A 72,089-nucleotide genomic window follows, 5' to 3' on the forward strand; every position below is an offset into this window, starting at 1 on the left:
ATAGCTTTTTTTAATAGCATTAAATATGTAAGGGACTTAAATTCCTAAAACACAAAAACCACAAACACGGTGTGACACACCATCCAATTGAACCGGAACCTGTAACGTTTGACCGGACGTTAGCTAAACCACTGTTTTGCTAACTTCCGTTAGCTGCTGTAACTGCTGTGTTGCTACGCCCTTTGTATGGCGTCAGTAAATGTTAATGGACTCTGTTAGATATATATTAGAACGATATGTAGCTAAAGTAAAGAGTCATCGGGTTTAATGTGCACCGTGTGGCTAGTTTCACGCATAAACAGCCAGTTTGAACCCGGTTTGCTACATGGAATTGTTAGCATGTAACAAACCGGAAGTCACAACCGACGGAAGCCGACATGGAAACTGAACACTTCCGATGATGAGAGCCGCCAGAAGAAAAATGTTACGAGAAAAGACTTTTTCCTTGCGAATAAAGATGTGTTTTATTCGGAAACCAGTGGTAATAGTGAGGTTAAAGACTCGTTGTTGATACGTTGGGAACGGAAGCCGCAACAGAAGCTGTCGCGTCTTCTTCTTCTTCTACTTTCTAACGCCAAAAAACATGGAGACGTGAACAGGAAGTAACCGCGCCAGGAATTATCCGGTCCCTCTGTCCCTTGTGGCATCGTTTACGTTTCCTCAAACGGCCGATTGGGAACGTTAAAATCAGCTGATCACCACTCCCATCAGAGACGAAATGGATCCAGCTCACAGGTATTATTAGAGACTTAAATAATAATGCAGGACTGCAGATGGAAATGAGCCTTGGAGCTAAATCTGGCATATGTACAATGTATGTTTATTAATATGCAGAGTCCTGTCACAAATAAACAAATAACTAAATTAAATGTGATAAAGGCATTTGCACCAACTGAATTAATGAGTGGAGATGAGTTCCTTGAACTGAAACGTTAGAACTAAATTTCTGTTTTGGTTTAATAGTTTTTGGGTCTGAACTTAAAAGCATGGCAGCATCATGGATGGGTTTATTACCCAAACCAACCTGTTTTCATGCAGCTAACATATGTCCAAGCAGCTAGATTTTTGCATCTAAATGTGATTGAAACAAACTAATTTTGTAGTAATTTAGGAGTTTTCTTCATAGTCTTTAAAACTGAGGTCAGAGCTCAAAGATCAGGTAAACATACTGTACTGTGTAAAAGTCTTATTTCAATCCTCATTTCTTTATATTTGTGTTATATGGGCCGGTCGTAACACTTCCAAGACTTACAGACTTTCCTGTAAACTTTTAAAGTGGTCTTGATCAAATAGTTCTCCAGCTTTCTGTAGTTTTTCTTTGGTCGTTTAATGCTTTTTCACTCATTTCAGAGGAATTTTCTTTGTTAAGCCACTTAACTCTGACCTATGAATCATTCAAGCAGAAAAAAGGCTCCTAACTTAAGGGATGAACCACTCAGTGGGGTCACATGGCACTGAAAGAATCAGATTATTGGCTAAATTACAATCAGACTGAGTTATTAAGTTCATGTATACACCTTAGTTTGACTAAAAATTGGATCGGATCGGGTTACTCACAGTCAGATTAAGACCCTGAGATAACTCGTGCTTGTAGACGCTGAAGCTCGTGGTGAATCAGACTTTGCGTTCTGCGCATGCTCCAGATGTTTTCCCGGGGTCGTGACCCGGAAGTCAAAGCAGACGATATTCCTGTTGTTGTCGCCGTCAGAAAGAAACAAACAACGCGATGGAGAATGCTCCGTTGGGCATCGAGTTTGTGCAACAAGCAGCTCATCACAGACCAAATGTAGAGGGACGTAGCTTCATCTGGCTCTGCGTTCTCCATCTTTCTCCAACGCCTGAGTTTGTTGTTGTTGTTGGTGGTGAAGAGGTCAACAGGAAGTGGCTCTATTAGCAACAGCTGGAATGGGTACAGCGCCACCTATCATACCGGGGTATGACACGCTTTGTGCCTCTGATCCCATTCATTCACCGCCATATATCCAAGGAGAATTACCCTTGCTCAGATAAGGAGTATAACCCAACTATAGCTGTAATCTAATTAATCGACATCATGTCGACCCACATGTGTTGTGTCCACACAGAACAGACAACTTAGCAAAGAACCATTTTAAATTGTATCTTCAGGCACTTTGTTCCCATTTCTTTAGCTGCATGTGTGAAAAACAGCAAAGATAACACAGTGTGACAGACAGAAAACAGGATTTCTGCAGCAACAAGGTGATTCCCAAAGAGCTGTTAGCTGAACACTTGGCATATCTCAGCATGGTGTGCAGTGTGTCCTTAAAACATTTGAGGAAACTGGACAAGTGGAGGACAGAAGAAGAAGTGTCAGGCCTAAAGAACTATCTACAGCAGATGAACAGGATCTGAAAGTGATGTCCTTAAGAAAGAGGAAAACATCCAGCAAAGCCCTGACACAGGAGCTGAGAGATGCATCTGGACCTTCAGCTGATCCATCTGCTGTTGGCCCAAGCCTCATCAGAAATGGGCTCCATGGAAGGGTGGCTGTCAGGAAGCCGTTCTTAAGGAAGGGAAACAGGGAGAAAAGGCTGAGCTGTGCCAAAGGACACAAGAAGTGGGCTGAAAATCAGTGGCAGCAGGTCTGATGGAGGGATGAATCCTCCCCAGAGCCCGGAGCTCAACATTACTGAAGCAGTGTGGGGTCATGTTGGCAGAGAACGGAACAAAAGGCAGCCCACATCCAAAGAAGAGCTTTGGGATGTCCTTCAAGAAGCCTGGAGAACTGTTCCTGAAGACTCCTTAAAGAAATGCAAGCTGCAACCATTTCTTTTTCCAGGAAACGTATAAAGAAATGAGGTATCTGTGTGTCCTCTGAATCGTTTTATGTTGTGTGCACTAGATAATAAAATCTCCACAGTTTTTTGCAGCTTTTCAGTGAGAAATTAATCAGTTAAATTATTGTTTACCTCCTGTGGAGAAATCCTGTTGATATTAACCATCTGATTCAAAATCAAATCAAATCAAAACAAATTTATTTATATAGCACATTTCATGTACAAAACAATTCAAAGTGCTTTACATAAAATAAAATCATTGCAGCAGGGAAGTGTAAGAGCATTAAAAATACATAAAATAATATAAAGAGAAACAAAATAATTTAAATGAATTTAAAAACAAGCAGAGAGGAAACATTCCTCCAGTGGCTCCGATCTTTTATAAAGAAGTAGACCTGCTTTGTCCCAATTCTTTGTAATAATAATATCATATTATTATATAATATTTGTTCTCCTTTTAATCTGTGTTTTGTTGTTTTTTTTGCTCCAGCAGGACTGGCGTCTTCTACCAAGCAATGCCTGCGATCGGAGCCGATGGGAAGAACATAATAAAACTCATTCCTGTCCAGATGGTCAACGGACGGTTTTTCCAAACTCCGATTAGTGAGCACAAAACCGATCCGACGCCACAGAAAGACTTCAGCAAAACCGCAGCCGCGGTACTTTCTCTCATGGCAAAAAAGTCCACCTTGAATCTTTCGGCCTCTCAGCAGATGATCAGCAAGAAGGTTTCCCTGAACGTCCCTCCTTATCAAGCGGATTCGGTCCTGAGTAACTCTGTAAACAAGCAGCAGACTGTCAGATCAGTGGCCAGAGTTCCTCAGACTGCGGCACCTTCAGCACGTCTGGGCACCTCAGTGAGACTTCCGTATCCGGTTCCAGTGACGGTGAAATCTCCAGCCCTGCCCAGAGGACAGTGCCTGCAGATCCCCCCCACTGCACAGGTCCAGAGAGTCCCAGCGTCCCAGCTCCCTCCGGGCATTAAGGAGCAGATCTTTACGTCACCAGCCAGCTCCTCTGCCGGCTCGGGCTCACCCAGCGTGGTCTACGTGTCGCCCGTCGCCACCGTGGATCGAGGCGTTCCTGAGCCGAGCGGCGCCGCCCCTCACGCTCTGAAGCTGCTCTCCGAGACATCAAACGCCGCCTCACGTGGACTCCCTCCGAGAGGAGCTGCACCCCATTTAAAACTGATTCCAAAGGTTTCCCAGAGGCCCAACAGCCCCACCAGGTGGGTGATCGAAGAGGAGGACGGCGCCGCTCCGTCGGCCGTTTCAGAAGTGGTTCGATCCGTTTCCGAGAGAGAAAACGCTCTGCGGAGCGGTGACGCACCGGGACAGGAAAACGCATTGGTGGTTTGCAACGGGAAGGTGTTTTTTGTGGCCAACCAGTGCGGATCGTCGTTTAAATCCACAGCGGCAAAGAGAAGTTTGGAAATCAGCGAAGTCGTCGGGTCGGCTGCGCCTCAAGCAGAGCAGAACCTCAGAACCCCAGCAGAGTCGAGCGAGGTGATCGATCTGTGCGATGACGACGACGCTCAGGACGACTTCCCTCATCTGGATGAAGACAACGTCATATTCGTGTCGTATATTCCACCCAAGCCCGAGTCCGAGTCCGGATCAGCGCCACAGTCGATGTTCAGAACTCAACTGGAGCTGGTGGAGCAGACGCACCGGACGGCCTCGATCAGCTCCACCAGCAGGACGGATGATTCAGCTCAGAGCCCGTCCGGAAAACAGGACACACGTGATGGTGGATCAGGAGTGACGAGTCAGCGGAGCACCTCCACCCAACAGGTGGAGCACATGGAGGCGGAGCCGGAAACAGGACGTCCAGCAGGAGGCGAACATGCTCAGAAAGAGGAGGTGAGGACCTGAAACACACCTGAAACACACCTGAAACACACCTGAAACATACCTGAAATACATCTGTAACACACCTGAAATACACACCTGAAATACACCTGAAACATACCTCAAATACATCTGAAACACACACCTGAAACACACACCTGAAATACACACCTGAAATACATCTAAAATACACCTGAAATACATCTGAAATGCACCTGAAACGCACCTGAAATACACCTGAAACATACCTGTAACATACCTGAAATACATCTGAAACACACCTGGAACATACCTGAAATACACACCTGAAATACATCTGAAATATATCTGAAACGCACCTGAAATACATCTGAAATACATCTGAAACACACCTGAAATACATCTGAAATACATCTGAAACACACCTGAAATACACACCTGAAACACACCTGAAATACACCTGAAATACACCTGAAATACACACCTGAAACACACCTGAAATACACCTGAAACACACCTGAAATACACACCTGAAATACACCTGAAACACACCTGAAATACACCTGTAACGCACCTGAAATACATCTGAAATACACACCTGAAACGCACCTAAAATACGCACCTGAAATACACACCTGAAATACACCTGTAACGCACCTGAAATACATCTAATACACACCTTAAATACACCTGAAACACATCTGAAATACACCTGAAATACACACCTGAAACGCACCTGAAATACACACCTGAAATACACCTGTAACGCACCTGAAATACATCTAATACACACCTTAAATACACCTGAAACACATCTGAAACGCACCTGAAATACATCTGAAATACACACCTGAAACGCACCTGAAATACACACCTGAAATACACCTGTAACGCACCTGAAATACATCTAATACACACCTTAAATACACCTGAAACACATCTGAAACGCACCTGAAATACATCTGAAATACACACCTGTAACGCACCTGAAACGCATCTGAAACGCACCTGTAACACACACCTGAAATACATGAAATACATACATGAAATACATACCTGAAATACACACCTGAAATACACTTGTAACGCACCTGAAATATACACCTGTAACGCACCTGAAATACACACCTGAAATACACTTGTAACACACCTGAAACGCACTTGAAACGCACCTGAGATACACCTGAAACGCACCTGAAACACACCTGAAACACACCTGTAATGCACCTGAAATACATCTAATACACACCTGAAACACACCTGTAATGCACCTGAAACACACCTGTAATGCACCTGAAACACACCTGTAATGCACCTGAAACACACCTGTAATGCACCTGAAATACATCTAATACACACCTGAAACGCACCTGAAACGCACCTGAAACGGACCTGTAATGCACCTGAAACACATCTAATACACACCTGAAACACACCTGAAATACACACCTGAAATACACCTGAAATACGCACCTGAAATACACACCTGAAATACACCTGTAACGCACCTGAAATACATTTAATACACACCTTAAATACACCTGAAACGCACCTGAAACGGACCTGTAATGCACCTGAAATACATCTAATACACACCTGAAATACACCTGTAACGCACCTGAAATACATTTAATACACACCTTCGATACACCTGAAACGCACCTGAAACGGACCTGTAATGCACCTGAAATACATCTAATACACACCTTAAATACACCTGAAACATACCTGTAATGCACCTGAAACACATCTGAAACGCACCTGAAATACATCTGAAATATACACCTGAAATACACACCTGAAATACATCTAATACACACCTGAAATACACCTGAAACATACCTGTAATGCACCTGAAACACATCTGAAACGCACCTGAAATACACACCTGAAATACACCTGTAACGCACCTGAAATACATCTAATACACACCTTAAATACACCTGAAACACATCTGAAACGCACCTGAAATACATCTGAAATACACACCTGTAACGCACCTGAAACGCATCTGAAACGCACCTGTAACACACACCTGAAATACGCACCTGAAACGCACCTGAAATACATGAAATACATACATGAAATACATACCTGAAATACACACCTGAAATACACTTGTAACGCACCTGAAATATACACCTGTAACGCACCTGAAATACACACCTGAAATACACTTGTAACACACCTGAAACGCACTTGAAACGCACCTGAGATACACCTGAAACGCACCTGAAACACACCTGAAACACACCTGTAATGCACCTGAAATACATCTAATACACACCTGAAACATACCTGTAATGCACCTGAAACACACCTGTAATGCACCTGAAACACACCTGTAATGCACCTGAAACACACCTGTAATGCACCTGAAATACATCTAATACACACCTGAAACGCACCTGAAACGGACCTGTAATGCACCTGAAACACATCTAATACACACCTGAAATATACACCTGAAATACACACCTGAAATACACCTGAAATACGCACCTGAAATACACACCTGAAATACACCTGTAACGCACCTGAAATACATTTAATACACACCTTAAATACACCTGAAACGCACCTGAAACGGACCTGTAATGCACCTGAAATACATCTAATACACACCTGAAACACACCTGAAATACACACCTGAAATACACCTGTAACGCACCTGAAATACATTTAATACACACCTTCGATACACCTGAAACGCACCTGAAACGGACCTGTAATGCACCTGAAATACATCTAATACACATCTTAAATACACCTGAAACATACCTGTAATGCACCTGAAACACATCTGAAACGCACCTGAAATACATCTGAAATATACACCTGAAATACACACCTGAAATACATCTAATACACACCTGAAATACACCTGAAACATACCTGTAATGCACCTGAAACACATCTGAAACGCACCTGAAATACACACCTGAAACGCGCCCGTAACGCACCTGAAACGCACCCGAAACGCACCTGTAACACAGTGTTTCCAAACTGGGGGTACGCGTACCCCCTGCAGTACAACTAGGGGAGTTTTTTATTTTTTTTAATTTTATTTTTTTTTATCTTTTTAATAAAGGAAGATTATTTTGATTTAGCATTTATACTATTTTGGTTAATTATTTATATTTCAAGAAAATGTTTTTTATTCTTATGTTGAATCCAACTGAGGTTAGAAAAAAGAGAGAGAAAGCCTGAGAATTTTATGTTGAAGTTAAGGATATTAAATAAAATGATTTTTCATGTAATAACCATTGTGTTGCTCTACTTTTGGAGAATCATCGCACGCGTTGTATGTGTGAGGGGGTACTCAGGCCAAAAAAGGTTGGGAAACACTGCTGTAACACACCTGTAACGCGCCTTGAAACACACCTGTAACACATCTGTAACACATCTGAAACACACCTGTAACACATCTGAAACACACCTGTAACACATCTGAAATACATCTGAAATACACCTGAAATACATCTGTAACACATCTGTAACACATCTGAAATACACCTGAAATACATCTGTAACACATCTGAAATACACCTGAAATACATCTGAAACACATCTGTAACACATCTGTAACACATCTGAAATACATCTGTAACACATCTGTTACACACCTGTAACACATCTGTAACACATCTGAAACACATCTGAAATACACCTGAAATACATCTGTAACACATCTGTAACACATCTGAAATACATCTGTAACACATCTGAAACACACCTGTAACACATCTGAAATACACCTGAAATACACACCTGAAACGCACCTGAAATACACACCTGAAATACACTTGTAACGCACCTGAAATACATCTAATACACACCTTAAATACACCTGAAACACATCTGAAACACACCTGAAATACACACCTGAAACGCACCTGAAATACACACCTGAAATACACTTGTAACGCACCTGAAATACATCTAATACACACCTTAAATACACCTGAAACACATCTGAAACGCACCTGAAATACATCTGAAATACACACCTGTAACGCACCTGAAACGCATCTGAAACGCACCTGTAACACACACCTGAAATACACACCTGAAACGCACCTGAAATACATGAAATACATACATGAAATACATACCTGAAATACACTTGTAACACACCTGAAACGCACTTGAAACGCACCTGAGATACACCTGAAACGCACCTGAAACACACCTGAAATACGCACCTGAAACGCACCTGAAATACATGAAATACATACATGAAATACATACCTGAAATACACACCTGAAATACACTTGTAACGCACCTGAAATATACACCTGTAACGCACCTGAAATACACACCTGAAATACACTTGTAACACACCTGAAACGCACTTGAAACGCACCTGAGATACACCTGAAACGCACCTGAAACACACCTGAAACACACCTGTAATGCACCTGAAATACATCTAATACACACCTGAAACATACCTGTAATGCACCTGAAACACACCTGTAATGCACCTGAAACACACCTGTAATGCACCTGAAATACATCTAATACACACCTGAAACGCACCTGAAACGGACCTGTAATGCACCTGAAACACATCTAATACACACCTGAAATATACACCTGAAATACACCTGAAATACGCACCTGAAATACACACCTGAAATACACCTGTAACGCACCTGAAATACATTTAATACACACCTTAAATACACCTGAAACGCACCTGAAACGGACCTGTAATGCACCTGAAATACATCTAATACACACCTGAAACACACCTGAAATACACACCTGAAATACACCTGTAACGCACCTGAAATACATTTAATACACACCTTCGATACACCTGAAATGCACCTGAAATACATCTAATACACACCTGAAACACACCTGAAATACACACCTGAAATACACCTGTAACGCACCTGAAATACATTTAATACACACCTTCGATACACCTGTAACGCACCTGAAATACATTTAATACACACCTTAAATACACCTGAAACGCACCTGAAACGGACCTGTAATGCACCTGAAATACATCTAATACACACCTTAAATACACCTAAAACATACCTGTAATGCACCTGAAACACATCTGAAACGCACCTGAAATACATCTGAAATATACACCTGAAATACACACCTGAAATACATCTAATACACACCTGAAATACACCTGAAACATACCTGTAATGCACCTGAAACACATCTGAAACGCACCTGAAATACACACCTGAAACGCGCCCGTAACGCGCCCGTAACGCGCCCGTAACGCACCTGAAACGCACCCGAGACGCACCTGTAACACAGTGTTTCCAAACTGGGGGTACGCGTACCCCCTGCAGTACCATTAGGGGAGTTTTTTTTTATTTTATTTTATTTTTTTTATCTTTTTAATAAAGGAAGATTATTTTGATTTAGCATTTATACTATTTTGGTTAATTATTTATATTTCAAGAAAATGTTTTTTATTCTTATGTTGAATCCAACTGAGGTTAGAAAAAAGAGAGAGAAAGCCTGAGAATTTTATGTTGAAGTTAAGGATATTAAATAAAATGATTTTCATGTAATAACCATTGTGTTGCTCTACTTTTGGAGAATCATCGCATGCGTTGTATGTGTGAGGGGGTACTCAGGCCAAAAAAGGTTGGGAAACACTGCTGTAACACACCTGTAACGCGCCTTGAAACACACCTGTAACACATCTGTAACACATCTGAAACACACCTGTAACACATCTGAAACACACCTGTAACACATCTGAAATACATCTGAAATACACCTGAAATACATCTGTAACACATCTGTAACACATCTGAAATACATCTGTAACACATGTTACACACCTGTAACACACCTGTAACACATCTGAAACACATCTGTAACACATCTGAAATACATCTGAAATACATCTGTAACACATCTGTAACACACCTGTAACACATCTGTAACACATCTGAAACACATCTGTAACACATCTGAAATACACCTGAAATACATCTGTAACACATCTGAAATACATCTGAAATACACCTGAAATACATCTGTAACACACCTGTAACACATCTGTAACACATCTGTAACACATCTGAAACACATCTGAAATACACCTGAAATACATCTGTAACACACCTGTAACACATCTGTAACACATCTGAAACACATCTGTAACACATCTGAAACACATCTGTAACACATATGAAACACATCTGAAATACACCTGAAATACATCTGTAACACACCTGTAACACATCTGTAACACATCTGAAATACATCTGAAATACACCTGAAATACACCTGTAACACATCTGTAACACATCTGTAACACATCTGTAACACATCTGAAATACACCTGTAACACATCTGTAACACATCTGAAACACATCTGAAATACACCTGAAATACATCTGAAACACATCTGTAACACATCTGAAATACACCTGAAATACACCTGTAACACATCTGAAACACATCTGTAACACATCTGAAATACATCTGAAATACACCTGAAATACATCTGAAACACATCTGTAACACATCTGAAATACACCTGAAATACACCTGTAACACATCTGTAACACATCTGTAACACACCTGTAACACACCTGTAACACACCTGTAACACATCTGAAACACATCTGAAACACATCTGAAACACATCTGAAATACACCTGAAATACATCTGTAACACATCTGTAACACATCTGAAATACACCTGAAATACATCTGTAACACATCTGAAACACATCTGTAACACATCTGAAATACACCTGAAATACATCTGTAACACATCTGTAACACATCTGAACTACATCTGAAATACACCTGAAATACATCTGTAACACATCTGTAACACATCTGAAATACACCTGAAATACATCTGTAACACATCTGAAACACATCTGTAACACATCTGAAACACATCTGAAACACACCTGTAACACATCTGTAACACATCTGAAACACATCTGAAACACACCTGTAACACATCTGAAATACATCTGAAATACATCTGAAACACATCTGAAACACACCTGTAACACATCTGAAATACATCTGAAATACATCTGAAACACATCTGAAACACACCTGTAACACATCTGAAATACACCTGTAACACATCTGTAACACATCTGAAACACACCTGTAACACATCTGTAACACATCTGAAACACATCTGAAACACACCTGTAACACATCTGAAATACATCTGTAACACATCTGAAACACATCTGAAACACACCTGTAACACATCTGAAATACACATCTGAAATACATCTGAAACACATCTGAAACACACCTGTAACACATCTGAAACACATCTGAAACACACCTGTAACACATCTGAAATACACCTGAAATACATCTGAAACACATCTGAAACACACCTGTAACACATCTGTAACACATCTGAAACACATCTGTAACACATCTGAAACACATCTGAAACACACCTGTAACACATCTGAAATACACCTGAAATACACCTGAAATACATCTGTAACACATCCATCTCAAGTTATATTTTTATCAGTGTATTCGTATGTTTTTCATTTCACCCAACAGGTGGACCACATGGAGGCGGAGGCAGAAACAGGAAGTTCAGCAGGTTGTGGCCGCGGAGGCGAACATGCTCAGAAAGAGGAGGTGAGGACCTGAAAGTGTATTCCTATGTTTTGATCAGTTGACTGATGCAGTTTACGTGAGCAAACCACTGAGGACAGGTGAGGTAAACCAGTCTGCTGTGCAGGTGTTCTCCATATTAATGCTTTTTGTCTGTTTGTGTTCCTGCTCACAGAGCTCCAAACCTCCTCTGGCACCAGAACGCCGTCACAGGTCCGACCGTCTCCTGAGGCAGATATTTGGGATCACAGCAGATGTGAAAATTCGCCTCCTAAAGATGGACGAGGCAGCGCCCATAAGGTCAGCGGAGGAGGACGATAAAGTGGCGAGCGGCCTGAAAGAGAAAGAACTCTCCTCACGGGACATTTACGTTCCAAAAGAACCCGACGTCCACAAAGTGCTAAGTGAACACGAACGGTTAGCATCTCCGCTAACGAACGTCACTCCTCTGAAAAGCTCTCATTTCAAGCTGAACTCAGAACCGAAGAACTGCTGTTCGAGCCAGAGTTCGCTCGGCAGAACGTGTCACGCCGAGCCGGCGATTGGCTACGTGGAGCCGATAGACGAGGACTTCCCTGATGAAAACGACCTTCCCAAGCCGCTGGACGCCGCCGCCGCCCATCCGCAGGCTCAGACGTGCGTGGACACGAACACGAGGAGGCTGGGGCGGACGCGGAAGCGCACGATGTGTCCGTGCTGCACCCCCGCCGCCCTGCATCCGGCGGCCAAGTCCAGCGGCAGGCCGGAGGAGCCGGAGAGGTGGAGCTTAACCTCGGAGCAGACGGGTAAGAAAGCGGGACGCACGAAGACGACGAGGAAAGATGGAAGAGCAGCTGGAAGGATCGGCTGTTTGGCTGCGAAGAACAAGCAGAACTGGAAGAGCCACGAAGCTACGGCCGGGGACGGACACGAACAGACGGGGAGACTCGCGGACCTTCTGAACGAGGAGGACGCACAAATCGTGCGCTGAGACGGAAACGTTTTACTCCTTCAGTTAGCTCAAAGCTAAAAACAGTGACGTGCCTTCATCAGATTGATTTTTAAACCCACTAACTGACTCTTTTTGCTAACATGCTAACATTTAAACCGTTGCTGCAACGTTAACAGATTTATTAGCTTTTATTAGCTTTACTTATCAGATTTATTAATAATGTTGAAACTAACGAGCATTCAGGTGTGGAAGTGATAAGCATGGACACTGCTTCACTGCTCCGCTGCCAGTTGCACATCCCTCCATTTTGGCTCCAACTGGCAGTTTCCAGAGATTTTTTTTATTTGGTCTTTATATCTCACATATCTCACAAACATTTATATCTCACATTTTGGGGGAATTTTACACATAGGAGACAGTCATTAATCAGATTTAGCTCTCTAAATATTGGAATTCTCAGGCTTCGTATTTGCTCTTAACTGAATTGAGCCCTTCAGCAACAGTTTCACGTCTTTTTGTTCAGTTATTTTGATTTTAGAAATTTAAAATGGCCGCTGTATAATGACACTAACATGCCGTCTGGGTTGGTAGAAATAATTTATCTGAATCCTGTTTGCTTTCAATCTGTTTCTACTGCTTTTATTTTCTAAAGTTTCTTATTTTATGCTGTTTTAACTAGATTTAGATTTAAGGTGTCTGGTTGGTTGGTTGGTTGGTCGGTCATCCACATGTTTAACAGATGTTTAACTCGATGTTACTCCCATCCGCTCGGTTTCTCTGATACTGAATTAGTTTTTGCCTCAGATTTATATCGGTTTTATCGTCATCTATTATAAAGTGCTGCACATTCTGTCGCAGCTGACTGAAGCCAGTTTGTGTTCGTTATTTTTTACTGACGCCGTGTGTGACATCATCAGGTAAGTTGTTGCTAAGCTACACAAACAACACCCCAACCCACTGATTTTACCACACCTCCTTCAAAGATTTTATTGCCAAGTAATAAAATATATATATAAAAATATATATAAACTGTATATATCCTTTTTACTTTTTTACTTTTTACTTTTACTATTTTTATTCTCTTGTATATTATTTATATATCTTTTTATATATTTTTTTTGTATACAAAGCCAAGAGCTCCTGAACTAAATTTCATAATGCCTGCATAGTGACAAAGATTCTTGATTCTTGATATATATAAATAATAAAATAAAATAATAAAATGTAAAATAATAAAAATATATGTACAATATACGTACTTCTTTGGTAACATGTTTGTCGACTGATTTATAAGCAAGAAAATCTGAAGCTTTGATTTTAGGGCTGGGTGATTGATTATTTAACGGCGATAAATATTTTATTTCGCATTAGCGCAGGTTTTATTGTTCATTTTATTATTGTAAAAGTCTGTTGCTCACAGGCTTTTATTTTGTAAAAGTCTGCTGCTGTCTGCTGTGGAACAGGAAAAGAAAGTAATCGGCGGATCCACCAAACATGGAGAAGGGTACGGAACTTTTACTCGGCCATTTTCATGTTAAAGTTCTTCCAGACGGCGGAGTCGACAGAACCAAAGTCATCTGTAAACACTGCCAAGTTGAATTGTCTTCTCAGCGTAGTAGTTCCAGTCTAAAATATCACTTAAAGGAAGAACACACAACTGATAGCAGCAAGTCATTCAAGGAAACAGACAGTGGAGCGAGGCTTCTACATAAAAACTACAGAAAGATGCTGATGTTAAAAGTGTGTTTGCACAACAAATGTGATGGCACTTTCATTCATATGGCAGCACATTTAAAATAAAACTAAATGCTAAAAGCTATACGCTACTTTTGGATTCATTTTGGGATTTTGCGTACAAATGCGATTAATCGTGATTAATCATGGAAATCATGTGATTAATTAGATTAAACATTTTAATCGTTGCCCAGCCCTAATTGATTTAAAAGAAGAAGAGCTGACGCAGACCTGCAGTTATCTGGGAGTTGGTTCCATATGTATGATCCATAAAAACTGAAAGCAGCTTCTCCATGTTTAGTTTAACTGACTGACTTTATAACTGACATAATATGGCTGTTAAAGTCCAGGTCTGAGTGGATAATATCTTATTATTACCAAGGTTTCTGGCCTGGTTTGTGGTTTGAACATCACAGACTGAGGCTGAGCTCAAATATTTACCCGTTATTGTTTCCCTACAAAGACAACCACCTCTGTTCTTTCTCTGTTCCACTGTAGAAAATTCCGGATCATCCAGTTTTTTATTTGTTCTTAATGAGTACCTGAGGGATGTGGTGACAGAATCCAAATACATGTCGGATGGATGAATTTCACACAGGATTTTAAATGTGAATTTCAATTACTTTCAGTCATATGTAATAAAATATATTTTGTTTTCTTAATTTCTTAGCCTTTGCCTCTTCATATTCCAGAATAACATGTTTTTGGGGATATTTTTTTGTCAGTATCGACCGTTGGAGGGTGCTTTTATTGTGAAAAACCTGTCCCGGAAGTGAAGCCTTTTTACGGAGAAGCGAAAATGTAAGCTAACACAACCGGAGTGGCAGTCCATCAAAAAGGTATGAGTCATTTAACTGAGCAGTTAAACGTGTAAATAATAATTGTTTTGGGCCGTTTGTTTGGTGGTGTTTAGCTTACGACCAACGGCCCTTTTTCAGTGTTGAAACCGCCATTTTAGCGTTCAGTTTCGTTGATAATTGACTTGGTTTCTGTCTTTCGACTCTGTTTCTGTCCCTTTGACTTGATTTTATATCATCGCCCCGCAAATACAGCAGGTCCTAACTGTTAAATGTGTCGTAATTCAACTAAACAGTGTCTATTTAGAGTAACAATTGTAAAATTGTGTTGTAAAATGTGTTAAGTCAGTTTTTATGTAACAACAGGTATCGTCAGGTAGAAGAGGAGCTCTTCCGCGATCAAAATATGAATAAAAAACAGCTTTAACGTGGAAGATCTGACATTTTTAATACATTTCATGAGAAAAGCTGCATCAGAGGACAGAGACAGTCAAGCCGGTTTCCTTTTAAAAAAAACTAACGGATGCGTGCGCATCTGCTTTAAACCGATTCAATCGTTTTCACTCGGTTTCACTCGGTTTCTGCAGTCTGCTATCATCTCTAGTAGAGATTCTTTACTACATAAATATTGAGGGTAACCAAGCACTTTTCTGGTAGAATCAAAATTTCAGTGACAACACAGGGGGTTCAATCACTTTTTGGCAAGAAAAAAACTCCTTTAATTACCCACAATGCCCATTTAAAGCTATTCTGAGGGTGGAAATAACTAATTTCATAACAATTTAGTTCATAAACTGCTGTAAATACTTATAAGGGTCCTTTAAGGGTCTTGTAGAAGGTGGAAAGAACTTGTTGGGAAAAATATGCATATATAATTGAGATATATATATATATATGTGTGTGTATATATCTAAAAACATGTTTGTTTTGAATGAAATCAGGTAATTTTAAGGCAGAAACTCTTAAAGTGGAAAGCAAGGAGCAGCAGGCACTGTTTGGTTCTGCGCTGCATCTGTAACGACATCAAAATTGCTTGATTTATAACTTTCTCAGTAAATAATCCTTCATGTGAGTTGCTCTGTACTTTCTAAACACAAGCAAGCAGAAGACAAAGCAGCAGCAGAACAACACAAACCTCTTCAAAACACGCCTTCTCCAACACCACCGTCACATGTGTTGGCATGTTGTGTCTTTTTTTTGACGCCAAGAGGAACAACCGCAGACGATAGAAACCAAACGAAAACATGTGAGACGACTTTAACAAGCTGCGAGTATACAACAAGTTTCTGGCACACAGTCACTTTTTAGTAGAGCACCTGTTGGCCGATTTAAATGGATATGATCTGAACTTGTAGCCTGTTCGATCTCCAGTTTCTGCTTTCGGTCACGCACAAAAACTCAAATCAGATTGCACTCTTGTGTTATCTTGTTGGTGTTGAGGATGTTGGATGTAAGCCAGTTCCCTTCGGATACTTGTCCCATCATGTCCTGAAATTTTTTGCATTCACAGCTCCAACTGTCTGCCGTCATCTCATTAAATCACAGTTATTAATCTCTCTTTTTACTTTGGTGGAATAACATACAGCTCATCATGTAACACAAATGTAAATTTAACACTTCTGTTCTGGTCAAAAGGGTCGATTTATTTTTTTTTCTTACAAACTGTTTGACAGATTAAATGCTTTAATTCAAGTCAAACATACAAAGGCACCCAAAAGGGGAGCTGTGGTGCAATCAGAAAGCTTTCCGTATGGAAGAAACTCCCGTTGTGGACAGAATGAGTTAGTTTGTGTGTTTAAAAAAAAAAAAAAAAAAAAAAAAAGCCTCGTTGTTTAATCTGTTACAACTGAAACTTAACCCCTTAACGCCTGAATTTATATAGCTGTATATAAAAAAATGTTTTGTGTGTGTTTTAGCCTTTAAGTAGATGGTAAATAATGCTGAGATTATTAATTTCACTTTTGCACAAAAAATTTATAGAAATTTTGGTATGCTGCAAATTTGCTACAACAGGCATAATGGGCAATAATAAGATAACAACAACACAGTAAACAAAACAATGTTTTTTTATTCACCCTTTTTTTTTTTTTACATATTTATTTATAGAAAGGTTCCTAGGTTCGTAGTGAATATGGACTAACCGGCATTGGGGGAATAAAGATGCTATCTCAGCTGGTTGATTGAGTCAAACGGTTTGTAGCATATATGCAACAATAGGCGTTAAGGCAAGGTTTATTTATAGAGCACAATTCATACACAAGGCAATTCAAAGTGCTTCACAGCTACCACAAGAAGGCATTAAAAAATAAATAAATAAATAAATAAATTTAAAAAAAAAAATTAATAATAATAATAAAAATTAAAAAAAAAACATTAAAATAATCATTAATTAATTAATTAATTTAAAAGCAAAGAGTGCAGATAAAATACTTTCAGGTGTCATATGCACAGCTAAATAGAACTGTTTTCAGCCTGGATTTAAACATTGTCAGAGCTGAGGCCTGTCTCACATCTTCTGGGGTTAACCGCCAGGAGGCCTGATTCCGAACTAATCAGCATTTATTGATCCGCAGGTGATGGCACACAGCATGGATGTCCGTAATGAATGTGAAATTTACATCCCAGTGGAGGCCGAGGTGAAAAGCATCCCCCTGCAGAGCGTTCCCACCGCGGTGCGCAGGAGAATCGTCCCCTCTTTGTCCCCAGCGGACCCCTCAGAAGCAATATGGATTAGTCCCGCGGTCATCAGGAGAAAAGGCCAGGGCCCGGCCTCACGGAGAGGCGGCGCCGCCGCAGAGGACGCCGCCTCGCTACTGGGCGCAGAGTCTCGGGACGGCTCGGATCCCCTGCAAATATCCTTCGTCTCCTCCAACCCTGCAGCGAGGGAGTTGCTGAAAGGCGTGTCGCCTGGAAGGAACCCGTCTCACACCCACCCGTTACCCAATGACTCCACGCCGCCGGCCAGCCAGACGGCCGTCGTCATCTACCAAGGGCGCCTTTACCTGTGCATCAGAGGAAAGGGTAAACCAAAGGCACCTGAAGCTTCCCTACCTGCCGTCCCTTCAACGTCGCTGTTATCATCGAAACCCACGCAGAAGGTAACGGGATATTTCAGTTCATTGTGTTTTAAATCGGCGCCATCGGGGCGCCGTGTAGCTCAACTGGTTGAGCTACACGGCGCCCTCAAAGCAGCTGGCTCGGGTTTGAGTCCCTGGCTGTGTTCGAAACTGCATACTACATACTACATACTGCATACTACATACTGCATACTACATACTACATACTGCATACTACATACTACATACTACATACTGCATACTGCATACTACATACTACATACTACATACTGCATACTGCATACTACATACTGCATACTGCATACTACATACTGCATACTACATACTACATACTGCATACTGCATACTGCATACTACATACTACATACTACATACTGCATACTATATACTGCATACTACATACTGCATACTACATACTGCATACTACATACTGCATACTGCATACTACATACTGCATACTACATACTGCATACTGCATACTACATACTGCATACTACATACTACATACTGCATACTACATACTGCATACTACATACTACATACTGCATACTACATACTACATACTACATACTGCATACTGCATACTACATACTGCATACTACATACTACATACTGCATACTACATACTACATACTACATACTACATACTGCATACTGCATACTACATACTGCATACTGCATACTACATACTGCATACTACATACTACATACTGCATACTGCATACTGCATACTACATACTACATACTACATACTGCATACTATATACTGCATACTACATACTGCATACTACATACTGCATACTACATACTGCATACTACATACTACATACTACATACTACATACTGTATACTACATACTGCATACTACATACTGCATACTATATGCTGCATACTGCATACTACATACTACATACTGCATACTGCATACTACATGCTGCATACTGCATACTACATACTGCATACTGCATACTACATACTGCATACTACATACTACATACTGCATACTGCATACTGCATACTGCATACTACATGCTGCATACTGCATACTACATACTGCATACTACATACTGCATACTGCATACTGCATACTACATACTACATACTCATCGATCAGACAGTATGCAGAGCGTTTACCCACAATGCATTTCGCTCCTGCTCGAGCCGAAATCAGCCGGCCTGAAGCTGATTTCCCTTAAGCTCTAAACTCTGTAAACTTTAGCAACATTTGAAACATTTTCAGGTGAGAAAGTAGTCGTTTAGATCCCCAACGTGTTGAAAACCTGACAAAATACCGGCTATTTACCATTTTGTTCCCACGAATTCGGCGCTACTAAAGCTAGCCGCAGTGAGCAACGCACTTCCGGTTATTTTCACAAAATAAAATACCTGTTGCCTTTTATCATAGGGAAAGCCATTACCATACAATTGGTGCTTTTGATTTGAAAACAGGAAGTGAACCTACCCTCGTTGTAGCTAGCTTGAAACTGCCGTTTTGACAGGAAATGACGATCGGCGACGTCACGTTGCGTTGCATCTTGGGTAGTTTGAGTATGAGTAGTAACCTCATGATGCATACCCAACATTTCGGAGAATCTAGTATGCATCCGGGAACTTCTCGCTTACTCAAACTCGCATACTAACTCAGAAAGTTCCAGACGCTGGCTGGTGCTTGGCCTTAGAGATAGAGGGAGGAGCTCCACCAATCCGGAGAAGAGGTGCTGCACCTCCGCATTGAAAGGAGTCAGCTGAGGTGGTCCGGACATATGATCAGGATGCCTCCTGGTGAGGCAGAACCAGAACTCACTGGAGGGAATATAAATCCCATCTGGCCTGGGAACGCCTCGGGATCCCCCAGGAGGAGCTGGAGAGGGAAGTCTGGGTTTCCCTCTGTGACCCGACCTCAGATAAGCGCAACCTAATGGCTGGACGGATAAAACGGCATATTTATGTGTGATTATTTTGTGGTTAATCACCAGTTGGCCTCGGTTTGTTTCACAGTGAGAAAGTAGTGAGAACACAACCGGCATTAACTGAGAGCAGATGTTTTGCAACCTTGAGAAAAAATGAGTCAGAAAATGCCGACCTCTTCCAAGAGAGAATTAAAAAAAATCAAATCCTGGATCAACATGAAGAAATGTTATCTCCGTAGCTGCTCCACATCTGTTGATATTTCCTTTCTGACTTTAAGCTTTTGAATAATCCTGCTAAGAAACGAACATAAGACCTTTGATGGAGGAGATAATGAATCATAAAACACGAGGTCACAAATGAAGCTCGGCTTTACCGGGGATTTACAGTCCTCTTCTTTGGACTACAGGAAATCATTATCAGACATTTTTCCAAGGATTGTCCAAAGCTTCGAGGCAACATTTTTTTCTGGTAACTTGTTGCCAGTTTGGCAAACAAGTTTTTTTTTTTTCCAGCCCACAGGCAGAATTTCAAGTTGGAATCTTTGCTAAAGTCCTTAAAATGTTGTGCTGAATAGTTTACTTTAGGATCTAAACACCTAAAGGGACAGTTCGCCTCTTTGGACATGAAGCTGTGTAACATCCCATAGTAGCAACATCATTTCTGAACATCTTCTTACCCCCTGCTGCGTCCTGTGAGCAGAGTTCCAGCCTCGTTTTGGTGTTGATGAAAGTAGTTCCGGCTAGTCGGCTGGGGTTTAAAAAATAAAGCGTTTTGCTTCTCAAAACAATATGTGTTCAACAGAGTAATACATTTGCATCACAAAATGGTTCTCCAGGAAAAAGTCAGACCTTACAATCTCATGGCCCTATTTTCTCTCCCTTCGTATCACTGCCTGCTGCCGACAGCCGCGCCTGTTACGGTGTTTGCTGCTCGGTCTGCACTTCGGTTTGCACAGCAGGCATTAACAGGCTTATTTGTGGATGTGACCATTAGAAATGTGTAATGCAAGTGCATTCTTAAGACTTTTAGGAGTTTAAAGCTTAAAGCAGTACTTAAGCTGCAACTCTGGTTGTGTTAAACTCTTATTATATAACAGTTTAGGGCTTATTTACTTGTGAATACATTGAGTTTGAGTTCATTTTCATGTCGTTATACGAAGGCAGTGATACGACGGGAGAGAAAATAGGGCCAAGGGATTGTGAGGTCTGACTTTTTCCTGGAGAACGATTTTGTGATGCAAATGTATTACTCTGTTGAACGCATATTGTTTTGAGAAGCAAAACGCTTTATTTTTTAAACCCCAGCCAACTAGCCGGACTACCTTCATCAACACCAAAACTCAGCTGGAACTCTGCTCACAGGACGCAGCAGGGGGTAAGAAGATGTTCAGAAATGATGTTGCTGATATGGGATGTCATACAGCTTCATGTCCAAAGAGGCGAACTATCCCTTTAAGGTAAGGGAGGAGGAAAACTTTACTAAATATTCACTGAAGGCGTTTTGTGCAGCTGGCCCCAGAAATAATTTCTGAGCTCCATGAAGATTTTAAGAATATAAACACAGAATTTTAAAGACAAACCCTTTTTTCACTGTGTTATTCTGTTAATTTGACTTGTTTTCCAACATTCAGAGTAATTGGACGGCATGTTATTCTCCCTTTTCTCCCCAGATTCCCCCTCAAATGTATCCTCAGTGACAAATAACTAATTAAATTTTCAGTTCAAAGGGATTCTGACCATCAATCGAGTTGCGACACGTCTAAATAAGTAGGAATGTCTATGTACAGCGAGGAAATATGTTTATAAATTATATTGCTAGTATGGGATGTCATACAGCTTCATGTCAAAAGAGGCGAACTGTCCCTTTAACGTCTGCACTGTGCACAGAAGATAAAAGCAGGAAACACTGAAATCATACTGACTGTATTTGCTGTGAGGCTCACCTGAGTCTGTTTTTATGTCTTTTAGGAGGTTCGTCACGTCCGCAGACCCAGGACCAGACCTCCCCCAAGGAACGTAAAGCACCAAGCGAAGAAGAGAAAAGATGCCCCCCGGCCGCCTGACGGCGAGCGAAAAGCCAGAAAGGCTGCCAGAGGAGAACCGGCCCCGGAGGAAGCAGCCCTGCAGCCGGCCTGCGTTCAGCCCCAGGAGGAGCAGGCAGATGTGGCCAGCTGTGAGCTGGGGGAGGAGGACGCCGGCTTCGATGCACAGACGGACAGCAGCGACCCCTGGACAATGAGTGCAGACGCCGCCTCCTCATCGCCGCACGTGGAGTTTGATTTCAGCGAGCTGGCTCGGGAGGAGCAGATCGCTCAGATGAAGGCCAAGCTGATGCAGAGTGAAGCCGCTCTGAAGAAAGCTGCCCTCCAGTGACTCTTTTTCTTCCCCTTAGAGACCAAACGCTGCGGGTAAGTCATGGCTGGGTGCTCCATCCGCCTTTTTAGATGCACAATCAGACTTTAGCGTGCATCTGTTAGCATCCTCCTATTAGCCACGAGTAAGAACGCCCATAAATACTTTAAGTCCAACACTTTTTCCCCTTTTTAGAGACTACATGACGCCATGTTCTGGGGTATCTGTTGTTTTCTGATGCTGAGCTGAAGGTGGTGTCCTTAAATGCACCGTTTTGTTCAGCTAAATGTTTAATTTGTGATATATCTGTTTATAAAAGACGGTCATCTCTTCACGTTTAACCCTTAAAGTGCAATACTTTTTTTTTTTTAAAGTTCACACCTTTGTCATGAAGTAGTAACTCAATAAATCTTTATTCCAACCAGTTATAATTCTGCTGTGTGCTGTCAAACCTTCTGATGATGATTTCATTAATCAGGTAGTTATCAATTCAATTCAGCTTTATTTATATTTCTATAGCACCAAATACAACAAATGTTGACAAGACTGTAGCCTCTTCTACATGGGGCGCCTGCTCAAACCACTACACCATGGACCACCCGTTTTATAGGCTTTTATTTTGTAAAAGTCTGTTGCTCACAGGCTTTTATTATTGTAAAAGTCTGTTGCTCACAGGCTTTTATTTTGTAAAAGTCTGTTGCTCACAGGCTTTTATTTTGTAAAAGTCTGCTGTGGAACAGGAAAAGAAAGTAATCGGCGGATCCACCAAACATGGAGAAGGGTACGGAACTTTTACTCGGCCATTTTCATTTTAAAGTTCTTCCAGACGGCGGAGTCGACAGAACCAAAGTCATCTGTAAACTCTGCCAAGTTGAATTGTCTTCTCAGCGTAGTAGTTCTAGTCTAAAATATCACTTAAAGGCAAAACACACAACTGATAGCAGCAAGTCATTCAAGGAAACAGACAGTGGAGCGAGGCTTCTACATAAAAACTACAGAAAGATGCTGATGTTCAATTCAGTTTTATTTATATAGCGCCAATTACAGCAAATGTCATCTCAAGGCACTTAAATAATAAAGTCCAATTCAAGCCGATTGGAATTCAATTCATTGTAATCATAATTATTTATAAAATAATGAAATTCATTCATATAGAGCCAATTCAAAAACAAGGTCCCAGCTAAGGAAACCAACAGATTGCACCGAAACTTGTCTTATATTTTCTTACATTAATTTGACTCTTTTGGTAACTGAAAGCAGTTTTAACGTAAATGTACAAAAAAAGTTGAAACTATGAAGCTGTTTTTTACAGATGCAACTAAAGAAATGGGAACAAATGATGTGTCTCTGTGACAGGCTGCTGGGAACAAAGTGCCTAAAGATCCAGTTTAAAACGGCTTCTTTGCTAAGTTGTCTGTTCTGTGTGGACACAACACTGGTTCATGCCTTGAGTTAGGAGCCTTTTTCCTGCCTGAATGGTTCACAGATCAGAGTTAAGTGGCTTAACGAAGAAAAAACACATTCCTGTGGACTGAAGATGAGGGAAGAAGCAGAAAATGTCCAAAGAAAAACTCTGAAAGAGCTTCAGAAAGCTGGAAAACTGTTGATCAGGACACTTTAAAGGTTACAGAGAGTCTGCTTGGAGGGAAAATATAAAGAAATGAGGGCAGGATCAGGACTTTTTCATGAGTACTGTAGATATTAGATTAATTTTAAGTTAGTTTAGTTTATTTAACTGAGATATAAAAACACATAAAACATGTGACACATGTTTGGTATTTGCTCTCTGATGCCAAACAGTCTGGAAAAGTGTGGAAACTCTGCAGGGATCCCACACTTTTCAAACCGTGGAGAACTTTCTGATGTTTTATGGCACGTAGTTGCCTGTCATCACCTGCAGGGGGCAGTAGCGACGCTTCTGTCCTGCTGTTTGAAACCACGAAGGACCTCACAGCAAGTTATAAATTTATAATGACGTTTTAAAATCAAGGCCAATCACACACTGGGACATTCCTGAAGCAGTTCCTAACACTTGGAAGTGCAAACTGCTGTTTCTGGTTTGATTCTTTAGGGACTTTGAGATGAAGTGGTCTGATTTTTTTTTGCTGTTTTTCACACATGCAGCTAAAGAAATGGGAACAAATCTTAATTCCAGTCTAAAACCCACAAAGAGCTTCTAGATTATTCATTTCTGGTGGCATAAAACAGTTTAATCATTTCATTTATATCAATTGTTCCATAATTAGTCATTAGATTATATCTTATATTCCTTTTTTAAGCTTTAAATTGAATCTTATTTACTTTTTCTTGATGTTGAATAAAATATATTTTATTATTGTCCGTTTTTTTTCCTACTTTTAGACAGTTTAATCATTTAATTCAGATTTTTTTGCTCTGAAATTCTAAGTTTTAAGTCTGGTGCTTCGTTAACGACACACGCGTTGATGCTGTCCCATCTCTTTCTCTAAATCTTTGACATGAACTCACGTGCTTCTGGTTCACTGTGTGGAAATATTCACAGTTTAGTGAATAAAGAAGTAGTAAAGAAGAAGAAGAAGTTTACAGGCACTTAGATTTGAGACAAAATCGGAGCAACGGCGTCGTTAATCTGCTGAAATGTGTAAAAGTGGGCCGAGTTAAACCGCCGAGAAGATGAAATGTTCTCACCCATCTGCTGCCGACACTCACAAACTGTACAGAATGTAAAACTGTTTCATTTCAGGATCCTTTCTTCAGATTAACGAGATGATCCGGAGCTCACAGAAGCATCCAGATGCTGCTGCAGTGGCTGGAAAAAAGGATGAGCTTCTTTTAAAAAAAAGACCTGAAAACTCAGCTTTTAGAAAAGCCTTTAGTTTCCCTGAAAAATCTTAAAATTATTTTTCTGTTTGTTTTGTTTTGTTTTTTTAAATGCTAGTTTTAAGATTTTAAAATGTAGCACTCTGAGGTCTTTAAGTTGATGTAAAGTGCTTTATGAATAAAATATATTATTATCATTATTATTATTATTATTATTATTATTAGCTTCCAGGGATTCACTTAATTAGCAACAAAACCGGTCACTGTGACTTGGACTCGAGTCGCTGTTTTGATGACTTGTGACTTGACTTGACAAAAAAGAAAAGACTTGAGACTCGACTCGGACTTGAAAGTTGAAGACTCGGCACTTGACTTGACTTGAGACACGATGACTTGAATGACTTGAGAGTTATTCAGTTCATGTTTTCAGTTTGAATATAAAGTTAATAATTTAAAAAATAATATGGATTACCCGGTAGGAGCGCAGGATCAACATGTCAGCGGGACCGAGAGTCGTTGTCTTCGGCTTTCGTAATTACCATTTTGACGGCAAAAGACGAACAGCACAGTGCAAGACATGCGGCATCAACATCTCAGACAGCCAGACGACAACTTCCAACTTTGTTCGTCATTTGAAGATCCATTCTGACCAGTGAGTGCTCGTCAAATTAGCTAATATTATCCTGTTAGCCTAGTCGGTAGTTAGCTAACGTTAGCTTGATATGATACGGGGTGGACAGGTTGGACACATTGGCCAATGATGTTTACTGACAGTTACTTATATCTTTGTGTTTTCACTTTATTAAGATCAGATTCTGCAGGTAAAATTGCAATAATAAGGTGACTTGACTTTGAATGGACTTTGACTTTAACTTTGTCTTTGTCTTTGACTTGACTTGTCCAAGAAAAAATTACTTGAGACTTACTTGAGACTTGAAAGCTAAGACTTGAGACTTACTTGAGACTTGAAAGCTAAGACTTGAGACTTACTTGAGACTTACTTGAGACTTGAAAGCTAAGACTTGAAACTTACTTGAGACTTGAAAGCTAAGACTTGAGACTTACTTGAGACTTGAAAGCTAAGACTTGAGACTTACTTGAGACTTGAAAGTTAAGACTTGGGACTTACTTGAGACTTGAAAGCTAAGACTTGGGACTTACTTGAGACTTACTTGAGACTTGAAAGCTAAGACTTGGGACTTACTTGAGACTTGAAAGCTAAGACTTGAAAGCTAAGACTTGGGACTTACTTGAGACTTGAAAGCTAAGACTTGGCACTTACTTGAGACTTGAAAGCTAAGACTTGAGACTTACTTGAGACTTGAAAGCGAAGACTTGGGACTTACTTGAGACTTGAAAGCTAAGACTTGGGACTTACTTGAGACTTGAAAGCTAAGACTTGAGACTTACTTGATACTTGAAAGCTAAGACTTGGGACTTACTTGAGACTTGAAAGCTAAGACTTGGGACTTACTTGAGACTTGAAAGCTAAGACTTGAGACTTACTTGATACTTGAAAGCTAAGACTTGGGACTTACTTGAGACTTGAAAGCTAAGACTTGAGACCTACTTGAGACTTGAAAGCTAAGACTTGAGACTTACTTGATACTTGAAGCTAAGACTTGGGACTTACTTGAGACTTGAAAGCTAAGACTTGAGACCTTCTTGAGACTTGAAAGCTAAGACTTGAGACCTACTTGAGACTTGAAAGCTAAGACTTGAGACCTACTTGAGACTTGAAAGCTAAGACTTGAGACTTACTTGAGACTTGAAAGCTAAGACTTGAGACTTATTTGAGACTTGAAAGCTAAGACTTGGGACTTACTTGAGACTTGAAAGCTATGACTTGAGACTTACTTGAGACTTGAAAGCTACGACTTGGGACTTACTTGAGACTTGAAAGCTAAGACTTGAAAGCTAAGACTTGGGACTTACTTGAGACTTGAAAGCTAAGACTTGGCACTTACTTGAGACTTGAAAGCTAAGACTTGAGACTTACTTGAGACTTGAAAGCTAAGACTTGGGACTTACTTGAGACTTGAAAGCTAAGACTTGGGACTTACTTGAGACTTGAAAGCTAAGACTTGAGACTTACTTGTTACTTGAAAGCTAAGACTTGGGACTTACTTGAGACTTGAAAGCTAAGACTTGGGACTTACTTGAGACTTGAAAGCTAAGACTTGGGACTTACTTGAGACTTACTTGAGACTTGAAAGCTAAGACTTGGGACTTACTTGAGACTTGAAAGCTAAGACTTGAGACTTACTTGAGACTTGAAAGCTAAGACTTGAGACTTACTTGAGACTTGAAAGCTAAGACTTGAGACTTACTTGAAACTTGAAAGCTAAGACTTGAGACTTACTTGAGACTTGAAAGCTAAGACTTGGGACTTACTTGAGACTTGAAGCTAAGACTTGGGACTTACTTGATACTTGAAAGCTAAGACTTGGGACTTACTTGAGACTTGAAAGCTAAGACTTGAGACTTACTTGAGACTTGAAAGCTAAGACTTGGGACTTACTTGAGACTTGAAAGCTAAGACTTGGGACTTACTTGAGACTTGAAAGCTAAGACTTGAGACCTACTTGAGACTTGAAAGCTAAGACTTGAGACTTACTTGATACTTGAAGCTAAGACTTGGGACTTACTTGAGACTTGAAAGCTAAGACTTGAGACCTTCTTGAGACTTGAAAGCTAAGACTTGAGACCTACTTGAGACTTGAAAGCTAAGACTTGAGACCTACTTGAGACTTGAAAGCTAAGACTTGAGACCTACTTGATACTTGAAAGCTAAGACTTGAGACTTACTTGAGACTTGAAGCTAAGACTTGATACTTACTTGATACTTGAAAGCTAAGACTTGAGACTTACTTGATACTTGAAAGCTAAGACTTGAGACTTACTTGAGACTTGAAAGCTAAGACTTGAGACTTACTTGATACTTGAAAGCTAAGACTTGGGACTTACTTGAGACTTGAAAGCTAAGACTTGAGACTTACTTGATACTTGAAAGCTAAGACTTGGGACTTACTTGAGACTTGAAAGCTAAGACTTGAGACCTACTTGAGACTTGAAAGCTAAGACTTGAGACTTACTTGATACTTGAAGCTAAGACTTGGGACTTACTTGAGACTTGAAAGCTAAGACTTGAGACCTTCTTGAGACTTGAAAGCTAAGACTTGAGACCTACTTGAGACTTGAAAGCTAAGACTTGAGACCTACTTGAGACTTGAAAGCTAAGACTTGAGACCTACTTGATACTTGAAAGCTAAGACTTGAGACTTACTTGAGACTTGAAGCTAAGACTTGATACTTACTTGATACTTGAAAGCTAAGACTTGAGACTTACTTGATACTTGAAAGCTAAGACTTGAGACTTACTTGAGACTTGAAGCTAAGACTTGATACTTACTTGATACTTGAAAGCTAAGACTTGAGACTTACTTGATACTTGAAAGCTAAGACTTGGGACTTACTTGAGACCTGAAAGCTAAGACTTGGGACTTACTTGATACTTGAAAGCTAAGACTTGAGACCTACTTGAGACTTGAAAGCTAAGACTTGAGACTTACTTGATACTTGAAAGCTAAGACTTGAGACCTACTTGAGACTTGAAAGCTAAGACTTGAGACTTACTTGATACTTGAAAGCTAAGACTTGAGACTTACTTGAGACTTGAAGCTAAGACTTGATACTTACTTGATACTTGAAAGCTAAGACTTGAGACTTACTTGATACTTGAAAGCTAAGACTTGGGACTTACTTGAGACCTGAAAGCTAAGACTTGGGACTTACTTGATACTTGAAAGCTAAGACTTGAGACCTACTTGAGACTTGAAAGCTAAGACTTGAGACTTACTTGATACTTGAAAGCTAAGACTTGAGACTTACTTGATACTTGAAAGCTAAGACTTGAGACTTACTTGAGACTTGAAAGCTAAGACTTGATACTTACTTGATACTTGAAAGCTAAGACTTGGGACTTACTTGAGACTTGAAAGCTAAGACTTGGAACTTACTTGAGACTTGAAAGCTAAGACTTGGGACTTACTTTGAGACTTGAAAGCTAAGACTTGGGACTTACTTTGAGACTTGAAAGCTAAGACTTGGGACTTACTTTGAGACTTGAAAGCTAAGACTTGGGACTTACTTTGAGACTTGAAAGCTAAGACTTCAGACTTACTTGAGACTTGAAAGCTAAGACCTGGGACTTACTTGGGACTTGAAAGCTAAGACTTGAAACTTACTTGAGACTTGAAAGCTAAGACTTGAGACTTACTTGAAACTTGAAAGCTAAGACTTGAGACTTACTTGAGACTTGAAAGCTAAGACTTGGGACTTACTTGAGACTTGAAGCTAAGACTTGGGACTTACTTGAGACTTGAAAGCTAAGACTTGGGACTTACTTGAGACTTGAAAGCTAAGACTTGAGACTTACTTGAGACTTGAAAGCTAAGACTTGGGACTTACTTGGGACTTACTTGAGACTTGAAAGCTAAGACTTGAGACTTACTTGAGACTTGAAAGCTAAGACCTGGGACTTACTTGGGACTTGAAAGCTAAGACTTGAGACTTACTTGAGACTTGAAAGCTAAGACTTGGGACTTACTTGAGACTTGAAAGCTAAGACTTGGGACTTACTTGAGACTTGAAAGCTAAGACTTCAGACTTACTTGAGACTTGAAAGCTAAGACCTGGGACTTACTTGGGACTTGAAAGCTAAGACTTGAGACTTACTTGAGACTTGAAAGCTAAGACTTGAGACTTACTTGAGACTTGAAAGCTAAGACTTGAGACTTACTTGAAACTTGAAAGCTAAGACTTGAGACTTACTTGAGACTTGAAAGCTAAGACTTGGGACTTACTTGAGACTTGAAAGCTAAGACTTGGGACTTACTTGAGACTTGAAAGCTAAGACTTGGAACTTACTTGAGACTTGAAAGCTAAGACTTGGGACTTACTTTGAGACTTGAAAGCTAAGACTTGGGACTTACTTTGAGACTTGAAAGCTAAGACTTCAGACTTACTTGAGACTTGAAAGCTAAGACCTGGGACTTACTTGGGACTTGAAAGCTAAGACTTGAGACTTACTTGAGACTTGAAAGCTAAGACTTGAGACTTACTTGAGACTTGAAAGCTAAGACTTGAGACTTACTTGAGACTTGAAAGCTAAGACTTGGGACTTACTTGAGACTTGAAAGCTAAGACTTGAGACTTACTTGAGACTTGAAAGCTAAGACTTGAGACTTACTTGAGACTTGAAAGCTAAGACCTGGGACTTACTTGGGACTTGAAAGCTAAGACTTGAGACTTACTTGAGACTTGAAAGCTAAGACTTGGGACTTACTTGAGACTTGAAAGCTAAGACTTGGGACTTACTTGAGACTTGAAAGCTAAGACTTGAGACTTACTTGAGACTTACTTGAGACTTGAAAGCTAAGACTTGAGACTTACTTGAGACTTGAAAGCTAAGACTTGAGACTTACTTGATACTTGAAAGCTAAGACTTGGAACTTACTTGAGACTTGAAAGCTAAGACTTGGGACTTACTTTGAGACTTGAAAGCTAAGACTTGGGACTTACTTTGAGACTTGAAAGCTAAGACTTGGGACTTACTTTGAGACTTGAAAGCTAAGACTTGGGACTTACTTTGAGACTTGAAAGCTAAGACTTCAGACTTACTTGAGACTTGAAAGCTAAGACCTGGGACTTACTTGGGACTTGAAAGCTAAGACTTGAAACTTACTTGAGACTTGAAAGCTAAGACTTGAGACTTACTTGAAACTTGAAAGCTAAGACTTGAGACTTACTTGAGACTTGAAAGCTAAGACTTGGGACTTACTTGAGACTTGAAGCTAAGACTTGGGACTTACTTGAGACTTGAAAGCTAAGACTTGGGACTTACTTGAGACTTGAAAGCTAAGACTTGAGACTTACTTGAGACTTGAAAGCTAAGACTTGGGACTTACTTGGGACTTACTTGAGACTTGAAAGCTAAGACTTGAGACTTACTTGAGACTTGAAAGCTAAGACCTGGGACTTACTTGGGACTTGAAAGCTAAGACTTGAGACTTACTTGAGACTTGAAAGCTAAGACTTGGGACTTACTTGAGACTTGAAAGCTAAGACTTGGGACTTACTTGAGACTTGAAAGCTAAGACTTCAGACTTACTTGAGACTTGAAAGCTAAGACCTGGGACTTACTTGGGACTTGAAAGCTAAGACTTGAGACTTACTTGAGACTTGAAAGCTAAGACTTGAGACTTACTTGAGACTTGAAAGCTAAGACTTGAGACTTACTTGAAACTTGAAAGCTAAGACTTGAGACTTACTTGAGACTTGAAAGCTAAGACTTGGGACTTACTTGAGACTTGAAAGCTAAGACTTGGGACTTACTTGAGACTTGAAAGCTAAGACTTGGAACTTACTTGAGACTTGAAAGCTAAGACTTGGGACTTACTTTGAGACTTGAAAGCTAAGACTTGGGACTTACTTTGAGACTTGAAAGCTAAGACTTCAGACTTACTTGAGACTTGAAAGCTAAGACCTGGGACTTACTTGGGACTTGAAAGCTAAGACTTGAGACTTACTTGAGACTTGAAAGCTAAGACTTGAGACTTACTTGAGACTTGAAAGCTAAGACTTGAGACTTACTTGAGACTTGAAAGCTAAGACTTGGGACTTACTTGAGACTTGAAAGCTAAGACTTGAGACTTACTTGAGACTTGAAAGCTAAGACTTGAGACTTACTTGAGACTTGAAAGCTAAGACCTGGGACTTACTTGGGACTTGAAAGCTAAGACTTGAGACTTACTTGAGACTTGAAAGCTAAGACTTGGGACTTACTTGAGACTTGAAAGCTAAGACTTGGGACTTACTTGAGACTTGAAAGCTAAGACTTGAGACTTACTTGAGACTTGAAAGCTAAGACTTGAGACTTACTTGAGACTTACTTGAGACTTGAAAGCTAAGACTTGAGACTTACTTGAGACTTGAAAGCTAAGACTTGAGACTTACTTGATACTTGAAAGCTAAGACTTGGGACTTACTTGAGACTTGAAGCTAAGACTTGATACTTACTTGAAAGCTAAGACTTGGGACTTACTTGATACTTGAAAGCTAAGACTTGAGACTTACTTGAGACTTGAAAGCTAAGACTTGGGACTTACTTGAGACTTGAAAGCTAAGACCTGGGACTTACTTGAGACTTGAAAGCTAAGACTTGGGACTTACTTGAGACTTGAAAGCTAAGACCTGGGACTTACTTGGGACTTGAAAGCTAAGACTTGAGACTTACTTGAGACTTGAAAGCTAAGACTTGAGACTTACTTGAGACTTGAAAGCGAAGACTTGGGACTTACTTGAGACTTGAAAGCTAAGACTTGGGACTTACTTGAGACTTGAAAGCTAAGACTTGAGACTTACTTGAGACTTGAAAGCTAAGACTTGAGACTTACTTGAGACTTACTTGAGACTTGAAAGCTAAGACTTGAGACTTACTTGATACTTGAAAGCTAAGACTTGGGACTTACTTGAAAGCTAAGACTTGGGACTTACTTGAGACTTGAAAGCTAAGACTTGAGACCTACTTGATACTTGAAAGCTAAGACTTGAGACTTGCACATGTGTGACTTGGTCCCATCTCTGCAGCAGATGCTCTTGACAGTAGTTTGGGGTGAGATGTGAGTAAGACAGCTTGAGGAGGAGGCAGGACGCCTCGCTGCTGCGGACCTCCCCTCCGCCGCCTCTCTATAAGACTGCAGGTCTCCTGAAGCCCGGCCACTCGGACAGGATGCACTCCTCATGCTGCCGCCCGGCCAGGCCGCTCACACTCAAGGTAAGACCTCACGCTGCTCCCAGAAGCTCAACAAGTTGCTTTTTCCTGCTGAGGACCTCCTCTCTGGTGCCTACTTTATGGCTTTAAAGTCTCTACGTCCACACCAATAGTTTCACAGCAGCTCCTATTCCTGCAAAAAGACAAACGTGCATTTAAACTGGCAACATGGAGGATAAAGTTTGGAGCGATGAGAAGATAATTACTGTTTTAATTTACTGTGATTTGCAGGGAGAGAGCTCAGAGCCAGAGCTCTCTCCCTGCTGCTGCTGCTGCTTCCAAACTCAGTGAAAGTGGGAGGATTTTCTCAGAAAAAGGCATCTGGACATCGAATCAAATATTCGAACCATGAATCACTTTTCCAAAATCTCCATTTATTCCAGGGCTGCAGCTGCCTGCCCTGCACAGATGTTACTAACAGTTGAATGTTTACTCGGATTTAAGAGGAGGCTTTTTATTCATTAAACTGAAAACTTTAGCAGGAAACTTTCCCAGGAAACGGTGCAGAAATCCCACAGCAGGTTCTGAATGAGCTGCCTGATCAAACCAGGTAGAAATGGAGTCAAAAATTCCAATTTTGACTTTAAAAATATCGATTTTTATTTTATTTTTTCCACCCGAAGTGATTCCAAAACCTTTTGACCCACTTGGTACCTAACTTACTGCACTTTCTCTGGCACTAGTTATGCTCTGAGCTGTTTGGTTTTGGAAGGAAATGCACTTTTGAATTCTTGTGACCTGAAGTTCTTTTGCCTGGATTTTCACAGATTTGTACAAATTTACACTGAATCGTTACCAAAAGTCGCCACAGGCCACTGAGTTTTCCCATATTAACTCGTAAAGTCCGGTCAGTGTCACTTCAATAACATTATTCTTTATGTCTATAAAGCTTTATTAATAGGGCTGGACAACGATTACAATTTTTAATCCAATTAATCACATGATTTCCCTGATTAATCACGAGTAATCGCATTTGTACGCAGAATCCAAAAATGAATCCAAAAGTAGCGTATAGCTTTTAGCATTTAGCTTTATTTTAAATGTGCTGCCATATGAATGAAAGTGCCATAACATTTGTTGTGCAAACACACTTTTAACATCAGCATCTTTCTGTAGTTTTTATGTGGAAGCCTTGCTCCACTAGTTATGCTCTGAGCTGTTTGGTTTTGGAAGGAAATGCACTTATGATTTCTTGTGACCTGAAGTTCTTTTTACCGATGTGGAACACACTTATTGTAAGTCGCTTTGGATAAAAGCGTCTGCAGAATGACCGTAATGTAAATATGCTGAAGGGGGAGGATGGGGGGTCCTCAGGTTTTATAGAATTACTGTGAAAATGACCGACTACAGTTTTTCTGTGTCCGTTTTTTAAAAAAAAAAGGGATATTAAACATAGAAGTGTGTCCATATTTAATCCACTCGGGTAAAATCTATCATCCAGTCTGATGTCAAACAGTCTAATTACTGAATTATGATCAGAGGAGGGAAAATTGGCAAAAATGGAGACGCTGCTTTACTAACGGATAAGAAAATGTCTTTTTGTGTGTGTTCCAGTGACATTTATCAGCTGCCGTACTGTACGTTACGTCTGCTGCTGCTGCGTGATTACATTACAGATAAAGAGGAAGTCCATCTTCTCCTCACTATCTTTCTCCTCCCTAACAGCAGCTGCCTCCCTGCACAGCTGCCAGTTTTCAAAAAGCCCACAACGCAAGAATTACATTTCAGGCCAAAATAAAAAAAATTTAAGTTATGATTTTGGCCTAAAACTTTCCATCAAAGGCAAAGGAAAAAATAACTTCCAAATTCTTCTTCTCTGTTGGTAATATCTGGTGAACATTTTTTTTTAAATGTCTCAGATCTACGATAATCTAAAGAAAACATTACCTGCTGCCTGTTGAGATTTTTAAAAATTACTTTTATGATAAAAAATACTTTTAAAAAGACTTTAAAAATGACGAAAAGTGCCATGATGGAGGCAGTTGGGGGTTGCCATGGTGATTCCTGCCTTTTTTTGAGCAGCATAAGGGGGGGGGGGGGGGAAGACTCAAACAAACTGCCTCTGTGTGAAAACTATGAGTCGTGTCACAAAAGTTCTTGAATGGCGAGTGGCACAAGCTGGTTCTGAACACACAGATGTATTTTTTTATTCATCTGCTCTGTTTTAAATAGTTTTTATGGCAGGTTGAAGAGACCCTTTACCCTAAAATCTTAAGAGCTGAGAAATCAGCAAAGAAATCAGGCGCTCCAACCTGAAATATCCCAAATTTTACGATAAAAATATTATATATATATATATATATATATATATAATATATTAATAATGATATAATAATAATATATTTTAAAAAGACTTTGAAACCTGAATTCTACGGAGCCTCTCGCTCCTGTTCTCGCCAGAAATGACGAAAAAAGTGACAAAGAAGCTGACATTATTAACGGCGGCCATGATGGAGCGTTTCACTGAGAGGCAGTTGGGGGTTGCCATGGTGATTCCCGCCCCTTTTTTTAAGCAGCATTTGGGAAGGGGGAGACTCAAACAAACTGCCTCTGTGTGAAAACTATGTGTCGTGTCACAAAAGTTCTTGAATGGCGAGTGGCACAAGCTGGTCCTGAACACACAGATGTATTTTTTAATTAATCTGCTCTGTTTTAAATAGTTTTTATGGCAGGTTGAAGAGACCCTTTACCCTCAAATCTGAAGAGCTGAAATCCAATGGGAGTGAATTGGAGTTTGGGTGGGCACACTCTGCGCTCTGGGGGGGATTTAAGAGAAAATCAGAAGGTTTATTGCAAAGAAATCAGGCACTCTAACTGGAAATATCCCCCAAAAGACGAATAAAAGTTCAACTGCAGTTTGTGCAGAAGCATGAATACAGATTCCACCTTAAATTTTAAAAGATGCTTCTTCTGTAGAGTGGGCTTTAGACCTGGATTTTCACAGATCTGTACAAATTTACACTGAATCGTTACCAAAAGTCGCAACAGGCCACTGTGTTTTCCCATAGTAACTCGTAAAGTCCGGTCAGTGTCACTTCAATAACATTATTGTTTACGTCTATAAAGCTTTATTAATAGGGCTGGGCAACGATTAAAATGTTTAATCTAATTAATCACATGATTTCCCTGATTAATCACGATTAATCGCATTTGTACGCAGAATCCAAAAATGAATCCAAAAGTAGTGTATAGCCTTTAGCATTTAGTTTTATTTTAAATGTGCTGCCATATGAATGAAAGTGCCATAACATTTGTTGTGCAAACACACTTTTAACATCAGCATCTTTCTGTAGTTTTTATGTAGAAGCCTCGCTCCACTGTCTGTTTCCTTGAATGACTTGCTGCTATCAGTTGTGTGTTTTGCCTTTAAGTGATATTTTAGACTGGAACTACTACGCTGAGAAGACAATTCAACTTGGCAGTGTTTACAGATGACTTTGGTTCTGTCGACTCCGCCGTCTGGAGGAACTTTAAAATGAAAATGGCCGAGTAAAAGTTCCGTACCCTTCTCCATGTTTGGTGGATCCGCCGATTACTTTCTTTTCCTGTTCCACAGCAGACAGCAGCAGACTTTTACAAAATAAAAGCCTGTGAGCAGCAGACTTTTACAAAATAAAAGCCTGTGAGAAACAGACTTTTACAAAATAAAAGCCTGCGAGCAACAGACTTTTACAAAATAAAATAAATAATAAAACCTGCGTTAATGGGCGGTAAAATATTTATCGGGCTAAAATAATTAACGCAATAATAACGAGTTAACTTGCCCAGCCCTGTTTATTAAACATCTAAGGCTAACCTGTTTCTTTCCTGTGTGCATTCTGTGTTCCAGCTGATAAAACTAAAGACATCAGAACAGTTTCCTTATACACTTTTGTTAGTTTCTGACTTTTCCTTTCAGAACTTCCGTTAAAAAACAGTCCAATTTCTGAGATGTAAAACCTTGAAAACCTGAAGGAAAGTGCTGAGTCGTTGTGTGATTGGGAAGCATGTGGCACGCCACTCATGCTGGTGAGAACAGTCAGAAATGATGAAACTTTGGTGTTCGGAGTGGATCCACGGGATGCTTTTAGATGCCCGGGCAGGAGAGGAAGGTCATTTAGTAACGCCACAGAGAGAGAAATCTAACCCGGGTGTTTCTGTGACGGAGGACAGACGCCTTTAACAGGATCTTTCAGGCTCCAGCACCTCAAACGGAGCGAATCCGAATCTTTTCTAAGGTTTTTCTCCTTGTTCTCAGGTGCTGTGTGTCCGGATCTGCATGTTCTACTCCACCATGTGTCTGGCGGGCTGGCCTCTCTCCTCGGAGGCATCCAAAATCCGCTGTGGCTCCGAGCTCCTCAGTGACCTCAGATTAGTTTGTGGGGACCGTGGAATCCATTTTGGTGAGTTTTACTGTTTGTTTGGGGTCAGGAAGTGGCGGTCGCCTTTAGGACCGATCCCTAACGCTCATCACTGACATGACGAAGGGCAGCAGCTACATTTAGGCCAGCTTTAAACCCAACTTAGGGAAAGTTTGTGTAAAATAACCTTCTAAAGGCTTTAAACCGGTTTAATTCCATCCATTAAGTCTCCTCTTGTGTATTTTCTGGGTTTCTGCTTTCTTAACTAAATCTAAACTAAAAAATGCAGGTTAATGCCTGACACTCATAACCTGAATTTATTTAATTTAAATGATTATTTCCTCGCTGTACGTAACAGACATTCCTACTTATTTAGACGTGTTGCAACTGGATTGATGGTCAGAATCCCTTTGAACTGATTATTTAATTAGTTATTTGTCACTGAGGATACATTTGAGGGAGAAAGGGGAGAATAACATGCTGTCGTTGAGCAAAAAATGACTCTGAATGTTGGAAAACAAGTCAAATGAACAGAATAACACGGTGGGAAAAAAAGGTTTTTCTTTTAAATTCTGTGTCTATATTCTTAAAATCTTCATGGAGCTCAAAAACTATTTCTGGGGCCAACTGCACAAACCACCTCCAGTGAAGATTTAGTTAAGTTTTCCCCCTCCCTTACCTTAAAGGGATAGTTCGCCTCTTTTGACATGAAGCTGTATGACATCCCATATCAGCAACATCATTTATGGACATCTTCTTACCCCCTGCTGCGTCCTGTGAGCAGAGTTCCAGCCTCGTTTTGGTGTTGATGAAAGTGTTTAGCTTCTCAAAACAATATGCGTTCAACAGAGTAATACATTTGCATCACAAAATCGTTCTCGATGAAAAAGTCAGACCTCACAATCGCTTGGCCCTATTTTCTCTCCCTTCGTATCACTGCCTGCTGTGCAGACCGAGCAGCAAACACCGTAACAGTAAAATAAAATATTTTGATTAATATTTTATTTTAAAAAAGTATTTAAGAAGCCTGATTTAAAAATAATAATTAAAAATGTATTAATTAATTAATTAATTAAAAAAAATAAAAGTTTGGCTTGTTTTGACGGGTGTTTCGTCAGGATTATTAAGATATTTAAGATCATCTGTGGCTTCTATCTGGTTCCAGCAGAAAAGCAGATAGTTACTGTTGATTTCAGTAAACACCCAAATACTGATGAAGGTTACCCCACGCTCACACGGATGTGGTCACGGTCATCGTGTCCACGTGAAAAAGGCTGCGGCCATTTATCAGCTCAGCAACAACAAAAACACGTCCTGTTTATTTACGCAGACACAACTCCGCAGGATGGATCAGCAACGGCTCATTTATATAAAACTCTGCTGCTGCTGCACACAATTACCCAGAAGCCCTTTCACCCGATTACCTTTCACCCTGCTCTGAACCAAGGCCACTTTCTGCATCTGCTATCAGGCTGATGGCAATCCACCAGCACGGCAGCGCGCTCAGAACACTGTGCCTCCGATAGCCTTATTGTTAAAACACTCGTTATCTGAGGGCAGCTCCGATTTCTCACTAATAGCAAAGAAAGGTGCAGAGTGGGGGTGGGGGGGCTGCAGCTGGGAGTATCTCTTAGAACACTGATACTCACTATTGTTTTCACAGGAGCCACATTGGCAGCAAAATCAAGGGAAGAGCCACTTTTACGACAACATACTAAAGTCCCCTTTTGCAAATATGCGTTTCTACATATAAAAAAGAAACAACACAGCCAATACATGTTCAACTAAGACCACATTTACCTTAATACTGGGATGAGCAGAAGCTGGCGTGCATGTCCTCGACTTTCTTCATGTTGTATTTGTAGTTTGTTGTTGTAATCATAGTGAGACATTCAGGATGAGCATGGGTTTTTGTGCTGCTTTTTGCCCTTTTTTAATTAAAAACCGATCCATTGTGCCTGCATCTCGCGCTGGCTAAAGGAGCTAGCGTGCACTGTGGTCAAGTGTGATGGTGGTTTAAGCGGGCTGCGTTGCCAGGTTTAACAGAGCCCCCTTTAGGAAAAACCATTAAGCCTTAATTAATACTTAATAAAAAATACTTAATACTACAAAAACACAAACTTAATAAAAATACTTAATACTGTGCAGTATTCGCTGTGTGTTATTTGAAAAAATGTATTGTTATTGTTACCATATTGTTATAAGCTACTATGCGAGTGTGAGCCGCCAATTAAAGCTTGAGGAGCCGCACAATGAGTAATAATAATAATAATAATAATACATTTTATTTGGAGGCGCCTTTCAGGTCACCCAAGGTCACCTTACATTAGAATTAAGAGCATAGAAAAAGCATAAAAACATGAGACAACATAAAACAGAAGTGCACAGAGTCCAGTTATAGGGAGAATGCCAGTTTGAATAGGTGAGTTTTAAGTTGGGATTTGAATGATGTGATGGAGTCTGACTGTCTTATGAGTGGGGGGAGGGAGTTCCAGAGCCTGGGTGCTGAGCAGCTGGAGGCTCGGTCACCCATGGTGCTGAGGCGGGACGTGGGGATGGTTAGCAGTCCAGCAGAGGCTGAGCGGAGGGTGCGGGAGGGAGTCTTTATAGGTGAGGAGAAGATTTTTGTAGTGAATATTTACAATTTACTGGTAACAATAACTTTATTTGTTTTGGAAACATTACGTTTATTTTTTGTATTTTTCAGGTAGCCTAAGTATCAGTGTTGCAGCAAATAAATGAATTCCATTGGATTCCTGGTGCTCAGTGTTACCTACCTCAACTGTCATGTGTTTCTTTTTTCACAAATATGGGAACGATAGTCAGAAATACCATTAAAATGCATAGTTTTATGTAAAATAGCATCACAAATTTTCACCGACCTCCTGTTTGGAGGCCCAGTAAAAATGATTTTCATGGGGCCCAAAATCCCTAGCGGCGCCCCTCTGTGGGGTGCAAATGAAAGGCTGCTGTCCAGAATAACGCCGAGGCTCTTGACTTGGGGTGAAAAGGGAACAGGAAATCCGTTGATGATGATGGGTGGAACTGGGTTGTGATGTGATTTGGTGAGGATGGATTTGGAGCCGATGAGCAGGGCCTCGGTTTTGTTGCTGTTTAGTTTTAGGATGTTCCTGCTCATCCAGCGCCGGATGTCTTCAAGGCAGATGATGAGGGAGGGAGGGGGGAGGGATGGTATCTCTGTCTTAGAGCATATGTGTCAAACTCCACGCCACGTCATTTTATGTGGCCCGTAAGAGCTTAAAAGGCTCCCCGCCACTAGACTGCAATGTTTCCAAATCGATGCGATTTTTCCCAACAAGTGGAATTGAGAAATACAAATAATGATCCCAAAATGTCCAGGAAGAAAAAAATTGATGCAGATGCCCTTTCATCTGGATCAATTTTTCTGTTTCAAGAAAGATTGGAAGTAGAATACGTGTTTGTGCTTCAAGGAGAAAAAACGGTACGTCTTTTTGTGTTGTGAGGCGGTGGCGGTTGTCAAAGAGTACGATCTACGTCCCTTTAAAACACCTGACGATGTTTGTTTTTGTTTAATTGTTTTTTTTTCTGACGATGTTTGTTGATTCCGTTGGTTGTAAATCCTGCGACTGTGAACGCTGTTCAGCGCGGCGCCTCAGACTCTGAGAAGCATCTTGTCTTTAACCTCGTTCAGCTTGAGGAAAACTCCATGAGCAGCTGGGGATTGTCCTGCTTTGAATCCGCTGAGCATCGCCTCAGAAAGGTCAGACAGCCGAATCCTGACCGCTCTGAGGGGGGAAAGCTGCAGACATTTTACACAAGCTGCTAGAAACGGGTGAAATGGAACGAGCGAGCTTCTCCTTTCAGGTTGGATCTCATCGACAGTCATTTTTTATTGATTTTCAAATACAATTCAGACAAGAGCACAGCTATTGAACTTACCCTCCCTCCCCCCACCCCTCTAAATGGGAGTCAAATAACACCTACAACAGTTCACAAACAGTTACACAGACAATTTCGTTAGATTTTTTTCAGTAACAAGTCTTTAACTCTGGTAATTCCATTGGACCGAGTTTGCATCGTCCTTGGTTTGGCACCATTTGTTCTTGCAGAAGAAAGTTCAAGATAAAGAATGTACAGAATTATATGCAGCCAGTGTTCCAGCGATAAACTGTGGGGAGGTAGCCAAACCTGTACAATCATTTTCTTGGCCTGCAGTCAGACCGGCCAGCCAAAAATTTTCTGAGTCATCATCCAGAAAGTGTAGAGCAGGGTCCATGGGCAGTTTAAAGTCAATTATATCTGACAGAGTCCGATCGACAGAGTCGTTTTAAAGTCATGAGAGCTTAAGACAAAAAGTACAGTTTTAAATTAGCTAAAAATGCTAAACAGAAGGGAAATGTCCACCATTTGGCTTCTTCTCCTTCATTTTCATGTTGTCTTTTATTCTGTTCTTGGAAGTTATGCACACATACATATTTTAGTTCCATTACCCAACATTTATCCAGGGCCATGTTCGTAACCGCATACTTCTCCTACTACTCCTACTACTCATACTTACTTTTTTCCCGGATGCATACTAGATTCTCTGAAATGTTGGGTATGCATGATGAGGTTACTACTCATACTCAAACTACCCAAGATGCAACGTAACGTGACGTCGCCGATCGTCATTTCCTGTCAAAACGGCAGTTTCAAGCTAGCTACAACGAGGGTAGGTTCACTTCCTGTTTTCAAAACAAAAGCACCAATTGTATCGTAATGGCTTTCCCTATGATAAAAGGCAACGGGTATTTTATTTTGTGAAAATAACAGGAAGTGCGTTGCTCACTGCGGCTAGCTTTAGTAGCGCCGAATTCGTGGGAACAAAACTGTAAATAGCCAGTATTTTGTCAGATTTTCAACACGTTGGGGATCTAAACGACTACTTTCCATCCATCCATCCATCATCTTCCGCTGGTCCGGGGATCGGGTCGCGGGGGCAGCAGCTTGAGCAAAGAGACCCAGACGTCCCTGTCCCCGGCCACTTCCTCCAGCTCTTCTGGGGGGACCCCGAGGCGTTCCCAGGCCAGCCGAGAAACATAGTCTCTCCAACGTGTCCTGGGTCTTCCCCGGGGCCTCCTCCCAGTGGGACGGGCCCGGAACACCTCACCAGGGAGGCGTCCAGGAGGCATCCTAACCAGATGCCCGAGCCACCTCATCTGACTTCTTCTCGATGCAGAGGAGCAGCGGTTCTACTCTGAGCCCCTCCCAGATGACTGAGCTTCTCACCCTATCTCTAAGGGAGAGCCCAGACACCCTGCGGAGGAAACTCATTTCGGCCGCTTGTATTCGCGATCTTGTATAAACGACTACTTTCTCGCCTGAAAATGTTTAAAAACCGGTTATTTTCACAAAATAAAATACCCGTTGCCTTTTATCATAGGGAAAGCCATTACGATACAATTGGTGCTTTTGTTTTGAAAACAGGAAGTGAACCTACCCTCGTTGTAGCTAGCTTGAAACTGCCGTTTTGACAGGAAATGACGATCGGCGACGTCACGTTACGTTGCATCTTGGGTAGTTTAAGTATGAGTAGTAACCTCATGATGCATACCCAACATTTCGGCGAATCTAGCATGCATCCGGGAACTTAAAAAAAGTTAAAGTTAGTAGGAGTAGTAGGCGGTTTTGAACACAGCCAGAGCTTAAGCGAAATCAGCTTCAGGCCGGCTGATTTCGGCTCGGGCAGGAGCGAAATGCATTGTGGGTAAATGCTCTGCATACTGTCTGATTGATCAGTATGTAGTATGCTGTTTTGAACACAACCCATAAGTTGGTACTACTTCGGCACCAGTTTTCCTCGCTGACTCAGCGCTTTGAGAGAAGGGACAAACATATTTGTTTTGGGCCTCTTGAGCACAATCGAGCTTAATCAGTTTCATGTTTTTATTTGAAGGAAGACCAACGAGATACGGCGCGCGTTCCAGAGGAAAGGGGATAGTGGATCTGTGCTGCAAATCCTCCGGCTGTGACCTTCAGCACCTGGAGATGTACTGTGCCAAAGCCCAGAGCCCGGAGCGCACCACCGCTTCTCCAGCCACCACCACTCCAGCCACCACCACAGCACCGTACACCACCACAAAACAAGAAATGGTACGACCCGGGCGCACTGAAATGCCTTGTTTTTATGTCTGCCTCTTCACTTTTACGCCAACTCAACTCCGTTTGCTTCCGTTTGTCTTGCAGTTCCAAACAGTATTTGAGAAGAGACTCTTAGAGCACATGGGAGCTCCCAACAGTCCAAAGAGGAAATCTTACAGGAAGAAAACGCAGCCTTCAGCTTCAAGGAAAAACAAAGTTTCGTCGTCGCGCCGAAGGATGAGCACACAGAGCCCAACCAGCCCAACGAGCCGGCCCACTTCAGCCTCTGCCAGCCCACTCTGAAGAACTACAACGTCCGAACTTAGGGGGAAAATGTTCTATTTATTGTTCCTGCACTAGACCCAATAAATCTGAAAGATTTAAGCTGACCAGAAGAAATTTGTCCTGGTGAATAATTGTTAATAATCGCCCCGGTGCCCCGTCGACAGAAAGCTGCAGCCACGTGAAAGGTCCTCAGTTCCAGGAACAGACGGACCACTTGGCTGTTTTCAGACCAGCTTTTATAAAAATGAATAAAGTCGAAACCTTTTTTTTCCTTTGGCCAGAGAACAGAACCTTTCTGTCGGCTCAATTTCGTAACCCGAGCATCCGAACTTCTTCGTTAGCTTTAGTTTTCGACCCTTTCCAGTTCCGTATGTTATCAAACAGTATTTACATATTTAGCAGCCGTATAGCAACCTTAGCACTTATTTGGGGCGGTGTGCATGTCTCACGACTGCACCTTCCAAAAGTTTCTGCTCCTTTTAGCTCTAGTTTGGTGTCAGATATTCGTTTCTTTAGCTGCTAAATTCTGCACCAAGTTCACCGGCTCACCTCTGACTGCTGTTTACTGCTGAGCACATTCATCTTGCACATGTTGAGTTAGATTACTTTAGGTGACGCGGCGTCTACTGCTACACGCGAACCACTTCAGTTAATATTTGTGGTTTGCTTATTTCAGCTTATTTGTATTAAAAGTTTGTTACCATAGAATATGATACACTGCATCTCCTCGTATGTATTTCAGCACTTGTTACTGAATGTAGCTTTATCACGTGTGGGGTTTTATACTGACTGAATGATGCATGTAAGAAAGGTTTATGTATGAAGGTTTAGTTCACTCATTATTTATTTCACAATGATATTCTGTAACTAAAATAAATATTAGAATTCTATTGATATTTCTGATGGTCGCGTGATGTTTCAAACTATCGATTCAATTCAGTTTTATTTATATAGCGCCAAATACAACAAATGTCATCTCAAGGCACTTAAATAATAAAGTCCAATTCAAGCCAATTGGAATTCAATTCATTGTAATCATAATTATTTGCAAAAGAATCCAATTTATTCATATAGAGGCCAATTCAAAAACAATTTCCCAGCTAAGGAAACCAACAGATTGCACCAAACTTGCACCGAAGAAACCTCTGGCAGAACCAGAACCAGAACCAGGAAGGGTGGCCATCCGCCTCCACCAGTTGGGGTTTCAGAGGACAGAAAAGAGGGGAAAAACCACTGTTACACCATTCAAAGGATACCTGTTAGAACAGGGAAACACGAGTTAATGACCACAATAATGTCTCATGTACATAATATCATTTGAGAAATTAAACGGGGGGAAAAAGAGAGTAAAGTGAGGAAAGGTGAGACAGATGAGATCCCCCAGCAGGCTAGGCCTATAGCAGCTTAACTATGGGATGTTTCAGGATCACCTGAGCCATCCCTAACTATAAGCTTTATCAAAAAGGAAAGTTTTAAGCCTGGTCTTAAAAGTGGAAAGGGTGTCTGCTTCCTGAACGTTTACTGGCAGCTTATTCCCCAAGAGAGGGGCCTGATAACTGAAGGCTCTGCCTCCCATTCTACTTTTAGGGGCCTGTTACCTGACGGCTCTGCCTCCCATTCTACTTTTAGGGGCCTGATAACTGAAGGCTCTTCCTCCCATTCTACTTTTAGGGGCCTGATAACTGAAGGCTCTGCCTCCCATTCTACTTTTAGGGGCCTGTTACCTGACGGCTCTGCCTCCCATTCTACTTTTAGGGGCCTGATAACTGAAGGCTCTTCCTCCCATTCTACTTTTAGGAGCCTGATAACTGAAGGCTCTGCCTCCCATTCTACTTTTAGGAGCCTGATAACTGAAGGCTCTGCCTCCCATTCTACTTTTAGGGGCCTGATAACTGAAGGCTCTGCCTCCCATTCTACTTTTAGGGGCCTGATAACCGAAGGCTCTGCCTCCCATTCTACTTTTAGGGGCCTGATAACTGAAGGCTCTGCCTCCCATTCTACTTTTAGGGGCCTGTTACCTGACGGCTCTGCCTCCCATTCTACTTTTAGGGGCCTGATAACTGAAGGCTCTTCCTCCCATTCTACTTTTAGGGGCCTGATAACTGAAGGCTCTTCCTCCCATTCTACTTTTAGGGGCCTGATAACTGAAGGCTCTTCCTCCCATTCTACTTTTAGGGGCCTGATAACTGAAGGCTCTGCCTCCCATTCTACTTTTAGGGGCCTGATAACTGAAGGCTCTTCCTCCCATTCTACTTTTAGGGGCCTGATAACTGAAGGCTCTTCCTCCCATTCTACTTTTAGGGGCCTGATAACTGAAGGCTCTTCCTCCCATTCTACTTTTAGGGGCCTGATAACTGAAGGCTCTTCCTCCCATTCTACTTTTAGGGGCCTGATAACCGAAGGCTCTGCCTCCCATTCTACTTTTAGGGGCCTGATAACCGAAGGCTCTTCCTCCCATTCTACTTTTAGGGGCCTGATAACTGAAGGCTCTGCCTCCCATTCTACTTTTAGGGGCCTGATAACTGAAGGCTCTTCCTCCCATTCTACTTTTAGGAGCCTGATAACTGAAGGCTCTGCCTCCCATTCTACTTTTAGGGGCCTGATAACCGAAGGCTCTGCCTCCCATTCTACTTTTAGGGGCCTGATAACTGAAGGCTCTTCCTCCCATTCTACTTTTAGGGGCCTGATAACTGAAGGCTCTGCCTCCCATTCTACTTTTAGGGGCCTGATAACTGAAGGCTCTTCCTCCCATTCTACTTTTAGGAGCCTGATAACTGAAGGCTCTGCCTCCCATTCTACTTTTAGGGGCCTGATAACTGAAGGCTCTGCCTCCCATTCTACTTTTAGGGGCCTGATAACTGAAGGCTCTGCCTCCCATTCTACTTTTAGGGGCCTGATAACTGAAGGCTCTGCCTCCCATTCTACTTTTAGGGGCCTGATAACCGAAGGCTCTGCCTCCCATTCTACTTTTAGAAACTCTGGGAACTTCAAGTAAACCTGCAGTTTGGGTAACAGTTTGCTCTGTTACCTGAGGTTTGACGAGCTGGCTTCAAATGTTTCACCCGTTCAACAGAGCTTGACATGACATTCAAACAGCTGCTTCATTGTACTTTGACATGGCTGCACTTATCTCTGCAAAAGAGCTCTGAAGGCCATCTCAGCTGTTCGGGAGGAGCAGCCTGATAAAAAAATTAATAGATTCATGCTTAATCAGCATTATTGAGAGATTTGAGAGGATCATTGTGCTCCATGGAAAGTAGCCTTAAATGTGGCACGTTGAAAATATAAATGATTAAACCATTAATAAAGATTTACTGGTTACAGTTCTTTTATTTTTGAGATAATACAAGCTTGGACAAAGTTTTACAATGAAATAAATAGGGCTGGGCAATGATTAAAATGTTTAATCTGATTAATTACATGATTTCCCTGATTAATTTGTACGCAAAATCCAAAAATGAATCCAAAAGTAGTGTATAGCTTTTAGCATTTAGTTTTATTTTAAATGTGCTGCCATATGAATGAAAGTGCCATAACATTTGTTGTGCAAACACACTTTTAACATCAGCATCTTTCTGTAGTTTTTATGTAGAAGCCTCGCTCCACTGTCTGTTTCCTTGAATGACTTGCTGCTATCAGTTGTGTGTTTTGCCTGTAAAGCAATACTATGTAACATTTCTACCTTAAAATAACAGCTTGAAAAAAATTGTGCGGCTAGAATGAGTTTTAATATTACGATTGGCCTGTCTCCTATGCCCTTCGGGGATCTGAGTTGGAAAAACTGCGCAATGTAACTTTGCTGGACCGGCTCGGGAGCTGAGCGGAAGTATTTCGACTTGCTTTCTGGCACACCTACCGCAAAAACAAATAGACCCCTCTCACGCTCCCAGGTATAAGGCTAAGCTAGCACAACATTGTCAGTACGATCATCATGGCAGAGGCACCGAAGAAACAGAAGAAGACGTTGACTGATGAAGCAAGGAAGAGAAAGAGAGAGGCCGACAAAGCAAGAGACCGTAACCGTACATTACCTACAAGCCTGTAGGGGGAGCTCCATAATGGGCTTTTTAAGAAGTTACATAGCATTGCTTTAAAGTGATATTTTAGACTGGAACTACTACGCTGAGAAGACAATTCAACTTGGCAGAGTTTACAGATGACTTTGGTTCTGTCGACTCCGCCGTCTGGAAGAACTTTAAAATCAAAATGGCCGAGTAAAAGTTCCGTACCCTTCTCCATGTTTGGTGGATCCGCCGATTACTTTCTTTTCCTGTTCCACAGCAGAAAGCAACAGAGTTTTACAAAATAAAAGCCTGTGAGCAACAGACTTTTACAAAATAAAAGCCTGTGAGCAACCAACTTTTACAATAATAAAATAAATAATAAAACCTGCGTTAATGCGCGATAAAATATTTATCGAGTTAACTCACCCAGCCCTAGAAATAAACTAACAAATGTAAATTAAGGGTCCTGAAACTATGTAATGCCATAAGATGGAAGACGGAGGGCCTGTTTATATTCACTTTAGTGGTAAAAATTTCCAATAAATCCAGGAGGGCATTATTTCAAAAGTGCAATACTTCCTCTTGTGTACAATGAAAAATTAGTGTTGAACTTGAGAAAGACTGTAAATACAGGCCTTAAAAGTCCCTGCAACAAAAAGGGGATACACTTGTCATCCAAGTTAAAAAGTTTGTTATCGACATAGGTTTGGAATTGTAGTCAAAAAATGACCCGTGTGCACCAGAACCAGAACAATCTGATAGTGAGATCCAGGAAGAGAGCTGGTGGAGCCCCTTACATAATCTGGATATGAAAAACAAACGGGCAAATGCTTCAGACTTGACACGGAGACTATCAATATCTGTGACAGCTCAGACAGCATGAAGGACGGTGTCTAATGTCAACCTCCTTGGACGGCCTACAAGAAAGAAGAAATAGGCAGGCACAAAATTGTCAGATAAAACTTTACTGTAAAAAAACTTGAGATAAGACCCATGTGAAGACTTGGAGCACATTATTTGGTCAGATGCAAAGAAGATTCGTTTGTTTGGTTCGGCTGATTTTATGCATAAAATTGGACATGACCACCACAATGAAGCACGGGGGTGTGAGACTGATGATATGGAGCTGCATGAGTATAAAAGCGGTCATAGAAAGGACAAAGGGCACCCAGAATTTCAAAAATGCTGGGTAAAAAGAAAACTCCCAGTCTACTTAGAGGAACATCCCAACTTGACAATGAACCAAAAAAATACTGTGAAAATCACACAAAAGTACGTTTTATGTTAATGGTTTCTAATAGAAAAGAGCAGCTGCTAAAGAGGAAAAAAATAACTTAAGGAATCCAGAGAAATTAAAAGATCATAGTCACATTTGTTGCATTGAGCTGCTACTATGAGACCTGTATTTTTCTCAATAAAAGAAATGTAATATTCATATATTCATTTCAAACTGCGAGAGTTGCCTATGGTTAGCTAATAGCTTGAGTTAGCAACGAAATTTAGCTATGGTTAGCTAATAGCTTGAGTTAGCTACGCGAGTTAGCTATGGTTAGCTAATAGCTTGAGTTAGCCGCGAGAGTTAGCTATGGTTAGCTAATAGCTTGAGTTAGCTACGAGAGGTAGCTATGGTTAGCTAATAGCTTGAGTTAGCTACGAGAGTTAGCTATGGTTAACTAATAGATCGAGTTAGCTACGCGAGTTAGCTATGGTTCGCTAATAGCTTGAGTTAGCTATGAGAGTTAGCTTTTAGCGAAAATAATTTAACAGTGGGTGCGACCAGTGTTGCCAATCTGGCAAATATGTAGCTCCCTTTTAAGACCCCACCAGAAACCAGAACTTCTAACAACAAATATAGGGACTTTGAGGACAAACCTTAGCTACTACACAAAGAAGAGAGTCACCGACATTGCAGGATAACAACCGGTTCTAGTTGTGTGTCTATAACTTAAGAGTGGAGCTTTGAGATGTTCTGCCATTTCAAACTTTCTACTTGTGTGATCATCTTGTATGTTGGCTAAATATAGCCAAAGTCACTGTAGGCCAACAGACAGTTGTCTTGAATCTAAATCTGTTTAGTCAAGTGTGCTAGGAAACAATCAAGGTTTTAATAGTGGCAGTCATTTCATGCTTTCAAATTATGTTGCTGTCTACAACAAAAACATACACATATAAATAAGAGCAAATTCAACAAATGTTAGCACATGTAGTAGCTCTATTGTTGTTCTATTACTTTACTGATGTTAAAGTTGAGATAATGACATGATTAATATACAAATTAGTGTATGACACCAATATTCATGACTTTTTTGCAGATTTTAGCTACAATATATTTTAAGTAGTTTGCAGCAGCCAAGACTCAGCCCAGTTCAGCTAGCTGTTGTTGGTGACTGTAGGTGGAGATTTGGATGTAGCCAGATTAGCATATTTACTTCCCATTCACTGCTTGATGATTGTAGTTATAACCCAAGATATATTCAGTTCATGAAAGATTACTTTTTTGGTAAATAATATCTATTGGGGAGGGACTTGTAAATATTGTAATTAGTGATGTGATTGGCGTGAAGTTATACGATTGGCTCATTTCACTTAGTCGTTTAAGTTATATTAGTAAGGTGTGTGCTAATTAGACTTGAAAGTAAAGAATAAACCTGGAACTTTTGGGACACCCAGACAGTTGGTCACTTTGCCTGGTTGTAATCCCAGCTTTTGGGCACTGTGGCCGTGGCGTGTTAGCTTTTGAAAGGCTAAACGTTTCCACCCCACATCCCATTTTAATGCTAAACTAAAGTCACCGGCTGCTGGCTCTGGCTTCATAAAATTCAGACATACGCATTTCATTAGAGTGTTGCTGTTCTTCTTACACATAAATTTTCCTTTAGGTTGCAAAATTTAAAAGCAATGTTGCAGTATGGAAACTAACTAGACTGGAAAAACATCAAATTGGATCAAAATGTAATTTTAGTTTAAATTTGTGGGCACAAATGGACGGAGCAGCTGACTTTGACTTCTGAGAATTAAAGCATTCAAAGATTTAGAGGTGTGGAGCTGAATCAGGAATTCTTTTGCACCTTATTCCTGGCAGAAACCCTTATTGAATTTATTTTACAGGGAACCTAATTTCAGAGGTACTCTTTCTTTTATCTGATATGAGCAGTCGACTCCCAGCTGGAATGAAACTGCACTTTCAGCCGGTGGATGTAAGCTGGGTGAGAGTTGTTTTGGTGAAGAGCAGATTTAGGACAGGATATTGGCTGGACTTCTAGCTTGCACAGTAGGGGAGTGGTGGCAAAGCACATTCTTGTGTTGGCACCATAAAAGCCCAAAGATGATGAGTTGTTTCAAACTCTTGTTTCACACAAAGCAGGTGAAATGTCTGATATAAGCTCACAGATATGAAACAAATGAGATACAACAAGTGGGAGCTTTACAGGTGTTGGTAGGCCCAGCCATGATCAGCGTTTGTTTTCCCCCTACGTGTACATCAGTCCCATTTGCTTTAACATGAAGTGTCAGGAACACCTGAACTAAAGGATGTAATTATTAGATTTTTCGTGGTTAAAGCCACTGTAACACCACAAAACAGTTTTAAATTCACAAAGTGTTGAATCATAACAACTTGATGAAGTTATGACATTTTAGGCCTGAAAAATCCAAGCTCAGCTTTACTTCACTATTATACATAGAACTAGATTTATTGTGGTTATGCTTTCAGAGAGGGAGGACGTAAAATAGTAGTTTGCCTTGGAATTAACTCACAAAGTAACGAAGCTGCAAGTCACAATTCTACCATAAATCTTCAGAGGTATGATGAAATAAAACAATGTTTTTCTGGTGTGGGGGACAGTATAACATTAAGCAAACTGTGAGCTCTCGTGTCAAATGAGGCCCTACCGGAACCAGTATCCTAAGAATTACCATTCAAAATAGCTAATTGACATTGACATTATTTATGGAAACAAGATTGAATGTGGCACAAGCCTGATATTTGTAATCTATATTTCATGAGCAGTAACATTCATGTGGCAAAAACTGTCTGTGATCAGTCTCCATGTTATGGCGCAGCCTGTGATTCAGGTTGTACCATAAATGGGGGCTTGTCCGGGATCAGGAAGCACAGTCCTGAAGCAAGACCAACGTTTTATGTGTTTAATTGTGACTCATAAAAGCATTTAAGCTCCTAAAGCCCATGGACCATCCATTAAAAGGCCTGTGGGGAGGCAGAGAGGCATTCTGAGTCCAAGCCTGGTTGATTGAATGCATCTATAGGAGAAGTAAGGCAGGTAAAAAGTAAGAAATCCGACAACAAGATAAGCTTCACAAACAAATCAATAGTCAAGAATCTAGAATGTGGACAAGGAAAAAGGCAAAAATTGGAAACAAGCTGAGATCGTAATGGAAAAACGAAAGAAACTGTTCGGTATTTTAGTTAACTTTTGTAATTAATTCTGATTAACCTTGCTTCCTGTTAGATTTTTCTCGAGCTTTCAGGCTTGTGTTGTCTGTTGATTTACTTTTTTGTTTCACATCAGTGATTGCCTCGCCTGTATCTTGATCGTTGTTAATTCCCTCAGTTCTGTGTCCTGTACAACAAAGCAGGTTCAGTATATCCAGAGTATCTTTAGGTAATCTGGCTTAACTGACCCTAACGATGGAGAGCTACTGCGATACTACGATGCTGGTTATCGACTCAGTAAGTCAACCCAGGTTTTCCATCTTCAAGTTTCAGTTTTATTATGTAAGATTTAATTCTGGCTGGAAATCTGGAGATCCGTTGTAATTCATTGGTGATTTTTTTATCAATAAAGTCGTGCATTTTAGATAAAAATCTTTTAAAGTAAAGTTTTAGAAGAACCAATCCCTGTTTTAGGCCACAGAAACATTCCCTTTGGCTGACACATTTCTCATAAAGATGCATCTGAGTGAAAGTCAAACTGGCTGTGGTGTTTGGGTGAGTTTCAGGTTGGGTTGAGCAGGCTGCAGAGTTTTCCTCGGGGCGGACTCTGGCCGGCTGCTGCATACACACCTGTTCTCCATCTGCCCTTATTAAGAGACCTTCTTAAGGACCGGCAGGGGCAGCCGGCCTTCGCTAGATTATCTTCATCTTCCATTTGGTAGCCAGGTCTCCTCTGAGTATCTCTTGCGTTATATCTAAAAGACGTTTCTGACCTGTTGATCCTGCTTCCTCAGTGTTTCCTGGTTCTGTTCGCCTTCCATGGTTCAACTTGCTTCCACCTCCTCGAGTCAGTTTCCTGTCAATTTCTGCAGTTGATTTACTGACCACTGCAACTACCTGCCTGCTCACCATCCTGGTTCTCCACAGCCAGCACCCCCCCCCCAAGGATTCCATCTTCATTAACCATCCATCCATTTTCTATACCCGCTGAATCCGTCGGTCGAGTCATTGGGGGGCTGAGCCTATCCCAGCGGTCAATGGGCGAGAGGCAGGGTACACCCTGGACAGGCCGCCAGTTCCTTCATTAACCAAGTAAGGCAAATCAATATTATTTAGACATTCTCCATTAAAGTTCTGCGGAGACCAATGGTTGTATCCATCTCTCAGTGAGAGACATTGGACATTTGGACATAGACTTTTTGTTAACGCACCGACCGACGTTTATTCTATTTTCTTTCACTTTCTAAGACAAGTGATCGGTCTTGAGGTGGAGATTTTGCATGTTTGGATCTCTTTTCTTGAAATCTATCCTGTCCTGGAGCAGGTTAGGGTTCTAGAGTAGGTCACCATGGTGATACAAGGTTCAGGTACCCGGGTTTTCTTCAGTGCCACATCGTTTTTGTCTTGTTCATCTCAGGTCATACTGACTTTGTTCTAAGTCACACTTGGCTCAGCACCGTTTTAGATTTATGGTCCTCGTGCATACGGAGCGCTTTAGTTCATTGAATAAAAGTTGATTTATGTTGCACCGTCCTGCTTCTGGATCAGCTGCTGCATTTGGAGCCTCGTCTTCTCGACTGAACCACAAATTATTGTGACAACGAGAGCAAACGCAACAAAAGCTTCCAGAGAAAAGAACTCTTTACTGTCTCCCTTCGATAAATCCTGACGTCAATCATGCTAAAACAGCTGTTTTCACCCAACTTGAACTATGCAAAATGTGAAACATTTCCGTCTCGTAGTGGAGAGAAGAAGCTAATTTGAAACGGATTGCTGTCTGGAAACACATTTTTGGTAACACACACTTGGTAAAATATGATTTTTACCGTTTATAGCAACGTTTTCTGATCATTTTTGCCTGCCCAGCTTGCTTTATTTTTGTCCCAGCTGAGCTGAGAAGTGTTTAGTCGCTCCATGAAACAAAGGGAGAAATGCACCGTGCCTCGGCTGACTGAACCACATCGGTCTGGATGAGACTGGTCTTGTCCACCTGCAAAGCTGGTTGTCAACAGCATCACAAACTGCTATTTCAACAGACACGCCTGTTCGTTTTGAGCTTTATTTTGTTGCTTTATGCAGATAAGAATACGGTTTTCTCTCTCTATGCTCTGTTGAAACGACTATTGTCATGAAATTCATTTACTTTTTGAAGTCCTGCCGAATGAAAACGGTAATCACTGTAAAAATCTTGTGAGGAAGAAGCTGTTCACAGCCGGCGTGATAAGGCGTGGAGGCAGAGCTCTCTCCTTGTGACAGCTTGCGTCACTCCAGATAGGGAAAATACTCCCGTCTCTTCCCATGCAGCTATTCTAATAAAGCCCCCACTTACATCGGATTCTCATGGCCATGAGTTGGCTGTTGTTGTCTAAAAGCTATATGCTGGTAACAATTTGCCCACAATCTTTTTCTTTTCTTCTGACAATATTAGCAAATCTGTGATAGAATACAGTAACTTTAGTCTTTGGCGTCATCTGTTTATCATCTGAATATCTATATCAATCACACATGGATGTCGGATATGTTCAGGCTTTCTTTCACTGTGGACTCATCCTCATCTGAGATCAAAATAAGTTGTGATTCTTGGGCTGAACTGGCGGCTCCAGTCCTGGGCAAAGAGACACACCCAGCAACGAGCGAGCGTTGGAACATGGGCCGCTTGGCTTCCATCACTCTGCTACGCTACTGTTAGGCTATAAAAGTTCGAGGTTAAAGGGATAGTTCACCTCTTTTGACATGAAGCTGTGTAACATCCCATATTAGCAACATCATTTATGAACATCTTCTTACCCCCTGCTGCGTCCTGTGAGCAGAGTTCCAGCCTCGTTTTGGTGTTGATTAAGGTAGTCCGGCTAGTTGGCTGGAGCTTAAAAAATATGAACAAAATGGTTCTCCAGGAAAAAGTCAGACCTCACAATCGCTTGGCCCTATTTTCTCTCCCTTCGTATCACTGCCTGCTGCCGACAGCCGCGCCTGTTACAGTGTTTGCTGCTCGGTCTACACAGCAGGCAGTGATACGAAGGGAGAGAAAATAGGGCCAATAGATTGTGAGGTCTGACTTTTTCCTGGAGAACGATTTTGTGACGCAAATGTATTACTCTGTTGAACGCGTATTGTTTTGAGAAGCAAAACGCTTTATTTTTTAAACCCCAGCCAACTAGCCGGACTACCTTCATCAACACCAAAACGAGGCTGGAACTCTGCTCACAGGACGCAGCAGGGGGTAAGAAGATGTTCAGAAATGATGTTGCTGATATGGGATGTCATACAGCTTCATGTCAAAAGAGGCGAACTATCCCTTTAAGACTGAGGTAATATAATTAAAGTCTGAGACTGTTGCTAGGTGTTCAAATATAACTGTAGAAGTTATATGCGACAGACGTCCATTTAAAAAGCATCAACTTCTCTTGATAAACATCCCGCCAGCAAAAGTCATCATGGCGTCTTTTCCAAGTTTCCCTCCTTTTATTCGCCGTGCTGGGTGTCATTTTAAAGATGGTTTCAAAATTAAATGGATGTTAAGCTTTGAAGATGGGTATTTTTATCCAGTCTTATGCATTATGATGTAAAGAAAAAGGTTTTTCAACAATCTGACGAGACGTGTGGCTCAAATAAAAGCTGCAGGCCAGACTGGGCCTCACGTGTCTTTTAATATTTCGGGACTTTTTACAGTTATTAAAGTTTCATCACTGGTGCGGATCGTGTGGTTAAGATGTTACTGTGTTAAGCAGCCATTTTTGTGTTTTTGGTTAATAATCAGTCAGAGATTATGTTTAATCTCAGGAAAAAAAAACTCTGCTTTTTGATAAATACTGGGGAAGCTTTGCGGAAAATAGAACTTCTCTTAATTGTGACGGCCATGATTAGACCGAGCCACTCAAAGTCTTTCATTATGTTAAGGCTACTGCATAACTTATCCTGCAAGTATATCTATGTGGTGTACCTTTTCTTTTTTTTTTTTCCTTTTTAAACCTTAAATTTGATTTATTTATCATTTAGCTTATGTATTTTTCTTGTTGTGACTATTATGGATGTGAATGCTGTTGAGTTGCAGTATTGTTTATACCGATTGTGTGGGGGTAAAATTACAAATATCAATAAAAAATAAATAAAATAATCAGTCAGAATGTGTGAACTTGCGATTTGTGTTAAATTCTGGACTCTTGGCACGTCCTTTGTTACGTTTTTGTATCCCTAGAAACAGAAAGTTGTCATCTGTGTGATTTGCAACTTGTTGCCGGGTTTTATTTGCTGCACAGAGTTCTGTTTGCAAGTGTTTTTTTTGTGTATTTGTGACGGTCGTGTTGTCATATAGATAAGGATGGTTTTATTTATATGATTTTCAGATTAAGTTGTTGATTATTTTCATGGATTTCATTATTGTTTTCTGTTTATTTGATCTTGGTGATTACCTTATTCACTACTTGCTAATGTACTTGCTTTTCATTTTATGACATGTTCTCATTTTCTTTTCTCCTTTTTGTATAAAAATGTCTTGAATAAAGAAAAATTTGATCACAAAAAGAAAGATAAGGATGGTTTCATAATTTTGCAGCACATTCGTGTTTTTTTTTAAATTTTATTTCAGTGCATTGACCTCTCTTGACAGCAGCCTAATCAGGTTTGAAGTATCACTATCCGGCTGAATTGATGATTGAATCGGCTACAGTTGCACAAAAAGCTCCAGAAAAGCGACAGTGTTGGCCTCACAGTGTCACACACTTTTTATTGTTGCAGTTTTTATTTCGTGCACAGAGGCTGAGTGATCACCTGCGCCCGACTGTGATAGTCCACCCCGGCTGCGCTCTGTATCTCTCTGTCAAGGCTGCCGAGGGACGTGGACGCTCTCCCTTTTCCTCGTGCCGTATCAGCAGCTGCAAACACAAGGAGCCGAGCTCCGAGTCAGCGCTGTGGACCAACAACACTCCATCTGCAAGCAGCAACACAGCTGGGCAGACAGAAAACAAACCCAAGGCACTCTGAGTCCAGAACTATCATAATAAAAATTCAGTTTGAATATTTCAGGAGCTGGAAGTACCACGAAATATAGTGATTAAACCCTCCTGTTGTCTTTGGGTCAAAAGTGACCCGCTACCATGTTTAGCTGCAGAAAAAATACCTTAAACTATCTTTTTATGACTTTTCCTAAAGGGACCCCATCATTAGAAAAAGTCACACTTGCATCATATGAACGCATGTTGGCTAGAGTTAACAGTGAAGAGGAACATGTTGAGGGCCTGGGAACGAATTTTTTTTGTAGGTATGGAAAATGAAAATTTGTAGATATGGTGCTGATCAATGCAAAATGTAAAAAAACAAAAACAAAGGAAGAGTCTATGTGCAGGAGGTCTTTGTGTACAGGGCTATAAGCTGGATATACTGTCTGTTGATGTTGGTGTCAGTGTTTGTTTTCTAGTTTGAATGTTTTGTTTAGGTGTGTATGAATAATTAAATAAAAACTTTAATGACAAAAAAAAGAAAGAAAAAGTCATACTTTATGTTTGTTTATGTTCCATGTGGGCTGTACACCACCAGGGTACAAAGATTGTCTGATGGGTCATTTTTGACCCGTGAATTATAAAAAAACATTTAAACACCAGAAAAAAGTTCACTGTTTTTTTTTTCCCCTTTCAATATAATTTATTCAGAAGTAATTACTTCACATTTATATAATAGCAATAATAAACCTTTAGATAGATAGATAAGTACTTTATTCATCCCAATTTGGGAAATTGTTGTGTTGCAGCAGCATACAGTAAAATATATGTAAACAATTAAAGTGAAAACAAGCAAAAAGAATAAAATAAAATAATATAAATATAAAATAAAAATAGTGAATAAAAATTAGGTAAACATTAGGTATATATGTATTATTTTATTATGTAAAAGAAAACAAGAAAACTGTTGGTTTGTGGTAAAAAAAAAAAAAAAGTGTAATCCTGAAAACTGGTGATTGTCTTTTTGTATTGTGTAACAAAAAATACACGATAAAAAATGTATTGAATTGAGTTGAATAGATAAATAACAGGTGGTTTCATCATACAAAATAGATTTTGGATTTAAAATTCTATTAAGTTGCTTTATTTTGGGGCTTTGGTAGGGCGGGTCATTTCTGTTAAATGTGCATTTATTTGATGATAAAGTGATTTGTTGTGATGTGCAGCAGTGCCGCGCTGCTGACCTGCAGAGGTCCCTTCCTTCTGTTTAGGTAAGCCTCCATAAGACCCACAGCTCCGTCCGTCTGTGGATCAGCCAGCTGTGGCATCGTGCAAACATCTGGGAAAGATTTACCTCCGCGCTCCTTTTTAAAGCCCCCAACTGCGAAAAGTTCGGAGTCTAGATAGACAGATAGATAGATAGATAGATAGATAGATAGATAGATAGACAGATAGATAGATAGATAGATAGATAGATAGATAGATAGATAGATAGATAGATAGATAGATAGATAGATAAGTACTTTATTCATCCCAATTTGGGAAATTATTGTGTTGCAACAGCGTGCAGTATAAAACATATGTAAACAATTAAAGGAAAAACAAGCAAATAGAATAGAATTAGAATAGAAACAGAGAATAAACATCAGTCAGGAGATTTAAAAAAAAGAATAGCATCTCCTTGTGAATGAAATTTCAGCTAAAATAGATGAGGTTGAGGCAGTGTGAATCCCTGAAGTTGCCCTCTGAAGTCATCTCCTGTGAACTCAGACGTGACCTCAGTCTCAGCTGCTTTGGGAGAATCAGGGTTATCTGTGGAGTTGTAATGTCTGGCCAAAAGATATTCCTCAACACTCACTGTTGTTGCATTTCTAAGCTCCGCAGTTCAGCTTCTCCCATAATACAAACAGAGCGCTCAGCTGGCACTTAAATAACAGAGTGGAGGCCCTGCAGAGGTTGTGCCAACACGGATGTAAACCCAGAGTAAAAGGTAAAAAAAAAACAGAGTCAGTTCAGTTCTGAGCAGCTTTAAAGTGAATATCTGCTCTGAGCTCCTTTCTCCTCCAGCACAGCCTGAACCCTCTCAGACAGCTTTCTGTCCTTTCTTTAAGGAGTCTTCAGGAACAGTTCTCCAGGCTTCTTGAAGGACATCCCAAAGCTCTTCTTTGGATGTGGGCTGCCTTTTGTTCCGTTCTCTGCCAACATGATCCCACACTGCTTCAGTAATGTTGAGCTCCGGGCTCTGGGGAGGATTCATCCCTCCATCAGACCTGCTGCCGCTGATTTTCAGCCCACTTCTTGTGTCCTTTGGCCCAGCTCAGCCTTTTCTCCCTGTTTCCCTTCCTTAAGAACGGCTTCTTGACAGCCACCCTTCCATGGAGCCCATTTCTGATGAGGCTTGGGCCAACAGCAGATGGATCAGCTGAAGGTCCAGATGCATCTCTCAGCTCCTGTGTCAGGTCTTTGCTGGATGTTTTCCTCTTTCTTAAGGACATCACTTTCAGATCCTGTTCATCTGCTGTAGATAGTTCTTTAGGCCTGACACTTCTTCTTCTGTCCTCCACTTGTCCAGTTTCCTCAAATGTTTTAAGGACACACTGCACACCATGCTGAGATATGCCAAGTTTTCAGCTAACAGCTCTTTGGGAATCACCTTGTTGCTGCAGAAATCCTGTTTTCTGTCTGTCACACTGTGTTATCTTTGCTGTTTTTCACACATGCAGCTAAAGAAATGGGAACAAATCTTAATTCCAGTCTAAAACCCACAAAGAGCTTCTAGATTATTAATTTCTGGTGGCATAAAACAGTTTAATCATTTCATTTATATTAATTGTTCCATAATCAGTCAGTAGATTATATCTTATATTCCTTTTTTAAGCTTTAAATTGAATCTTATTTACTTTTTCTTGATGTTGAATAACATATAATTCTTATTTTTGTCTGTTTTTTTCCTACTTTTCTACTTTTAGACGTGATAACGTTCATTATTTTGGGATTAGGATTGTTTTTAAACTGAATTTCTCATATTAATTTGACTCTTTTGGTAACTGAAAGCAGTTTTAAACGTAAATGTACAAAAAAGTTGAAACTATGAAGCTGTTTTTCACAGATGCAGCTAAAGAAATGGGAACAAATGATGTGTCTCTGTGACAGGCTGCAAAGAAAAACTTTGAAAGACCTTCAGAAAACTATTTTTCCACTTTAAATTAATGCAACAACAACGATAGAAATTGTAAATGCAGCTCAGTCTCATTTAGATGTTCATCCTCTGGCAGAAATGCAACACAACATTAACACAACTATGTTACCATTAGTGAAGAATCTTGTGAATATTACAATTGTTGCGTTTTCATTACCTTAGCACACCCACTGATATCCAAAGACGTCCTTTTCACCTACTGGACGAGTCACAACATTCTACAACCTGCACCTTTAAACTCAAACTTCCTTTTTTTTTCTAAGGTGAAGCGTAAAAATAGGCTGGTTGGATGAACTTTTATGGCTCAATGAGACCTTCAGATTTACAAGAAGAGATTTACTAAATAGAATAGAATAGAATAGAATAGAAAAATACTTTATTCATCCCCCAATGGGGGAAATTCAAATTAGTCAAGTTGCTCAAAAAAAATTATAAATATTTACAATGATTGTATATTAACAACAACAATAATAATACCAATTCTAGTAAAAATATTACTACTAACTAATAATAATAATAATAAATGACTAAATAAACAAATAAAATAAATAAAAATAATAATAATAAAAATAATAATGATAATGATCAAATTAAATTAAATTAAATTAAAATTTAAAAAAAAATGATGATGGTATAATGAATAATGATGGTAGATTATGCATTTTATCATCATTATAGTGAATGACAATATGGCTGAAGACCATCCAGACTCTGTTCATGTGCCTGCCGAGCGCTACCAGAACAGGGCGTCCCTGAATATCTGTCTATAAGACCCAGCTCTGCAGAGAGCATCTCCTGCCCTGTACTTCCCTCTATGCCTGCACTCTATTACACCGTCACCTCTGACAGAGTCTGACTGGTGGTTTCCTTCTATGTAGCTTATTGTTAGCTCTGATGCTAGCTGTGATGTTATATCATCTGCTTTGGATAAAAGCGTCTAAATTAGCAAGTTAACTCGTTATTATTGCGTTAACTCGTTAATTATTTAACGCTGATAAAGATTTTATTGTGCATTAATACAGTTTTTTTTTTTCAGCAGGGGATAAGTCAATGTTAATAAATGATGTTGCTAGTATGGGATGTCATACAGCTTCATGTCAAAAGAGGCGAACTGTCCCTTTAAAGTGGAGGTGCTGACCGACGAGCTCTCAGTTCTGAACCAGTGTGTGTGGAAACTGTTAATACAGTCTCCAGTGATCAGCCAAACCTGCTTCTAAGTGCTTCTCAGTGTCCCAGTTCTGAGTTTTATCCAGGTTTGAATCATATTCTGGCTTATTCGTACCCCTGCATGGTCTCTAACCCACTATGACAGGGAGTGATGTGTATTATTCAACCTTTTAAACAGAGAGCAGCTCGCATGTCTGGTCAACGTTTTCAAGACACACTATTTTATTTAAAAAGAATTAGGACTGGGAGAGTTAACTCGTTATTATCGTGTTAACTTGTTGATTATTTAATGCCGATAAATATTTTATCGCGCATTAACGCAGTTTTTAAAAAAAAATACATTTTATTTATTTTTTGGGGGGGCTTTTGTGCCTTTAATGGATAGGAAAGTTCAGAGAAACAGGAAGCAGGGGGCCGAGAGAGGGGGAACAACACGCAGCACAGGGCCAGCTGCAGCGAGGACTATAGCCTCTGTACATGGGGCGCCTGCTCAACCCACTACGCCACTTTTACTAGCAACTGCAAGTACAGCAAGTAAGCAACTGGCTCAGCACAAGGTGACACAATTTAAAAAAAGTCTACTTAATCCTCCTTTAAGCAGACAAAAGGTGGGCGATGCCAAAACAGAATCTGGTTCCAGTCCAAGGACCAGAATCATCCGTCTTCCTACAGGTTCTGTGATGTTGGGGCGGCACTCTGCAATCATACAGCCATTTATGTTCAGGTGCACCATCATCACTGGCAGGATTCTTTTTTTGGACTCATTGATTTTTCTTTTGATCAGTGAAACGCCTTTGATTCAAAGCTAGGAAGAAGCTTTGGGAAGGTTTTAGAAAGCAGCTCACAGTCTCCATCCACACTCCCAGCTGTAATATATGGGTTATGTTTAATATTAATAAGAGGGCTGGGTGAGTTAACTCGTTAATTATTTAACGCCGACAAATATTCTATCGCACATTAACGCAGGTTTTATTATTACTTTTATTATTGTAAAAGTCTGTTGCTCACAGGCTTTTATTATTGTAAAAGTCTGTCGCTCACAGGCTTTTATTTTGTAAAAGTCTGTCACTCACAGGCTTTTATTCTGTAAAAGTCTGTTGCTCACAGGCTTTTATTTTGTAAAAGTCTGTTGCTGTCTGCTGTGGAACAGGAAAAGAAAGTAATCGGCGGATCCACCAAACATGGAGAAGGGTACGGAACTTTTACTCGGCCATTTTCATGTTAAAGTTCTTCCAGACGGCGGAGTCGACAGAACCAAAGTCATCTGTAAACACTGCCAAGTTGAATTGTCTTCTCAGCGTAGTAGTTCCAGTCTAAAATATCACTTAAAGGCAAAACACACAACTGATAGCAGCAAGTCATTCAAGGAAACAGACAGTGGAGCGAGGCTTCTACATAAAAACTACAGAAAGATGCTGATGTTAAAAGTGTGTTTGCACAACAAATGTTATGGCACTTTCATTCATATGGCAGCACATTTAAAATAAAACTAAATGCTAAAGGCTATACGCTACTTTTGGATTCATTTTTGGATTCTGCGTACAAATGCGATTGATCGTGATTAATCAGGGAAATCATGAGATTAATTAGATTAAAAACTTTAATCGTTGCCCAGCCCTAGTCTAAATGCATAAACATGAACACAAACAACAACATAGTTATCGCTCTTTTTTAGTTTTCTTGGTGACATTAGCCTACAAACAGGATCTTTTACCTAACTCGGGTACTTTGGGGAATTATTATGACAAAAACAACAAAGCTACCAACTGGCATTGAGCTGTTTCTGCATTACTTGTGTATAATCCCAACACTGTTAAAGTTTTGGGTTCTTTTTCATGATCTTTTTTCCCTTTTCCGCTGCTGTTAGTTTTGCTTCCTGTCCTTTTGTTTCACACCTGTTTTCACTCAGGCTGATCACCTCCCACCTGAGCTCAGATCGTCATCTCTCTGCATGTATGTTCCTCCTGGGGTCGGATGTTTGAGGCTTCCACCCGCTTCACCGTCACAAACATCACGGTGAGTCAGTGTTCTGGGGTCCTGTTTCCACATACTGGAGGTGGATCAGTCGCCTGATGGAGAACCACGGTGGACGCCACAGCCTGGCTCCTCAGGCAGAGAAAAGGAGGTAAGACCACAAAGCTTTTACCTTTTTTTGAATAAAAATAATTCAAATTTATTTCAGTGAAAGTGGAAAAAGTACATTTTATTCATAGAAGAAGCATAAAGTAACCCTTTAAAGGACACTTCCGCCTGCTGTTTCAGTGCAATTCTTCCATTAAAAATACTATTATTTAAGACTCATTGTCACATAAAAGTACAACATGCACAGATATAAAATTTTTAGAATATTAAGAATGAACGACGAGGTCGCCCGTCCAAAGAAATGTGTTTTTGAGAAGAAGTCGCTGATCCTGTGAGCCTGATTTCTTTTTAGACCAGAACGCGTACGACAGCTTTGAGAACAAAGTGGTTTTTTGCTGAGGAACTTTCACATGTTCAGAACACTGCTGTTTAAATGAAAGCTTCCTGGATTCTGTGAATCCTCTCGAATGAGACACATGAACGTTGCTTTTTGTTGTTTTTCTAAAGACCCGCGTTCACATGGACATAAGCTCATATCAAAGGGATGTGATTTAGGAATGAAACTTTCTTTAATCTGCAGTTATTTCATCATTTTCCATTTTATATGAAGACGTGTCGGTTCCATAAAGGTTGCATTGGTTGGCTACCTTTTATAGAACCGATGTATAAGTAGACATTTCATAGATGAAGTGAATGAAAGACTTGCAGGTATTTCTGGTGTTTGGAGAAGCCAGTCCTGCTTAACACCCGCCCAAATAAACCCTCTGAACAGGCACGTCAGCCAACACTTTTTACCGGGGCACGTGTCCCTGTAAACATTCCCCAAATACATCCTACAGACTACTACGACTGATATGTGCCAAGGAAGGATAACAAAGGCCTGATTTTTCCCTCTTTCAACCAGTAACCTCCTTCAGCCAATAAATAAATAAATAAATAAACAATGTCTGGTTCCATGTCAGATGAAAAACGTGAGACAATATCCTATTATAACCTATTAAAGCCCATTTACTAAACTACCTTTGGCATTATACTTGGGTAAAATGTGGGTAGGCTAGTTTAAAAGGCTTCTCAATCAGGGGAATAACTTATCAGACCATATCAGGTACTCTTAATTTAAGGTTTTAACTTTTTATTTTGCAATATTCCCTCTTGTAGAAGTATTTATTGACTGCGCTGCAGTAAGATTAAAACATGTTCAGTTCCTGGACTGAAATATTGTTCATTATTTAGACACTAAACACTGAGCAGACTGGGTTTTTAGTAATATTGCTTCTTGTAAAAGGCTGACTTGATTATGTTTGAGCTACAGAAGGAGGAATTGAAAATCTAAATGGCTGAACTCAAAAGTGTTTTTATTAGCTTAGATAGCCTGTAGTTCTGTTAAACCTGAGGTTTGTGCACATGTGAATAAATGTTCTTATACATCCAGTACAGGCTCATTTTCTGTGTACAGTAAGGCAGTGTTGGTGGTGGGGTTCTGGGGGGCCTGGGCCCCCGGACAGCTGTATGCCCAGCAACGTCCCTGCTCTGAACAGTCCTTCATCACAGTTCTTGTTTGACTTCTGGACACTTTAATGTACAAATTTTGCTCACATTTGTTGGTGAAATACTGTCCGATAAGCATCTTATGCACAGCATCACGTATCCTCTCAGCCACACTGACGGATTATGATTCCCTTTGACTTCACAGGGTTCGGTTGTGGTTGGAAGACGTTTTCAGCATCCATGTGTTTTTCTTGCTTGTGCTGGCTGTATTAGCATATCTGGACATGTGGTATTTCCCTCACAAAGGTAGAAATTACGGCTGGGCGAGTTAACTCGTTAATTATTTAACGCCGATAAATATTTTATCGTGCATTAGCGCAGGTTTTATTATTTATTTTATTATTGTAAAAGTCTGTTGCTCACAGGCTTTTATTCTGTAAAAGTCTGTTGCTCACAGGCTTTTATTTTGTAAAAGTCTGTTGCTCACAGGCTTTTATTCTGTAAAAGTCTGCTGCTGTCTGCTGTGGAACCGGAAAAGAAAGTAATCGGCGGATCCACCAAACATGGAGAAGGGTACGGAACTTTTACTCGGCCATTTTCATTTTAAAGTTCTTCCAGACGGATGGATCTGCGCCGGTTGTGTTTTTGTTTTTTTTCCTGAGCTGTAGGTTTGAGATCCTTCCTCCAGTCTGGTTCCTGCTCTCTGCTGACACACCTGCGTCTCATCAAGATGCTGCAGGATCAACCGGTCTGGACTGTCGACGTCTCTCGCATGGCTGCTTCCAAGTAATGTTGCAACTCCTACTTACTAACTACTCTTTACTTGTGCCTCGAAAGTGACGCCTGGCCTGTGCTCCTGGTCTGACAACCTCCTGTCATCCTGTGGAATACTTACCTTCAGTTTTAAACCTCAAAGTCCAACCAGTGGCTCCCCACAAACTCCTGCAACAGGAAGAATGAAGTTTCGGACATATATACTAGGGCTGAGCGAGTTAACACCTTTTTTTTTTTCTCGTTAAAGGCGGGGTAGGGGATCTTTTTCTGGAACATTTTTTTACATATTGCTTGAAATACTCTTCACACCCCCATTGCAACCAATTAATTAAAAGTTTTGACATTAATATGAAAAGTTTTAGTGGCCTCTAGAACGTACAATCTAGGAAAAACAGTATCCAATCATTGTGAACGGACCGTTCACAATGATTGGATTCTGATGCCGTCTATCAAACTGCAACCTGCCCCTCCCTCCCCCTCCTTCCCCCTGTGCGCGTACCCTGCTCCGTGAACGAATTACGCGTCCAGAAGCTTGGCAGGAAGCTAAACTAGAGCCAGCTTGGCTAGCACCTAGCATTATTAAACGTATAGTTAGTATATACTAAATACTAAATACGGCAACGATCGATGCTTGCTGTCAGAACAGCGCTCGTGCACCTTCGTGCTCGTGTGCGTTCATGTACTCTAGAGGCGTGCCTTCGGGGGGAAAAGTGAAGAAAAGGGTTGGGACTTTTTACCTGTGTTTTTTCAAAATGCAGCTTCGCTGGACTCAAAATCCAGGATCTCCTACCCTACCTTTAACTCGTTAATTATTTAATGCTGATAAAGATTTTATCACGCATTAACGCAGATTCTTATTTTTAAATTTATTTTATTATTGTAAAAGTCTGTTGCTCACAGGCTTTTATTCTGTAAAAGTCTGTTGCTCACAGGCTTTTATTTTGTAAAAATCTGTTGCTCACAGGCTTTTATTTTGTAAAAGTCTGCTGCTGTGAAACAGGAAAAGAAAGTAATCGGCGGATCCACCAAACATGGAGAAGGGTACGGAACTTTTACTCGGCCATTTTCATTTTAAAGTTCTTCCAGACGGCTGAGTCGACAGAACCAAAGTCATCTGTAAACACTGCCAAGTTGAATTGTCTTCTCAGCGTAGTAGTTCCAGTCTAAAATATCACTTAAAGGCAAAACACACAACTGATAGCAGCAAGTCATTCAAGGAAACAGACAGTGGAGCGAGGCTTCTACATAAAAACTACAGAAAGATGCTGATGTTAAAAGTGTGTTTGCACAACAAATGTTATGGCACTTTCATTCATATGGCAGCACATTTAAAATAAAACTAAATGCTAAAGGCTATACACTACTTTTGGATTCATTTTTGGATTCTGCGTACAAATGCGATTGATCGTGATTAATCAGGGAAATCATGAGATTAATTAGATTAAAAACTTTAATCGTTGCCCAGCCCTAGTCTAAATGCATAAACATGAACACAAACAACAACATAGTTATCGCTCTTTTTTAGTTTTCTTGGTGACATTAGCCTACAAACAGGATCTTTTACCTAACTCGGGTACTTTGGGGAATTATTATGACAAAAACAACAAAGCTACCAACTGGCATTGAGCTGTTTCTGCATTACTTGTGTATAATCCCAACACTGTTAAAGTTTTGGGTTCTTTTTCATGATCTTTTTTCCCTTTTCCGCTGCTGTTAGTTTTGCTTCCTGTCCTTTTGTTTCACACCTGTTTTCACTCAGGCTGATCACCTCCCACCTGAGCTCAGATCGTCATCTCTCTGCATGTATGTTCCTCCTGGGGTCGGATGTTTGAGGCTTCCACCCGCTTCACCGTCACAAACATCACGGTGAGTCAGTGTTCTGGGGTCCTGTTTCCACATACTGGAGGTGGATCAGTCGCCTGATGGAGAACCACGGTGGACGCCACAGCCTGGCTCCTCAGGCAGAGAAAAGGAGGTAAGACCACAAAGCTTTTACCTTTTTTTGCATAAAAATAATTCAAATTTATTTCAGTGAAAGTGGAAAAAGTACATTTTATTCACAGAAGCATAAAGTAACCCTTTAAAGGACACTTCCGCCTGCTGTTTCAATGCAATTCTTCCATTAAAAATACTATTATTTAAGACTCATTGTCACATAAAAGTACAACATGCACAGATATAAAATTTTTAGAATATTAAGAATGAACGACGAGGTCGCCCGTCCAAAGAAATGTGTTTTTGAGAAGAAGTCGCTGATCCTGTGAGCCTGATTTCTTTTTAGACCAGAACGCGTACGACAGCTTTGAGAACAAAGTGGTTTTTGCTGAGGAACTTTCACATGTTCAGAACACTGATGTTTAAATTAAAGGTTCCTGGATTCTGTGAATCCTCTCGAATGAGACACATGAACGTTGCTTTTTGTTGTTTTTCTAAAGACCCGCGTTCACATGGACATAAGCTCATATCAAAGGGATGTGATTTAGGGATGAAACTTTCTTTAATCTGCAGTTATTTCATCATTTTCCATTTTATATGAAGACGTGTCGGTTCCATAAAGGTTGCATTGGTTGGCTACCTTTTATAGAACCGATGTATAAGTAGACATTTCATAGATGAAGTGAATGAAAGACTTGCAGGTATTTCTGGTGTTTGGAGAAGCCAGTCCTGCTTAACACCCGCCCAAATAAACCCTCTGAACAGGCACGTCAGCCAACACTTTTTACCAGGGCACGTGTCCCTGTAAACATTCCCCAAATACATCCTACAGACTACTATGACTGATATGTGCCAAGGAAGGATAACAAAGGCCTGATTTTTCCCTCTTTCAACCAGTAACCTCCTTCAGCCAATAAATAAATAAATAAATAAACAGTGTCTGGTTCCATGTCAGATGAAAAACGTGAGACAATATCCTATTATAACCTATTAAAGCCCATTTACTAAACTACCTTTGGCATTATACTTGGGTAAAATGTGGGTAGGCTAGTTTAAAAGGCTTCTCAATCAGGGGAATAACTTATCAGACCATATCAGGTACTCTTAATTTAAGGTTTTAACTTTTTATTTTGCAATATTCCCTCTTGTAGAAGTATTTATTGACTGCGCTGCAGTAAGATTAAAACATGTTCAGTTCCTGGACTGAAATATTGTTCATTATTTAGACACTAAACACTGAGCAGACTGGGTTTTTAGTAATATTGCTTCTTGTAAAAGGCTGACTTGATTATGTTTGAGCTACAGAAGGAGGAATTGAAAATCTAAATGGCTGAACTCAAAAGTGTTTTTATTAGCTTAGATAGCCTGTAGTTCTGTTAAACCTGAGGTTTGTGCACATGTGAATAAATGTTCTTATACATCCAGTACAGGCTCATTTTCTGTGTACAGTAAGGCAGTGTTGGTGGTGGGGTTCTGGGGGGCCTGGGCCCCCGTAAAGCTGTATGCCCAGCAACGTCCCTGCTCTGAACAGTCCTTCATCACAGTTCTTGTTTGACTTCTGGACACTTTAATGTACAAATTTTGCTCACATTTGTTGGTGAAATACTGTCCGATAAGCATCTTATGCACAGCATCACGTATCCTCTCAGCCACACTGACGGATTATGATTCCCTTTGACTTCACAGGGTTCGGTTGTGGTTGGAAGAAGTTTTCAGTATCCATGTGTTTTTCTTGCTTGTGCTGGCTGTATTAGCATATCTGGACATGTGGTATTTCCCTCACAAAGGTAGAAATTACGGCTGGGCGAGTTAACTCGTTAATTATTTAACGCCGATAAATATTTTATCGTGCATTAGCGCAGGTTTTATTATTTATTTTATTATTGTAAAAGTCTGTTGCTCACAGGCTTTTATTCTGTAAAAGTCTGTTGCTCACAGGCTTTTATTCTGCAAAAGTCTGTAGCTCACAGGCTTTTATTTTGTAAAAGTCTGCTGCTGTCTGCTGTGGAACAGGAAAAGAAAGTAATCGGCGGATCCACCAAACATGGAGAAGGGTACGGAACTTTTACTCGGCCATTTTCATTTTAAAGTTCTTCCAGACGGATGGATCTGCGCCGGTTCTGTTTTTGTTTTTTTTCCTGAGCTGTAGGTTTGAGATCCTTCCTCCAGTCTGGTTCCTGCTCTCTGCTGACACACCTGCGTCTCATCAAGATGCTGCAGGAACAACCGGTCTGGACTGTCGACGTCTCTCGCGTGGCTGCTTCCAAGTAATGTTGCAACTCCTACTTACATACTTACTCTTTCCTTGTGCCTTGAAAGTGACGCCTGGTCTGTGCTCCTGGTCTGACAACCTCCTGTCATCCTGTGGAATACTTACCTTCAGTTTTAAACCTCAAAGTCCAACCAGTGGCTCCCCACAAACTCCTGCAACAGGAAGAATGAAGTTTCGGACATATATACTAGGGCTGAGCGAGTTAACACCTTTTTTTTTTTCTCGTTAAAGGCGGGGTAGGGGATCTTTTTCTGGAACATTTTTTTACATATTGCTTGAAATACTCTTCACACCCCCATTGCAACCAATTAATTAAAAGTTTTGACATTAATATGAAAAGTTTTAGTGGCCTCTAGAACGTACAATCTAGGAAAAACAGTATCCAATCATTGTGAACGGACCGTTCACAATGATTGGATTCTGATGCCGTCTATCAAACTGAGATCTGCTCCTCCCTCCCCCTCCCCCTCCTTCCCCCTGTGCGCGTACCCTGCTCCGTGAACGAATTACGCGTCCAGAAGCTTGGCAGGAAGCTAAACTAGAGCCAGCTTGGCTAGCACCTAGCATTATTAAACGTATAGTTATCATATACTAAATACTAAATACGGCAACGATCGATGCTTGCTGTCAGAACAGCGCTCGTGCACCTTCGTGCTCGTGTGCGTTCATGTACTCTAGAGGCGTGCCTTCGGGGGGAAAAGTGAAGAAAAGGGTTGGGACTTTTTACCTGTGTATTTTCAAAATGCAGCTTCGCTGGACTCAAAATCCAGGATCTCCTACCCTACCTTTAACTTGTTAATTATTTAACGCTGATAAAGATTTTATCGCGCATTAACGCAGATTCTTATTTTTAAATTTATTTTATTATTGTAAAAGTCTGTTGCTCACAGGCTTTTATTCTGTAAAAGTCTGTTGCTCACAGGCTTTTATTTTGTAAAAATCTGTTGCTCACAGGCTTTTATTTTGTAAAAGTCTGTTGCTGTCTGCTGTGGAACAGGAAAAGAAAGTAATCGGCGGATCCACCAAACATGGAGAAGGGTACGGAACTTTTACTCGGCCATTTTCATTTTAAAGTTCTTCCAGACGGCGGAGTCGACAGAACCAAAGTCATCTGTAAACACTGCCAAGTTGAATTGTCTTTTCAGCGTAGTAGTTCCAGTCTAAAATATCACTTAAAGGCAAAACACACACCTGATAGCAGCAAGTCATTCAAGGAAACAGACAGTGGAGCGAGGCTTCTACATAAAAACTACAGAAAGATGCTGATGTTAAAGCAATACAATGTAACTTCTCAAAAAGCCCACTCTGGAGCTCCCCCTACAGGCTTGGAGGTAATGTACGGTTACACTGTGGTAAATACAACACCCTTTCACTTTCACGCTTCACGTTTGTTGACGAACCGGCGAGGAGTCAGAAGGTGCAAGCTATGTCGACCGAGAAGGTA

At 40.6% G+C, this 72,089-nt stretch overlaps 3 protein-coding genes across 4 annotated transcripts; all 3 read left to right on the plus strand.

Annotated features, from left to right (window-relative positions):
* The first annotated feature begins 269 nt into the window (after positions 1-269).
* lrif1 (ligand dependent nuclear receptor interacting factor 1) lies at positions 270-13,206 on the plus strand. The gene is made up of 4 exons (XM_075475459.1): positions 270-735; positions 3,289-4,660; positions 12,180-12,260; positions 12,412-13,206. Exons 1-4 carry the CDS (start codon positions 719-721, stop codon positions 13,204-13,206), a joined length of 2,265 nt encoding a protein of 754 aa, XP_075331574.1. The 5' UTR covers positions 270-718.
* A 2,461-nt stretch (positions 13,207-15,667) lies between these two features.
* LOC142390173 (uncharacterized) lies at positions 15,668-23,468 on the plus strand. Its single transcript, XM_075475549.1, has 3 exons — positions 15,668-15,740; positions 18,272-18,796; positions 22,654-23,468. Exons 2-3 carry the CDS (start codon positions 18,275-18,277, stop codon positions 23,056-23,058), a joined length of 927 nt encoding a protein of 308 aa, XP_075331664.1. The 5' UTR covers positions 15,668-15,740; positions 18,272-18,274; the 3' UTR covers positions 23,059-23,468.
* igf3 (insulin-like growth factor 3) lies at positions 23,008-45,251 on the plus strand. Of its 2 annotated transcripts, none has more exons than XM_075475998.1 (4): positions 23,008-23,093; positions 37,908-38,052; positions 43,928-44,124; positions 44,218-45,251. In XM_075475998.1, exons 2-4 carry the CDS (start codon positions 37,929-37,931, stop codon positions 44,413-44,415), a joined length of 519 nt encoding a protein of 172 aa, XP_075332113.1. In that variant the 5' UTR covers positions 23,008-23,093; positions 37,908-37,928; the 3' UTR covers positions 44,416-45,251. The 2 variants fall into 2 exon arrangements, with proteins under 2 accessions (XP_075332113.1, XP_075332112.1); XM_075475997.1 differs by lacking the exon at positions 23,008-23,093 and adding an exon at positions 33,460-33,673.
* Positions 45,252-72,089: the final 26,838 nt, after the last annotated feature.

This window comes from Odontesthes bonariensis, chromosome 10 (genome assembly GCF_027942865.1).
Source record: "Odontesthes bonariensis isolate fOdoBon6 chromosome 10, fOdoBon6.hap1, whole genome shotgun sequence".
Taxonomy (NCBI): Eukaryota; Metazoa; Chordata; class Actinopteri; order Atheriniformes; family Atherinopsidae; genus Odontesthes; species Odontesthes bonariensis.

Excerpts from the sequence above, each read along its gene's own strand:
- lrif1 (XM_075475459.1), top strand. Across the intron at positions 4,661-12,179 it reads AACATGCTCAGAAAGAGGAG|GTGGACCACATGGAGGCGGA; the intron begins GTGAGGACCTGA and ends TTCACCCAACAG. Across the intron at positions 12,261-12,411 it reads AACATGCTCAGAAAGAGGAG|AGCTCCAAACCTCCTCTGGC; the intron begins GTGAGGACCTGA and ends TCCTGCTCACAG.
- LOC142390173 (XM_075475549.1), top strand. The coding sequence starts at position 18,275 with ATGGCACACAGCATGGATGTCCGTAATGAATGTGAAATTTACATCCCA. Across the intron at positions 18,797-22,653 it reads CATCGAAACCCACGCAGAAG|GAGGTTCGTCACGTCCGCAG; the intron begins GTAACGGGATAT and ends TATGTCTTTTAG.
- igf3 (XM_075475997.1), top strand. The coding sequence starts at position 33,629 with ATGCACTCCTCATGCTGCCGCCCGGCCAGGCCGCTCACACTCAAG. Across the intron at positions 33,674-37,907 it reads CCAGGCCGCTCACACTCAAG|GTGCTGTGTGTCCGGATCTG; the intron begins GTAAGACCTCAC and ends CCTTGTTCTCAG. Across the intron at positions 44,125-44,217 it reads CCACCACAAAACAAGAAATG|TTCCAAACAGTATTTGAGAA; the intron begins GTACGACCCGGG and ends TTTGTCTTGCAG.